At 39.4% G+C, this 72,089-nt stretch overlaps 1 protein-coding gene and 2 long non-coding RNA genes across 6 annotated transcripts; 2 read left to right on the forward strand and 1 right to left on the reverse strand.

The window, feature by feature from the left end:
• Positions 1-19,645: 19,645 nt before the first annotated feature.
• LOC148018387 (protein NRT1/ PTR FAMILY 7.3-like) lies at positions 19,646-25,115 on the reverse strand. 3 transcript variants are annotated; one of them, XM_087661409.1, is made up of 4 exons: positions 24,513-25,115; positions 21,939-22,156; positions 21,309-21,811; positions 19,646-20,970 (listed from the first exon to the last, which is right to left on the reverse strand). In XM_087661409.1, exons 1-4 carry the CDS (start codon positions 24,715-24,717, stop codon positions 20,067-20,069), a joined length of 1,830 nt encoding a protein of 609 aa, XP_087517535.1. In that variant the 5' UTR covers positions 24,718-25,115; the 3' UTR covers positions 19,646-20,066. The 3 variants fall into 3 exon arrangements, with proteins under 3 accessions (XP_087517535.1, XP_087517537.1, XP_087517536.1); XM_087661411.1 differs by lacking the exon at positions 24,513-25,115 and adding an exon at positions 22,893-23,154; XM_087661410.1 differs by lacking the exon at positions 24,513-25,115 and adding an exon at positions 22,579-22,827.
• A 3,468-nt stretch (positions 25,116-28,583) lies between these two features.
• LOC148018388 (uncharacterized) lies at positions 28,584-30,092 on the forward strand. 2 transcript variants are annotated; one of them, XR_015687790.1, is made up of 5 exons: positions 28,584-28,670; positions 28,763-28,855; positions 29,000-29,403; positions 29,529-29,696; positions 29,940-30,092. It is a non-coding gene; the product is annotated as an uncharacterized LOC148018388 (long non-coding RNA). The 2 variants fall into 2 exon arrangements; XR_015687789.1 differs by lacking the exons at positions 29,529-29,696; positions 29,940-30,092 and having other exon boundaries at positions 28,590-28,670; positions 28,936-29,056.
• Positions 30,093-30,725: 633 nt separating this feature from the next.
• On the forward strand, positions 30,726-31,194 carry LOC148018389 (uncharacterized). The gene is made up of 3 exons (XR_015687644.1): positions 30,726-30,859; positions 30,943-31,033; positions 31,124-31,194. It is a non-coding gene; the product is annotated as an uncharacterized LOC148018389 (long non-coding RNA).
• Positions 31,195-72,089: the final 40,895 nt, after the last annotated feature.

Genomic DNA, 72,089 nt, shown 5'->3' on the forward strand with positions numbered 1-72,089 from the left:
AATCTGGAGCTGCATTGAGAAGAAAATGCCTAAGCAGAATGCTCAAAATTCTAATTACTCTTAGCAGGGAGCCTCAATGGAGATGAAAATCCAAAAGGCCCACATCTTAAACTATATTATTTTTAAGGGCCCATTTGTGAGTTCATTTTTTTCCTAATGGATAAAAATCTCAGTGCTTTCACACCCTCAATGGAGAGTTTCTTTGGCATGTCTCGACCATCCTTTGACATTTTCTCGTCCCTTTCAATCTTCACATTTCCACCATGCAAACCAATGTCTGATAATGCCTTCTCAAGTTCTCAGACTCATCCCAATTGTATTGTAATCCCATAAAGGCTACCTTCATCTATACTTGAGTTTGATGAGTTGATATCCTTGCATTTTCCTTATCTAGCTAAACCATAAGACCTATGATCTTGGCATGGTTAATTTTGTTCCTTTTTCTCACAACCTCAAATTCTTGCAACTTATGTGGTGATGTGATATTGTGGGTGGCAATACTTGGTGATCTCCAAACTTTTATAAATGTCAATGTTGATTATCATATTGTAATATGCACTACAAGAACTATTAGATATAGCACAAGATAATCAGAGAACCAAAAGCCTCATTCTCCATGTAGGCACTAGATTGTATGATTACGTTATGATTATGTGGTCCCTCGATGTTGTGGATGGTGATAAGTGGTGATGTTTAGGATTTTAAAAATGTCAATGTTGACTATAGTATCTTAGGGAGTTATGTTGAGGAGGTCACCATTGTGGTGAATCTCCCATGGATCACCACCAAGTGAGAGAGCTCCATCACAATAGTGGAGTTCCCTCCTATCGCTTGGTGGTGACCCTCAAAGGAATACAAGCTCAAATTAGCTCAATTGAAAAAAGAAGTAGCAATTGAAGAATGAAGTAAAGACTTGGAATGACATTGTTAGTGATAGCCTATGAAAAGACACTACAATGGCTCTGGTGACTCTTAAGATTATTCATACCCTTTGGAAGGCATCTTCATGACCAAGAGAGATTCTTAGACATTTATTCTAGTGTATTATCATATATTAGTGATTGAGAGTGCATATAAGAGAGAAAGGTTTCCATTTTGGAGGTTGAAATAATGTATTTATGAGTGAGATTACGACATATTGAGTGAAGATGACTATGTATTCAATTGCTAAAGAGATAAGTTAAGACTATGTGATTATTTACACTCCATCTTGAATTTTTTTGTCATGTTTATTTTATTTTTAGCTCATTTTGATATGAAGAATAAGTTGTGTTGAAGTGAAGATACATCCATGGAAGAACATGTCTACGATATTATGTGAAGACATTCTTGTTATTCCTATTGTTTCTTTTGTTTAGTTCTATGAAGAGATGAATATGCTTGTTAATGCTTTAAAATAGATTTTATTGTAGTTATTTTCCCATCTTCTAGGTGTTCTCTAGAAAACTCCATGTTTTGGTGCACAACTAGGGAAATTGCTATCGATAAGCACCCATAAGAGGTTGAAAATGGAACAACCAACACTATTGAAGAGAAAGAGAAGCGAGAAAGCTTGTAAAATTCAAATAGCTCCAAATGAATTGAAAGAATTCATAGGCAAAGCCACTTTCTCCAAAACATTCATTCCTTAATGGATAAAGCACAATGCTATCTTGATGCAAGTGTTGTATGAAAAATTGTTCCCTCTATCTACAGAAGCAATAGAGACTTGCATCTTAGTGTCAAATTGCTTGGGAGGAAACTAAGTCCACCACAACAAGGAGAAAAGCTGGAATCTGTTTGTAGTGCATATCAACATGATATGTGGGATGCTTGATGCATTGATAATCTTTTGTATATTTAGCTAGCAACCCATTGGAAGTTGGTGGATCGTGTCTTCTTTACCACATACACTATAGAAAGCCTCCAAATTTGGTATTATTAGAATGATGGCACCATGGCTATCCCTAGACAGATGAATTTTGACACCTTCAAAATCGAAGTCCTTTCCCTCTATAGTGGCATGAAAGTAGATTTCAAAGACTGTGAGAAACAAGTGAAAGAAATGCTAGCTAGAGAGTCTTCCAAAGACTAGAGCAAACAGAAGAACCTCTCTTCCCCTTTGTGAAGCACGAGAAGCATCTTCAAAGGTACATGCAAAAGAAGAAAGCCAAGGCTAGAGTAGAGAATGACAAAGCAAGAGAAGAATGTTTTGATGCCCTTGCATCACTCTTTACAAAAGTCCCAATGGCACAACTGAATCAAGGTCCCTTCCTAATTAGATATGGCTTGGAATACAATGAAGACCCCAATCTTCATATAGCAATGTATATGGTAGCATGTGTGACCAACAATGCCAAGACCCTAGAGCATTTGCTAGCAATATTCCCCACCACTTTGAAGGTCATGGCATTTCAAGAGATAAAAGGCAAGTAGCAAGAACTTTTGGTACATTGTATGAACTAAAGCTAACTTTTCTCACTAAATTCAAACATGAAGGCTTTGAAGAGCAAATGTGAGAGAAGTTTATGAATCTGAGTCAGTACCCTAGAGAATGAGTTGAAGCATATGTCTCAAGAATGAAATCCATATTGAAAAGATGAACTATCCATAATCTAGATGAAGGAATTTAGAAAGGAGTCTTTCTCAAAGGGTGCAACTAGAAGTTTGTAAATTTGTAGAACTAAGAAGACATACATTTAGCCATCATTTGCTTCTAGATGTTAGAAACACTAAGCAGTATTAACTTTTAAGGTCCACAATTGTTCTATTATCACATCCATTAGCTTCTTTTTTATATTGGCAATCAAGTTTGACAAATAATCATTCCAATTTTCTCCTTTTAATGTAGTTGTGGTGGGATTTTTGGGTGTCTCTATGATCACCGCATATAGAGATTGGATTTATGCAGAAAGCACTCTATTTTGAGTCTGATTCAAGGCTCCTATTGGATTGGTTGTTGATGACTCAAGTTGATAGGATTCTAATACTTATGTTATTAGACTGTCAGGGACCATTGTTGTTGTGATTGAGCCATCATTGGAAACATTATTTACAACCATTGTTGAATTGAAGCACCACACTATGGTATGATGAGCACCTATGGAAAGGGGTAGCATACAATCCCTAGAACTAGATTAGGCTGATACACTACTCCTGGCACTAAGGAAGGTAGAGCTTCTCTTACTTGTTTCATGGCTAATCTAGCCTCTACTTCATCATAAAGTCTAGCTCCTTCCACTGAGCTTGCAAATATGCTAATCTTCTCAACTCCATAAACTTTCCAATCTCCGATTGCAATCCCCATAGGAACACACTCTCCTGAATTCCCTCATAGAAGTTATGGTTGGACCATGTCATTAATATTGACTCCATTTTAGAAATGTAGAATTTGACCCACTCTCTAGCCAATTGACTTAGGCTCTTGAATTCTTCTCTTATTCACTCTTAAAATCCTTCACGCATAAATGAATAAAGCTCGTGTTAGTCCAACCCATGTGTTGAAAGTCCAATTGCATATCTTCTATACCACTAGAATACCACATCTTTGAAAGTGGTGGGGAATATGACCCTAGCCAATGCTCTGGGATCTTGGCATTGTTAGCCACACACGTTACCATGAATTCTACTACATGAAAATCAGGGTCTTCATTGTACTCTCCCTTGAAAATCAGCAATGGGACTATGTTGGTAGGATGATCATCAACATTTAGAGGGTGTATCTAGCTAGCAAGGGGCCTTGGTTTGGCTAAGCCATTGGGGCTTTTGTAAAGAGTTTTGTGAGGGCATCAAAGGACTCTTACTAGGTCGTTTTTGGCTCTAGCCTTAGCTTTCTATCTTCTCATGTATCTTTGGAGATGCTCTAATGCTCATCTCTTTTTTAACTCATTCATTAGAGAATTGGTGCCACCTATCTTGTCATCGATCACAACAGAAGGGAACAAAGGTCTTTTTGCCTTCCTTAATCTCTAGAGAATTATCTAGTCAACATTTTCTCAACTTTTTCTTTTTGACAATCGCTAAACTTAGCATTCATGTCACTACAAAGGGGGAGGAAATTCATTCTAAAGTTCATGAAGTTTATCTACCTTGGGATAGCCATTGTAACATCATTGTGGTAATACCAACTTCTAAGGGTCTTAATATTGTAGGTTGTGAAAAAAATGTGATCCACCAACTTCCAATGTGTTGAATATTTTTAGTGCACCACACATCCCATGCATCATGCTATTGGGCATCCACCAAGAGACTTCAATTCTTCTCTTGCTTGTTTTTGTGAACTTCCATGACCACAACTCCTAAAGCTTCTTCACAATCTCCCACTTGATGTTGTCTGACATATCCTATATGAAAGTCAAATGTCATTGCCAACCATTATCCTTACTTTTATTTCTTCGATATAGTTGGCTATAAAGGTGCAAGTTTCTTCAATTTCTATTGACATTGGGAATGGTCTATCATACAAGGCTTGCATCAAGATGGGAATAGTTGGCTATAAAGGTGTAAGTTTCTTTAGCTTCTATTGACATTTGGAATAGTCTATCATATAAAGCTTGCATCATGATTATGTTTCCTTTATTGGGGAATGAATCTCTTATAAAAATTTGTATTTGCTATGAATCTCATTTATTCATTCTAATGTTTTCCATTGCTCCATTTCCATCTAAATAGGACCATTTCCTTCATTTTCACCCTGTAAGAGTACTTGTTGATGGATGTCCTGAGAGAACATCAAGAAAACAAAGAAAAAACTACAATAAAATCTATCTTGTGACACCCATGAGTGTTTTCTTAATCTTCTAATAGCATTAGACTAGAAAAACACGAACAAAGGAAATAACTTCATGAAGCACAATAGTATATTTCTCTTGCAATAACATTTTCAAAAAAGTACAAAATCTCTTTCATATTTCAGAGAAAAATTTAAACACCCAAGAAGTTCTGAAAAGGAATGGAATGCAACATATTTTACGCAGGAATTCAAAGCCAATGAAAGCAAAAGGCATGGATTCAACAATTTTAAGAGACCATGGATGACGGGAATGTAAATTTTGACCTTTGCACTGGTTGCAATTTTTTCCATAATTTTTTTGATTTGCCAAATTGAAGCAAGATGACTACTCGATCATTTGAGATGTTAAGGTGAAAAGCGTAGCATTTTTCAAATTCTCAATCGGTCGTTGAATAGAGGAACTACGGGAGGTCGGATATCTCAAAGATAAAAATTGACCAATATTTTAAGGGTTATGGGCATGGGCCTTTGGGGGGCCCAAAGACCCCAAATTTTTGACTTAGCGAGGAAGGGGGGGCCATTTCAAATGGCATGAAAAAAAACACCACCCCCCTCTGGCAACGATTTGGTGGGAGGAGGCATAGAGGGCCTAAGAGGAAGGCATCAATCTAATCACATCAATGGAATCCTCAATTTTTTCACCTCCAATCTCCTGTTCAACCTCACAAAATGGATGCCTTATCAGAAATTTGAATTTCTAATCTTTCTCTCTCCTCTCTCCTATTGATATGTGTTCTCATGCTTAATCTATGAGAGAAAGGGGTGGATTGAGATGCAAGATATGGATCATGAGTTGATGTTGGAGCATGAAGGAGTGTAGATCGAGGTTTGAAGGAGTGTCAGTGACTGTTGGAAAGCACTAGCAGGCCTCCAATCTCGAGATACATATGATATAAAACGCAGTTCTATCAGTAAGTCGTAAGTTTAATCGTTTTATGATAAAATCCGATTGTAAATGTTGAAGATGGTTGTATTTTCTTGTCAATACTGTGATCCATAAAAATCAATCATCTAATAATTTCTTTATAAACAAGCAAAACCCGCAACATTACGATTTTAAGGAAAATCATGGGTTTTTGGAGTTTTGTTGTATATATGGTGTTCTTATAAAATGGAATGTGATATAAAAATAATTCTCAGCAAGCTTAATCAGTCCAAATTAATCAATCAAAGAATATTGATATTTATCAATAAATAAAGAGAAAAAATTTAAAAAAAATTAAGTCTAAAACATAGGAAAATTTTACATTTGTGTTTGTGAATGTATGATAAGGCTAAGGCATGAGGGTGAGCCTTATTCCATCCCTATATTTATGTTACAGTAGGTATTTACTACTTTTATAAATTAAAAAATCATTAAAAAATGCTCTCTAAACCTACCACTGAATGCACAACTGTAAGCGGTAGGGAGAAGGGGGTATTAAGGGCTGATAATATGTTGAATTCTATTATTTTTCTTATACATGGCATATAGGACACGTGGTTTTTTTAAAATTAAGAAGGTCTAGTAGCATGAGCATGCTACTCGGTGTTGGCCCTATGCAATGCAGCAATTGCATCTAGAGTAAAGGCATGAAAAGAAATGTTTTTTTACACCTTCACAATGTTGGTTGTTAATGAAAAAAAATGTCTAAGAACTAGAAACCATACACAATTGCATTGCATGCAACACATGGTATCATCGTGGATGCACATCAATTGCCTTCGTGAACATTGACCTACATTAAGGAGGTGAGGTACCCTAAGGTGTAGGGCTAGTGATCAATCTCCTTGGGAGTGTGCAGTGAGGAATATATTACATCTCATGGAAGGATTGATTAAAAGAGAGGAGCATGTATTGTATGTGTTCTATGTATGACCGGTGTATCTTGGGGCCAATCCCTGAGGTGTAAGAGAGCCATAGTGGGCCACAGCAATCAATCAAGAGACACTCCCTTTGTATGTGCTTACGTGGTGTATTACACCGATGTGTGTAGGGACCCTCTCTGAGGAGTGTGGGAAGGGTTATCCATTGGATTACAATCTATACAAACATGAAGTTCTACATTAGAGATTAGGGTAGTATACCCCTTAGAGGCTCCTAACCGCGAGGCTATGTTGGCTGGTTTGGATGTGTAGTAGAGGCTCGACTAGTGCCATAGAGCCAGTGTGTCGAGCCTATTAGAAGACTCCTTAAAAAACTTTATATAGGTTTGATTTTTGTTAGCTTAGATGTTTACGTAATTATTTGCTTTGTCATTTTGAAGTTGGATTTTCTGTGATTATTTAATCTAGGATTTGTTTTGTCATTTTGTTTGAATCTTTGAGTGTGGAAACTTGATAGCATTGGTTGAGATTTGGTATTTTTGGACTAGTCAGAGCTAGAATTTGCTAGTAGCTACCGAATATTGTGGAACAAGTATGTTTGCTTGCCAGAGGCTCTTATACATAATGGGGATTCTGGGCTCACGAGCACTTCATGTTGCACTCGTTGATACACTGTACTCCAGGGTCATCTTTTGAGTTTTTCAAATACTTTTATGCCATGGATTGGGTTTATGCACGTTCTGCACCATCGTTGAGCACTCACACGGGATGAGGCTTATTGTAGCTATATATAATAAATCTTAGTTGCATGTACACCTGAGAGAGCACGTTCAATGGAGGTTCAATGAGCACGTACTATTTATTGCACGCATGATATTTGGGATATTCATCACTAAGTTAAGACCCTATCTTTGAGTGGATAAGGTGGTTGGGTGAGTTTGAGGGTCTTGAAGGTCTTCACCAATAGTGAGATGGATTGTTTTCCTGGTCAACATCTTGAGGACCATGATTTTTGAGTGAGAGAAAGATTTTGGGTGGGTGGAGTGGAGTACAATATTTCTTCTTGATGAGCGTTGAGAGAGGCGAGGATAAGGATCTTAAAAAATCAAGGAACTGTGTTTGCATTTTCATGATGCACAAGCACATGTAGATAGGCTAGGCACAATTTCTCCATTGCATTCATAATTTCGTGGGGAAGCATCGATTGATTGGTTGCATAGCATGGATCCGACATTGCATATTTTTTCAAAACATGAATGATTAAGCACATTGTACTTCAACAGCATATTTCTACCAGGTCACATTGCATAGCAAGAGAATAAATGGAAATTATTATCAAAAGAGCATTGGCAGGTGCTATGAAGAAGGGAAGTTGAAGTATCAATGACAAGATAATGGAGCTGATCCTAGTACGGACATTGCTATTCTCATGTCAAGAGGAGCAAATGATGTGCCCATATCACAGAATGCACTTATTGGAGTTAGTAGTCAAGAATAAAGACAAGAAGTTATGTATTCAAAGCCTTTTTTTTTTATAGAAAACTCCTATTAATGCATCGATAATGAAATTGCTAGTGAAGATTGGACTGTAACTTGAATGGGAGGGGATCGTGTATTGGAAGGGTGGTGAGGCGTGAATGCCCCATCGTGTTTGGTGATCTTGTGTTTTATGGGGGTGCAGCTATTATTGATATGAAGAAGAAACTGAGGCAACCTGAAAGACATGTTTGTGTGTCAACTCTGAACGTAATCAAGTAGTAGCATGATTTCTATTGCCATGGAAATTTATGGACTGTAACATGATGATATGGAAAACCTTCTAGAACCATCTGTAGATCCGAAGAGTTTGATCATGGAGTTATTGCTAGATTTGATATTGTTGTCAGATTATTGGAAGCTCAACTATTAGTGTCATTGATGAAGATTCACCATCTATTCCTTGACCACATGCAAGGATACCTCTAGCGGGCGTGTCTGTGAATGTCTTGTTGTTCAAGGCGTTCAGCCGGGGTAACGGGTACACATGTTGTGAAGCAGTAGGCCCTAGGAGATGCAAAGTGAACAATGGAGACTGTTGGGCAGAGTCTAGAAATGGGCAGCCTTCCTCAGCTTCCCATTTAAAAGGCTACGATTGTCCAGCTGGATTTCGTGGAGATGGTAAAAACTATTGCGGAGATGTTGATGAACGCAAAATTATAGAAGACTGCTTGTCAATGTCCAGATTTCAGCCACAAAAATAAGTGGGGTGGTTACGATTGCACGTGGAAATCTGGCCCCCTTCATATCAAAGAGCAAGATACATGCTTTGGCAAAGGTACAACAAAGGTCAACTGGGTGGCGGCATATTCTGTTAACGAGAGGCAGTGACGGTGGTATTCTTGACGCAGGATGACGGCATCGGATCAATGGAAGATAGAAAATCTTAGTGGAAAAGAAAAGCTTCATAGCATCGGACGAAATGAAGAGATGGCGGCATTCTTGGCGGCAAGTTGGCGACATTTTGAAGGCAGCAATAAGAATTTTGGCGGCATATTCTGATGATGACGGCCAGGGCAGGTGGCGGCATACTCTGAATTTTGAAACAGGATGGCGACATTCTTAAAAAGCGGGCAGAAGGAAGCGTGCAGTGACGACTGCTGACATTGATCGCAGGCAGGGTGGCATAATTCACGTAACGCTAACAACAAAAGCCTTTAAGGTTATAATGCTTTTAAAGCTTTTGTTTTTCCAAAACATTTAAGTGTTATAAGGCTATAAGGTTTTCAAATTGCCTTAAAGCTTTAAAAACATGGAAAGTTCTTTTCTAAAAGGCCTAAACACGAGGCGAAACGTAACGCGATGAGGGACGAAGACGGTCCGCCGATCTCACAAAGCCAGCTCTCTCCTCCTTCCTCGGCGAGGGTTTCCCTTCTCTTTACTTGGAACTTGCTGCAGAGTCTGAGATGACAGAAACTCTGTTCATCGATCTCACAGAGCCAATTCTCTTTGTATTCCATTCTATCTGTCAAGCACAGAAAGAACTGTCTCTCTGCGGCCTCTGGCCTTCAATCAAACAACTGCTCTCTCTTTGTGCCGTGTAGATCTCACGCTGGAAGCCTGCACCCCTTTCCCCCCTAGGGGGAACCCGGTACCACAGGCCTCTCACATGGAGGCACCTCTAGGTATGCTGGCAGTCTCCTCAGCATTTGGAGCATCTACAGTGAATCTGCATACCACTATGCCGCAGGTTGGATCAGACGCATCACCCTTCATCCACCAAACTCATCCGACTGCCTTCCTACACGAGACAGGGATGGCTGGCTCCCTATAATGAATGGCGTTTCATTGGCAGATATAGGTTAGTATCACCCTTTCACAACTTCCTTGATTTGCTTCTAGGTATGAGAAGCTTTAGTTATCCCATTACCTTGGTACTATTGTTTCCACTATAGCTTAGTCTCATTGATGAGACAAAGGCACCCTTTCACGAATTAATTTGTAGAAGAGTGGTTTTTTGGTACCCTCAAAGTAATCATCCATGGCCTTGATCCAAGTTTTCACATCATGTTCCACCTCAAATCCTTCTCTCTTAAAATTCAATGGTGGGATGTTTATCAAGAGAGATTTCTTTTCTTGAATCTCCTTATAAGCGCTATCCATTCTCAAGCATGGATTAACACACAAGTTAAAATTATCCATTCTCAAGCATTGACTTATCTAGAAACTATTTTGTCATCATCATAATCTTTTCTTGCTCCTTGGTAGTTAGTGTTACACCTAAACCAATGAGTAGATTTGTTCCTATAGATACACTCATTTGTGCACTTGTGAAGCTATCTAAACGGAGCTAACCTAAGCAAAAGATCTTGCAAGGTGTTCTGGAGAGTTGTTGGAACTCCTAACTCAATTATCTTTCCTACTTGGTTCAATTATATATCCCCTCTAAGAGATTCTGAGCAACCTTAACAATAACTGTTAATTTGGTTTATGAATTTGGTACTAACCTTATGTACTAGCCTTTCTCCTAGGCTCTCTCGAAATCATTGTAGCAAGCTTACAAGGCTTCAAGAGAATGGTTGATCCTTTTCTTCTCCATTTTAATATGCTCTTGTTTAACTTCAATTAGATTGCAAATGAGAAGGATGGAAGATTGGTGTAAGGATATACCTTTGAGTGAAAACACTTTCTAGCTCCTTATATGTCTTACCTACATAGATGTCTAGTATAAGATTGTGCCTATCATCCTTGCATGGCTTAAATGGTCATTTATGTTTTGACTTTGCATGGTCTAGGTTTGTAAGGCTCAAATTATGTTTATCTAAGTTCCCTTCCAAAAGTTCTTAGCTCTTTTGATAGTAGAGGTAGATCTCCAATCTTTTGTCTCTCTTGTTATCTCTCCATTTATTGATTTGTTCTTCTTTCTTTTTCCACTTTTTGGCCTTGTTTAATGGTTTCTTCTCTTAAGTTTTTTTCCCACTCTAGTTCAAAGATTTCCTAATCTTTTATTGGTGCTTGCTAATGTGACTTCCTCTTAGCTTAATGTTTTAGTAATGATCCTAGGTCATTATTTGTTCTCTTAGGTCCATGGAGTGTAGATGCTAGCACTTTTCATCTAATTCAAATTCTTTATAGGGCTTGGTAAGTACTCAAGATGACTGACTTTGATCTTGCTAAGGTCTCCTTGGTTGAAGCCCTCTTTCTAGGATAAGGTCAAAATGCAAGTTCCACCGAGTAGTGAATGTTAGCCAAGATCATGGGGCTCAGTCCCTTAAAGACACAATTTTCTAGCATTTTTTATGGTTTTATTGAAGCAATCAAGGTCTTACATCATGCAATCACACACTATGGAACCTAATTAGGTGTCAATGGTCATCATAAATTAGTGGGGATGGTCTATGAGTTAATTTAGGTGGAATAGATCATCTGTTGGGTAAATGATGGTGGTGTGAACCATCTTCTAAAATAGCCACGATGGTGCAGATTGACGATCAGCAGTGCTTCTAATGATTGACTAAAGTTTGTGATATATATAGCTAGAGTAAGCCCTCTAGATGTCAAAATGAGGCTAGTATGCAATGTGGATGTTGTTTTCATAGGGTAGGCAAGCTCTAAAAAATCAATTGTGGTGATGGGATGTTTCCAACAGTTAGTCATATTGGTCTATCAAGTGTAAGTACAAGTGTGCAAGGTGTTCCACATGGGGTGAATGCTTAAGACAAGTAACCTGTAGAAGCATTCTTAAGCAATGGATATGAATTTAGGGTCTCCAGAATGCATATATCCTACAAGTTCATCAATCATGGTGATGATCTTACAATGTCATGATGGTTACGGTTATAGTTATGGCTATGGTTATGGTTGTGGTGGTTGTGGCAAATTGTCATGGTGGTTGTGTTTGTGGTGATTGTGCAAGTTTTGAAAACTAGATGTGACAAAGATATCATAGAACCACACTAGATAGTCACTCTTAGGTCAAAAACATATAGTTGTGATATAAGGAGTCATGGTGGTGTCTAATTCCATCATCCCGATGACAATTTCACTCAAGATGTATCCTACTCTAAGTAATGGTTAGCCCCCTATCCTCTAGAAGATGTAAAATAGATTTCATGCTCATGTGCATTCAAAAGTTACTTCTTTTCTCTATCTACCAAAGAAATCATAGAAGTCATAACCAATTGCCATAGTGATGGGGAACTCACTCATGGGGGACTCATAGATGATAATATTCTCAACAACAAATTTGAGTTTTTCCTTCTACTAATAGATCATGGTGATCATGACCTGCATTTATAGTGATGCAAAAATCACTCACACATGATGTTTATCTTACTCTTAATGATCTCGATTTCAAGCTATGATTAGCTTATGTGCATAGACCTTCTTCCTTTGATGATTTCTATGTGTTTCAATCTAAAATATATGAAATGTTGAGTTTAATCACCTCAAAACTAGGATTGTTGGTGGTCATATGTAGCAACCCTGGTGATCAATATAAGCCTTCCTTTGTAGGTCAAAATAAGATGTAATTCTTTCTATTGATATTCATTGTACATAGGCCTTGTTCCCTAGATGCTTCCACTATAATCCCAAATCCAAAAGCATGGAACAATAAGATTTATGGCCTCAAAACTAGCAATCACGATGGCCTTTAGCAACAATCGTAGTGGTTAAGAAAACTCTCCTACTTGCAAGCAATGAGAAGCATAGTGCATTCAAACAATCGGTAAGCAAGAGAACCATACTTCAACTATATGTAACAATGGAAAGATGACATTTTATATCACTTATGAAGTCACAAGAAGCACAAACATGAGTATGCAATGAAGTCCACTCTTATGCTCTACAAGAAAAATATACCATGAAGTAACAACAATCAGTATAAACAAGACAATGAAGGTATTCCTCACACTTAGCTTAACATAAGATTGTAAATGAGACTTAGAATGATGTTTTAAGTCTTTCAGTAGAATACTAAGATCAATATAATAATTCTAATTTAGCATATTCTTTGCTCATGCAACAACATCCCGATTTGGTCTTCCTAAGCTAAGTATTATGTGCTACAAAGTAGACATGCATTCTCTAATCAAAGAGAAAAGGTTCAATCTTTTCAAGCTAATCCAAACTCCTATTTTACCACCACAGTAGGTAATCCTAAGATATTTCAAAGTAGCCATGCATTATTATTGTTGGAGAGAAAAGGCTCAATTCTTTCAAGTACACATGGCCTCCTATTCCTAAACACTGTGAGAACTACAAAGAGTGTGAATTCCCTCAAAAATGTGAATTCCTAGACACAATGAGAACTACAAAGAGTGTCAATTCCTAGGCATTGTTAGAACTACAAAGAGTATGAATTTCCTTGCACAGTTGTAATAGCTTCAAACTGACCATAATTTTTACTCAATCCCATGAATGCAAGAAGGCAAAGAAGGATCAAACTTTGGTGATAGACTCCTCAAACTTACCATTCTTGTTATAGTCTATCTAGAAGCGAAAGAAGCTTGATGGTCTCATAATATAAGGTAGTCGTCCCCAAGCTCTCAAGCCACTAATCTTATCCAACTTAAATATGTTCTCATCTCCAAATTACCAAGAAGAGTAGGGGATAAAAAGAAGATAGGAAGATTCTTCCTCCTAGTCCCTCACACGCTCTATCACAAGCTCACTCTCTCTCAATGTATGCAATGGCTTCCTCAATCTTCACTTAGGTATGGTAGAAAAGAAGAATACAAAGAACAAAAAGAGTTAGGAATGAGAAGATCTCTCAACATTCACTTAGGTATGGTAGAAAAGAAGAATACAAAGAATAGAAGAGTAAGCAGGGAGCTCTCTCTCTCTCTCTCTCTCTCTCTCTCTCTCTCTCTCTCTCTCTCTCTCTCTCTCTCTCTCTCTCTCTCTCTCTCTCTCTCTCTCTCTCTCTCTCTCTCTCTCTCTCTCTCTCTCTCTCTCTCTCTCTCTCTCTCTCTCTCTAGCTCATCTCTACTAAGCATCAAAGCTTGGTACACAACAACTCATTACTTGGAACCCTTGCTCTATCATCTACATAAGTGTCTTTGGAGAGTCTTTTCAATATTTTCATTACCTCTCCCTACAATGCAAGGACAGCACCTAGGGAGAGGGTTAGAATTCAATCCTTGCCCTAACATCAAAATGCACCTAACAACTTTTCTGGTGGCACCACCCAAGCCAAGCCTGTTGGAGGCATACCTACATATGAAAGTAGACAATATGGCCTTGAAGGAACCACTTTTCAGGGTGCACATGCTCAATTAGAGAAGAAGCTAGCTATAGAGCTGACTACAAGCTATAAGAAGATTGAAGATGAAATCAAGGACATGACAACAAGAGTGCAAGAGAAGGATAAAATCAAATTAAAACAAAGAAGAAAGAAAATACATAAAGTATATCACACTATTTTTCTATAGTTAACAAAGATACATTGCAAAAGAAGAGTGAATTCCATGCACAATTAAGACGACTTCCTAAAATGGTGGGTGGCATGAAGAAACATAAGAGATACTAGAGGATGAAGACTGCAAGAATGTTTTGAGTCATATAGATTAGGAATCAAAATAAGGCCAATATTAGGAAATTAAGGGTTCAATTTGGTGACACCATGGTGCATCACCGCATACGGGAATAACCAAGAAACTTTGGAGTTAATATGCATAGAAGATATGCTGAAGCACTAAAGAAAATCAAACCATTTCAAGAGAACCAAAATGTGGATCACTAATGAGCTCAGAATAGCACAACCTCGTGAGACTACCAAGATGAAGGCAACTAAAAAAGAGGGCAAATGGGAAATTTGTTGAGGTGGCAAAGCTATTATAGAAGAGTTCAAAAAAGCCTAAGCATTGGACTACTTTAGAGTCATAAGTTCTTGTAACCTTAGTGGTTCATTTTCATTTGTTTCCCTAATGTTCTTGCAACCTTAGTGGTTCACTTTCATTAGTGCCAACAGCACCCCTAAAGTGGATTGTATGTGAAATATGGAGCTATGTTGTTTTGTCTTATGCACTTTTGAGGCATCATAGAGGTCATTTCTATGACTTTCTTCTTTCTTTATTTCTTTCTTTCTCATGGTGAAGGCAAGACCGGAGAAAAAGGAAGAGAGAGCTCAAAAGTTGCATGAACAAAAATAAGAGCTGCTAATCATTTTGAAGATTATGTACGCGGTTTTTAAGGCAAGTGTCCTTGACCCTTGCCCTCTCTCAAGTCTAATTATCATTTCTTTTACATGCACTTGCTCTCTCTCTCTCTCTCTCTCTCTCTCTCTCTCTCTCTCTCTCTCTCTCTCTCTCTCTCTCTCTCTCTCTCTCTCTCTCTCTCTCTCTCTCTCTCTCTCTCTCTCTCTCTCTCTCTCTCTCTCTCTCTCTCTCTCTCTCTCTCTCTCTCTCTCTCTATGGTGAAAGCAAGAAGGCAAAAGGATGAAAACACTCAAAGATTGCACACACAAGAATCAAAACTTCTATTTTACAAAGCATATACATTGTGTTTCCACAATCATTAGCTTCAACTCTCAAATCCAATCATCCTCTCTTTACATGCTGGCAATCTTTAAATTTTTGGCAAGGACGTTTACTTGATAGAAGGACTAAATCACCAATTTACATTATGGTGAAAGCAAGAAGGCAAAAGGATGAAAACACTCAAAGATTGCACACACAAGAATCAAAACTTCTATTTTACAAAGCATATACATTGTGTTTCCACAATCATTAGCTTCAACTCTCAAATCCAATCATCCTCTCTTTACATGCTGGCAATCTTTAAATTTTTGGCAAGGACGTTTACTTGATAGAAGGACTAAATCACCAATTTACATTACTTGCAAATATTATACACATATGAATAGATTTTAAAAGTATACATATATGACTCTTAAGAGATCTTACAATTATGATGGAGGTAACCAAACTCGATCTTTTACAAACATAATTATTCTAGCAAAATATGATAAAATTTAACTGAGGTATCGCACTTGCGAATTCTTCACACCCAACATTACCTTTAGAAGTTTCAAGGATTCACAATAATGGTTTCTGCCATCTTCTTGAACTTCTAACTAGCTTCCATTTGCTTCATATCTACTTCTTTTTACTCGCTAGTCAATGTTGGCTCCTTTAACCTTGGCTTCAACTACCTTTGACCACTCTCACTTTGATTTTTGCAATCTTCTCTATTTGGGGTGCATAGTCTCATTATTACTTTTTTCTTCTTTGTATCCTTTCAATGGAGCACTAATTTATCTTCCCTTTGATTAGATACTTCTCCTTGTTTCTCCTTTTAGCTCACTCACTTATTATGTAGAAAAAGATCTCTTGAGCTATTGAGTGAGAAGGAAAGTAGAGCATATGTGATTTTGGGTGGAAGTGTATAACCAGAAGAAACAAAGGCTTGCATGTCTATATGAGCTATTAGCTATGTCAAATAATATTGTAACAAAAGAAAGTAGGATAGAACCATTACACATGATTGGGCACACCAAGACGGAGTTAAATCAAGCTACCTCTTGGATTCTCAAGGATCCTTGAAATAAGAGGAAGATATGGCTTAGGATGTGATCCCTATAGGAAAGAAGTAAAATATTGATTGGAGAGAGATGTAAGGTTTAGTGGGGAAGTTGTGCTTAAATAACACAAAGAAATGTTTTCATTGAACCATCTTAGGGGGCAAGAATGAAATTAGAGATATTTTAGCCAAGGAATTGCATCATATGCTGCCAAGATTGTTGTTTCTTCCTTTCTAAGCTTGATTGGACTTTGATATTTCTTTTCCTTATTTAAGATTGTTGTTTCTTCCTTTCTAAACTTGATTGGACTTTGATATTTCTTTTCCTTATTTACTCCCACATATCATTCATATTGTATCAATCATATGTGGCATATGATTGTGGCAAAAGCAGCTTTTATAATAATTAGAAATGTTATTACTAGGAGGGTATTCATCTCTTGCTTACACATGATTTTAAATGACAACATATACTCATGGTTGTAAAGAATGTTGTAAAGAATGGCATCTTGGGATTTGATTCTTCACTTGGTAGTGAAGTCACTTGCAAGCTAATTTTCAAATATACTATGAGCACCACGAGTTTCAAAGGAAGGTTTCATACTAGTAACAATGCCATTTGTACATTCCACATTCTTCATATATACCACAAGTGATGAGGTTTCCATTAGGGTATAAATTGTAGGAGAATGCAAAACCAATAGCTATTTTTGGAATGTAAAGTTGAGGATAAAGCCACATGGTGCAACCACCAACACACTAATGGTAATGTTTTTCGCCAATAATAATATCGAATCAACACTAACAAGAAAGTTGACACGAATTGGATGCTTTTTTTTCTATCACTACCTAGGATGCTTTTGCTTTTCCATGTCAAAACATCTTTATCTTATGTTTTTCCGAGTTACAATTTAATATTTCTTCTTTTGTACATTAATGAACGAAAAAATTCAAAAACATTGCCCAAGTCCATCCCCTTCACCTTTATCTACATAGATGTTCCCACATTGGAGATCATGATGCCCGTAAAAGACTATAACTACCAATGACTTACACACTTACTCCTTACTTTGCAAGCTTGGAGGATAAGTAGCAACAAAAGCATTGACTTTAGCCTTAAATCAAGCATCAAGGGATGGACTTGTGTACTTATGAGGTTGAAGTGTAACTCAATGAAGGCTACCAAGCCACATCTAGTAACAATGGGCATGATGGAGAGTTAGAGGGCATGATTAAGAGGTAGAGGAAGGATGAGATGTACTAGCACAAAAGTAAACAAGAGATGATGGCACATTGAAAGCTAGCTTAGAGCTCTTGATGATGTAGTTCATGGTAACCACATGGCCAATAGTCATGGGCACAATGACATAAGAAATGCATGGCTAATTCATGACAATAATATCACAATGGGCTGCATCAAGCCCCTTACTCCTAGCTAAGACGAGACAACTTCACTATCGTTTCATGAGCCATCACCACCATATATGGAGCTATGATTGACTATTGGTTGCTAAATAGTCAATCTACCTTTACCACTATCCTTTGTGATGATGTATTAAGAGGCAAAATTGTATTGAAAGGATGTTGGGACAAATTTATCTATACAAATTTATTGCAAGACCAGTCTTATGTTCTAGATTACATTTTTTATTCCCTCTAGCATTAAGCTAACTCTTCCAAGGCCTACAAGAGTATGGCCCAAGCTATACAAATTGACTTTGCACATGAAGGGGTTAGATCCTCCACAAGCATTATCCTTCTCGTTAGTTGAAGACCATATCACGCTAATCAAGAGGTGATCAAGAGCATACTAGAAACATGACATTGTTGAAACACAATCAAAAGCATCTAAGTCCATGTAATGAGAAGGTTCCTACTTATATCTACCATTGATTTGTCCATTGTCTAACCATTCATGTCTTTTGGTTAAGAGCAAGACCGTCCACAACAATTTTAGGCAAAAGCATTGGCATCACAAGTATTCATTTGTTCAAAGCAAGAAGAGGGGAGGTTGCTAGAGCTAAGCACAACCCCATAAGCAAGCGTCAAAACAAAATTGGGTTCGTGAACTAGTACTTGCACATGATGCACATATATTAGGACCACGTACACTTTGGTGAGTGTGGGATGGCATCACCCTTTTCTTTATAAATCTTGGAGAGACCTCTTCCGACTGTCCACCATACTCTTGCATGGCATTGATGTAGTTTTGTGCACTATGCATCACAGAAAGATACTATAGTTTTCCGTTTGTTTTCCAGAGTGATTAAACCATTCATGTTATTTTGGTTCGTCGTTGCGTCAACAGTTTTAACAACATCTAGCAAGCAAGGTTGGTGTCAAAAAGTACCTTTTCATGCTAATACCAACGACACCGGGCAGGCAAGGTTGGTATTAAAAGTACTTGCTCATTCAAGTAAAACGCCAAGTAACCTCTGCCCATGTTGCCAGCTGGTAAAGGTATAAGGAAATCATAACTTGCATAAGCTAGCAAATTCCCTAATCTCTCTTCTACCCAAACAATGTTTCTTATACGTTTGAGTGCCCCTTCCATATTGTGTAGCGTATCACTACTGGTCAGAAACCAAATGGAAACCCTTAAAGGACCTTGTAATCCTGTTGATCCTGATCATTATTCCTTTGACAAGGTGTGGACTTAAGTACAAGGCAATCAGGATTTGCGTAGATTGCAATTTCATTCATCTATCTTCTGACCAAATTATTATTCTACAGATATTCAGTGCCCTTTTTCTATGATTTTCAATTAGATTGCAATTTTCCTTAATCTCCCTTCCATTGCAATTTCCTTAAATCTCTCTTCTAACCAAATTACTATTTATACAAACTAAATGAACTGTTCTATGTAGCATGTTACTGTACTACTCGCGGTCAAATGGGGGACCTTAAGCATCTTATAACCCCGTTCCTTATCTTTATTCCTTAAGACTATATTTTAGGCCATGCTCTGATTGCATGACACAAGCTTTGACTATATTCCCAAATAGGCATGCTGAACAAAAAAAGTACAACTGCTATGCAATATCAATAGGGACAGACAACTGAGACTGGTTCAGGTTGAAAATCCAAGTGAATTCCATCCAGTAACGGCTCTGATTGTATTTCTGCTCTTTAAGAGCTATCATAATTGTTCCAGGTCACAACTGCAATACTTTCATCTCCTTTTGGTCTACTATGTGTAATTGGGTGTGTTTATTCCAGGTAGAACATCCCGTTCAACCTCCCCAATTAATCAGTGTAAAATCTGCTATCATGCAACACTAGCTTAGAAAAATACACACATTGACCAGGTACATGACATATGACGTATGCAATCAGCTGTTCGCTCCTCGTAAAACATGCCATTCTCTGTCCCCAATTAGTTTTCTGAGAGTAAGGGTGTTTGTTCAAAGAAATGTGAGGTTTGCTATAATGTAAGGTTGCTCTGGGAAAATGTATAGGTCTACACATTGGCATAGAACCCCTCACATCATCATGCCTCGTGTATGACATCACTGTTCTCACAGAGCAGTGTCAGAGCTTTTTCCGTATCCTCCCCGTCCCGGCCTTCCTTTACCTGCACCCCTTTCCTGCGCATCTCCTCACTATGCCATCGAGTGAACACAAGAAGCAACACTAATGTGAACAAAAGCATTGCATCCAGCAACCAGTAGACACGGTCCACGTGGCCTTCATTCAGGTCTTTGGGGATCCAGTTTGTGGTGGAGGTGATGATGTGAACAATGAAGGAGCTGAGGTAGTTACCCATGGCAAGTCCAGAGAGCGATATAGCAGTCGCCAAGCTCCTCATCTCATTCGGTGAGTAAGTGTAGTTCAACTCCAAATGCCCACCGCCAAAGAAGACACTGGTCAGGCCTTCAAGCACATACTGAGGAACCAGCCAGAAGATGCTCATGGGAAGCTGCTCTACTGTAGAAACCCCATCCCCATCCCCGTCTCTAGCATGCCGGCTCGCAATCCGCAGTCGCTGAGACTCCAGAACCGCAGCCACGAATAAGCAGCCTATAGCAATTACAAGGCCAACAGCCATGCGATCAAAGGGTGTAAACTCCTTGCTCTTCTTCATGCGTACCAGGCAGGGGGCAAGCATCCACGAGTAGATGGGTGCACCCACCACCACCGTCAGCAGACTGAACAGCCCCATGGATGATGGAGGGAACTCCAAGCTGCCCATGTGGTTGTCTAGTGTCGTGCCTTGCAACATAAACAAGGTCCCTTTTTGTGTGAGAACGCAAGCCACCAAGATCCCACAGATCCAGAACGGCATGAGCCGGCACACACTCTTCACTTCCTCCACATGATCTAGAGTGCAAACCTTCCATGAACTCACCTCGTCATTCTTGCCTGCTGTCATGGCAGCAGCTTTGTCCAACCATCTGCAGAAATGTGAATTAACAAGCCATCATGTCACATGGACCTGCCATTCGTTAAGTCGGACTCTTTGCTTAACTTCATCCGTCCTTTGCTGGTTGTTTTCAGAGGTGAGCTTGGCTAACTTATAAATGAGGCATACAAGACATCCCGTCTCACTTCAATGTTGCAGTTGGAAGACTAACCAGAAATTTGCAAAATAGTTGTTTTCATTCCAGATTGAATCACATCTTTGAATGTAGCAGTTGGAAGACTAACTCAACATACTAGTTTGCAAAATACTTGTTTTCATTCCAGATTTAATCACATTTTTAGAACAATCAAAGAAAATGCTATGGCTTACCTGAAACTTCCAATGCATTGTAGTTTGGGAGCTGAAGGGACTTGTGCTTTATGGTTGCATACAGCTGCTACAAACACACGGGCGACCTGCAAGAGGGGGTTTTCGCCAGGATAAAACTGCCTCGCACAAGGCATTCCGGAAAGGAAGAGGATGAACCCAAGCACCCCAGCTCCTGCAGAAAGCCAAAATCCGAGTGCCCATTGGCCTTCATTCTGCAAATAAGAGATCACAGTAGTGGAAAAAAGCATCCCTGTGTTGATGGCTGCTATGTGCAAATTAATAAAGGTTGATTTATCCTCCGGGGAATCAAACTGATCTGCCCCTAATGACATGGCATTGGGCGCTAGTGAAGCTGTTCCAATACCCATCACATAGAGTGATGTGTAGAAGAAGATGATCTGATAAGAGGGTGGGAAAGAGTCTACACACTCAACTGATTCAATACACGGCTGAGAAGGGTAGGATGAAATCAAACTCCCAGAAAGGCAAAATATTAGCAAGCCCTGCAAGTAAACAAGACAATCCAAAAGGAGGAATGTACAATTAACGACGTAGAAGGTCAAACCCCATGCCATAGCTGCAAACACAATGTTTGTTACAGTCATTCAAATAAGTTGAGTGAGAGCAAACCATGACAAAGAGGACTTGGCAGATGATGGATGTCCAGAGGCGGCCTATGTATGAATCACCGACGGAAGCCCCAACCAAAGAGGTAATCAATGTCGTGCCCACCCAATTTGTCACAGTATTGGCAGCCATTGCATTGTCCTGATGCAGGATCCTCACCATGAATAATACTAGGTTCACTGTGCATCCAGACATGCCCAGGCATTGAAGAATATTGGCCCCTGCATAATAACAACAAAAAAAGAAAAGAATATTAGAAATAATTAAAGGAACAAAGCCTCAGCCATGTAAGGCAAGACCCCACTAAGCTGTTCAATAAAAGAAGTTCAAGGCCCAAGCAAAGGAGAGAGCCCAGATTATTTGAACCAATAATTGCAACTACTGATGCAAGTGTTGAGTTCTCCGTCTTCCCAAGGACATACAAGAAAGCTCATATCTAAAGAGAATGCATTTCAGTACCATCATATTCAGCTAGTGTTATTACTACCAGGCTTGAAGAACACACAAGTGCACTTCAATAATAGACCTACAGCCTGTGTTCAACTAGCTCGGCATGTAGAGGTTAGAGCCTGCAAGATGTCGTTGTCCACACATTTCTTACAACTCTTTGTCAGATGAAAAAGAGTGAACTGAAAAGACTAACCGGTGTTGCTCTGTACTTATATAGCTTGTGACCTGTTTAAAAGTGCAGATCTTCAGTGTATTTATTTGGAGCCAAGATAGAAACCTTCAAGTTCTCTCAGATGATTGGCAAGCTTTCCCTACATTTTGGAGCCACTCAGGACCAATTTCATAGAATTTAAAGAACCTTTTCCTCCACAATCTTCAGTACTCTCTTCTTTCTTTCAATTTAAGCATTTGTTTACACTAAACCTCAAGTGCTGATGAGCACTTGATCATACGGGGAAACTGAGAGCCTCTTTCTAAAGGCTTGGGTGAAAGAGTGGATCACTTTACCCTAGTCTCTGTCCGTTTCCTCTGCTTCCTGAAGATCAGATATGTAAACCTACTCTTTTCATTATCTATACTCAAATTCTTAAGGAAAGGAAGAGAGCCACCGTGACACCTTAATTCATGAATTAACTAAAATTATGGCCTTGGCATTTCAAATCAGTATAAGCTTTTGTTCAAAAACACTGCAGGAAGAACTGAGATATCTACATCTACAATTGTTCAATTGAATTAGACTCTGAAAAACGTTCGACTGAATAGAGGTGTATATGGTTTTTCAAAGCTTTTAAACCCATCTATTTAATACAGCGACCAAAGGTGCTGACACATTTCCCAAATAAAATTAACGCACGATTCATGATTAGGTCTTTTGTGTAAGAGCCTCTTTATCTTCAAAGGTTTAACTGTAGATTAAGTGATTGGGTTGTAGCCCAATTAAACAATTTCTTTTCATACTTTTGGGTGGGAGACTAAGGGTGGGTTCAGACCCGGCAGACAAACAGGCATCCCAAATACAGATGGCCAATCAAATTTCAGCATGGAAAACTGTATGTTCACACACATGGTGGAAGGCCAAAAAAATTAGGGGCCTTTTTTGACACGTCATGGCCAAGTTTTTGCTCCTCTCTTCCGGCCTGCCCAACAGGGATACTTCTCCTTCATGCCATGTCTTCTCTTTGGCTCCTTTCCTTGTCCACCACTAATGTGAATGAGATGGCGGACAACTCTTGGGAAATACTTGTAGATGGGTGGAAAAGGGGATTTTTCACCCTTTTGTCCACCGGGCAAGTATGAACCCACCCTAATTAAACATTTTCTTTTTCATTGTGAGGGTGTTGCAGCCTTGCAGGTTTGTCTTTCCTGGCACGGGTATATTCCTTTGGAAAAGAGAGATGAGTGCATAAGAAGTCGGTGCTTGGCATTGCTTGTCTCAGACTCATGACTCATAAAAAAGAGCTCTTTGCCAAGTTGCTTCACACTTTCTGGAAAAATAATCAGTCATTGCTTTGTCCAGACTCATGACCAGAAGGAGCTCTTTGAAATTTGCCTGACAAACTCAGGAAAAAGGTCACAGCCATCAATTGCTAGGAAAGACTGAACGGAGTCCCAAGGAAAAAGCCGCACTACATCACTTATTTCAACTTCTGATTCATTTCTCCAGCCAATTGCTTGCTTACAACAAGTAATAAGTCAGCTGAATCAATCTACCTCACGCCAATTAAGATTGTTGAATCTAGAATAGAATTAGCCACATAAGAAATTGACGGCACATCGTAGAAGCTCGCTGAAAGAATATTAAGAATCAAGATTAATCCCAATGTTTTGCTTGCGAAAGTGCTCCTCAGAAGATTCGGTTAGAGCAGAACATGACAGAAGATAGCAAACTCATAGCACTGGGAACTAAATCTTAGCAGTTGAGGGGAAAGAAAGGCAAAGAATTAATGGAACAAATAGCGAATAACATCTCCATCAGAGCAGAGCTTGCAGGAGATGGCTAACTCTAAGCGGGGGAGGCGAAAGAATGGATTGAACAAATGATGCGGATGCTTAAACAAATGGGGATAAGATCACAGAGAAAGGGAGAAAGAATAACAGAATTTCGATTGAAATTGAGTCATGAATTACCGAGCAAGAAATTGGCAGCCTTCCAGCCTCCCAGAGGGCGGGTGGAGGGGCGGCCCCAGCAGTCGAAGGCCTGCAATGGCGGCAAGGGAGGGGGCCGGGTTTCGCTGCGGGCGTCGTCGTCGTCGTCGTTGTTGTCGTGAGGTGCAGGCGGATGGTGGTGGACAGGAGGAAGAAGTGGGGAGCGGAGGGAGGGATCGTCCGCCATGGACGAAGAAGCAGAGGGCTGGTCGAGAACGCCAGCACTGGAAGGAGCTCGTCGTTCTGTCTCAGGTCAAATAGAGAGACACAGTGAGAGAGACAAAGAGCAATGCTGGACTGATGTACTCACAATGGTGTTGACGGTGGTGATAGAACGATGATGAAATAATGGCTAGCTATGGTAATGATGGAGCAACAAGAAGAGCCAAGAGGGAAGGTGAGGGGGAAGGGGAAGTGGGCGTGGTGGCTCTCTTTCTGGGATGAAATGATGGCTGGCTACGGTAATGATGAAGCAGAAAGAAGAGCCAAGAGGGAAGGGGAAGTGGGGGTGCTGGCTCTTCTTTCTGGGATGGGAGTGGCACACGTGTGGCCAAGAAAATCCAACCCAGGAAAGGAGGCGAGACGAGAGTCGAGAGAGTGTTGTAACTTGTAGGGTAGTGAGTGCTTCGCGTGTGCGAGCGACTCAGGGACAAGTCTTTTTTTAAAATTAATTGATTGCCCGTTTTTTGAGAGCGTAAATCAGAACACGCGCGGCATGTGTAGGACCTGGGTAGTTGCAAGTCAGTCAGAGGCGGCCCCTTCGAAGGTCTCTCTCTCTTGTCGTGAATCGTGATTTTTAACGAACCTTTTCAGCGTCCCATCTTCCTCGCTTTCTATAGCGCCCATCCTCAGCACTATCTCCCACGGGGTTTTTATGACCTCGGGGAGTTAGGATCAACGGCTCTCGTTGATCTCCCTCCTCACGACCACGGCGCAGACGTCAATCTCACAGGGTAGTAAACCCATCCTTGTTTGGTGAGCCCGCCCACAATCTTAAACTCGTCCAGCCGGAAAAGTGCCCATCGATGGTACTTCTGATACATGTCTGCGCTTGCGAAACTAGAGACGCCTTAACTCCTTATAATTGGGAGGGGCCCAGAGAATGTGCCACCGCCAACGAACAGGGTGACGTCTAATCCTCGGAGCATGAGAAGACCCAGATGCCCCGGCGTTCATCGTTCCTTCCGTTCTCGTTCTCTCTCTCTCTCTCTCTCATACCCATAGTAGCTGCAGCCTGCGCATCCCTCAACTCGGCGTCTTCATCCCTCCCACAATTCGGCGTGAATACCCTCCCACAGTAGCGTGCACATCCCAACTCCCCCAACTCGTGAAGACCCGAGCACAGTAGCGTGCGCATCTACACTCCCCCAGCTCGCACAATAGCATGTGCATCTCCCAATTCGGCGTCTGAGACTCCCTCCCACAGTTCGGCGTCTTTATCCCTCGACCCATAGTAGCGTGCCCATTCGGCGTCTTCATCCCTCACACAGTGGTCTTCATCCCTCCCACTGTCGGCATGGCCATTCGGCTCAAACCTCCGTCTTCATACCTCCCATAGTCGGCTGGCCATTTGGCGTCTTCATCGGCACTATCTCTGGTCTCAGGCTACAACGTCTGTGCCTCAGCACATTAGGTCTCAGGCCCAACCTCAGCACTATCTCCCATATCATGTCTTCATCGGCACATTAGGTCTCAGGCTGCAACATTGATCCCAACTCCATCTTCATCAATTGTCTTCATCCCTCCCACAGGAGTGTGCCCAGTCCGTGACACAGGAGGCTGCAGCGTGACCGTGACTCAGGAGGCTGCAGCGTGACGCCTGTGTGGGAGGCTGCAACGTCTCAGGAGGCCCAAGCATCTTCATCAGCGTGACGCCTGTGTGGGAGGCTGCAACGTCTTCATGTGCGTCTCAGGAGGCTGCAACTTCTAAGGAGGCTGCCGTTACAGGAGGTTGCCCAATCACAGGAGGCACCGTGGGAGAAGGACGCTGCTGCGTCTTCATCTGCGTGACGTCAAGGCTCCTCCTCTATCAAGTTTGTTCTTTTTATTTTTAAATGTAATTACTACTTCACATTATAAAGATCAAAGTTATATTATTTGTGGGAGAGCACGTCAAGGCCTACGACTTGCCGCTAGTCGCTGTTCGAGTGTGCTTTGCTGGGCTTGGGGCAGCCTCTGTTTATTGCTTTTGTGCTAGGACAGAAGGTAATGATCCTCATCATGTTGTCTTCTTTGTAGATGTCTTACGCTTCACTGTCTATGTCTCAATACGCAATAGATGAGGATCCTAAATTCTGTGTGTGTTGAAGCCATATTATGTATTCTTGGTGCCTTTGAAGGATTCAAGGTAGTACGATGGATTAGAATGTTGTAACCTTTTCATGTCAGCAAGTAATGATTTTTTATCTATTCATAAATTGCCACACTTTGTCTCATTTTGTATTGATCTCTCGCTCTTGGTTGATTGCCTCGATCAATAAAATGGATTAGACTAGCATCAATGTGATTGAATATGGATTAGACTAACATTTGGGGCTCACAATATTTGGAAAACCTTGCATCTTTCAATCCTTTTGTATAATTTCACAATAATCTCATAACAATGCTCTCTTTGGATGCAAACATATTGATGTTGGAAGAGTTACTTATGTTGGAAGTGCCAATGCTTGGAGTTAGTAGTACCATATTGCATACATGCTAAGCATAGTCCAAGTGCCATCACTTGGCATTTTCAAGGTTTGTTGATTAGGTCTCTATGTTGCTAACGTCACTATCATTTTGCAATTAAAAAATGTGCTAACGTCACTATCACTTGGCGAGTGTTGGAAACTGTATGAATGTGTTGAGTCTCAATCTTTCTCAAAATTCATTAATTGGAATCATACAAGAATCCCAACAACCATAGCATAGCCCAAGTGCCATCACTTGGCATATTCAAGGTTTGTTGATTAGGTCTCTATGTGCCTAACGTCACTATCATTTTGGAATATGATCACAATGAAAAACCTCAATCTTGGTTACAATCGTAGTAATGGGACTACCCCTAATGTAGTCACAAGTCTAATGTCATTTTCAAATATGATTACAATGTAGAACCTCGATCTTCGTTCCAGCCACATTAATGAGACTATCCTTGATGTAGTTGCAAGCCCACCAATCATCACTTTTAGCTTTTTCCATGCCCCAAAATCTACTTAATGGCTACATACCATTAGGGATATGGCAATTAATACATGTGCAAAGCATAGATCTACCTATAGATCATCTATATAGGTCAATTTTGGCGAGTTTTGGGAATTGTATGAATGTGTTGAGTCTCAATCCTTCTCAAAATTCATTAATTGGAATCATATAAGAAGCCCAACAACCATGTCACAATGTCAGAATATATATTATTGCACTAGGAACAATAAGGCAAGGCACTAGTACTTGGAAGTGGTTGTAGTGAGGTGATAGCTTGGTGAAGAATTGTAACATTAGAGGTTTCTGACCTACTATTGATAACCTACCAATTTTTTGAATAGGATACATCAATTATTTGATGGATGGACTTTTTTATTGTTACTAAATTGAACACATCTAGTCATTAGATTGGATGTGGCATCCACCATTGGTCACAAATCATGACATATTCAATATTTGATCTTTCATCAAGCATGTCCACAAAAGTAAGCCATGCTACTCATTTTTTGAAGAGCATGTTGATTATTTTGCTAATCTAGGATGGGGCTCACAATATTTGGGAAGCATTATGGATTACTCATTTCTTGTTGTCATGTACTTGTCATGATGGATTACTTTATGAATTCTGTTATGTTACATGGTTTATGTCATGGTTATGAGTAGTTATGGACTACTCACTTTTTGTTGTAACGTACTTGTCATGGATTAGGTGACATGGATTTTTTAACGGATTATGAGTAATTATGTCATGGATTATATCATGGAGTACTCACTTCCTTTGCACTTAGTTGACATGTACTTGGTTATGAGTAGTTATAAACTTCTCACTTTTTGTTGTTTTGTGACATGGATTATCCAATGGTTATGAGTAGGCACGCACGCTTTTACCTCCGGCAAATGACTCCACGCACTCGCAGCCATCCTTCGTCGAATGTCCATTCGCGAAAAAATACCAGAGTAAGATGCCCTATTTAATATTTGTTTAGGGTTTTCTTGACGTTCATTATTGATTTCTCACATATTGTGTAGTTCCGTTTCTTTTTTTTTAGGTTGCATCATCTCCTCAACGTACTCGTAGAGGGGTTCGGGTGGCAGGTGCATCTCAGACATCCATCGAAAGAGATGTGCCGAGCTACACTCAAGTAAGTGTTTTCCTACTTTCGGTTTTGTTAGTAAGCATACTCCTAAGATGTGATACTTAATAGAATATCACTTTACATAGGAAAACCCACCATACATGGAGATCACACTGCCTGATGGGTCTCTTACCCGTTAGTGCCGTGTAGGTATTCTTTGTCCGAAGAGGCATGTCAACATAAAGAGACGGGCAAGGATGATACAGCATTTGAAGGATGAGCATGGTATCCATTATGATATTCCATGTCAAAAGACCGGCCGTCCCATAGGCACACAGCATACTCGCCATACTGTTGGTGCTTGGCACCGCCAGGCAAAGGCTTGGTTCTCTAACCTTGAAAGAAAGTTGAGTTTGGCCCAGAGTAAGTACGAGAAGGCTCGGTATGTGAGAGCGAGCTCATTATGGGACTTACTCGAAGATGCTGAGTGTACCGTGGAGAGGCAGGAGTATGTGGAGGCATTTGTGAGTAGACAGATGGGCAAATATGATTCCAAAAGAGATGAGCATGTGCGGAGAACTCAAAGTCGAATAGCGGATGGCTACCAAAAACATGTAAGTCTCTTACCTGATATTGTTTTTTCTTCTATAGTATCATATGCGAATGCAATTTTATTACCTTGGCCTTGAGTTTATCATTTTTTATATATGTATATTCACTCATAAGTTGCCTTCCTTAGAAATGACCTCGCACACAAGAGTCTGAGGATGTGCCTCATATTGATGATGAGGGTCAAGTCCTAGACCACCATCCTGAGTTGCAAACAGTGGAGCGAAACTTTCAGATGGAGATGGATAGCTTGTTGCGGACTGGTCCTCCATCCACTAGCGATGTTATGGATTTTCAGGTTAGTTTATGGGCAAGTTTGTGGCTTATGGTTATGGACATGGATTATGTTATGGTTATGCTAGGATTACGATGGTTATGTTAAGGTTATGGTTATAGTTGTGGTTATGGTTATGTCATATCATGGTTGTACTATGGTTATGTTAGGTTATGGTTATAGTTATGGTTATGCTTATGTTATGTCATGTTAGGTTAACGCTTTAGGATTATAGTTATGGTTATGTTTATGGTTATGGCATTGTAGGGCGAGGGGAGTAAGCGCTTCACGTCGCTCCTCCTATCACCTCGACCCACCCCAATCACCATCTCCTCCCCTCTTGAGTATCCAAGCGACGCTCCCCATTGCATATTTACAATTGGATGTAGTTCGGTTGACATCTTTAAGAATGGCTCTCCTATCAAGACGAAGGGGCAAAAAAGTGCCACCTCAAGGTGCGTTCTTATTAATTGTAATGCTTTCATTGTGTTGTATTTCTTGTACTTGTGCTTGGTTGCATTGTGTGTGGTTGCTTTCTGGTATTATTTTAGGTTAGAGAGTTCCGTACATATTGAGTTCGTGGCTCTATGTTCAAAACTCCGTGTGGATGTCGACCATGCCTTGTTGGATGTATTGCGGTGCGTAGAGGAAGCATCCACCCGTACTATGAATTTGTTCGCCATGTAAGTTTACTAAACTAGTTATAGCTTTCTTGGTGGTTGCCTGATGATTAGGGCTAGGGGTTTTGTTATTTTACTAAACTAATTTTGGCTTTCATTCATAGTTGGATGGAGTATATGATTCCAAGAGAGCATGTGCATGATGTATGTTTTGTGGATAGTCTGTAGTTTCCATACATCAATATGGTTGAGCCACAAGACGATAGTGTTTCGTTGAGAAATTACTTTGATAGCTGCGATCCCACGAGGGCCACATTTATATTTCTTCCAGTGCTTGTGAGGTTTGTAGTCCCTTTATGCATACTTAATGGAAATGACAAATCATAGCCCTTTGATGCACTAGTTTTAATAGCATTCTTTGATGTACAGGTCACATTGGTGCCTTTTTGTGGTCTTCAATCCTATGCTAAAAAGGGTTGAAAAATTACCTGGTGATCAGGGAGCCATCCTATGCCTTGACTCGTTGGAATGCACTGATTTCACGGCATGTCTACCCTATGTACACAGGTATCTTAACAATCTATATGCATCCATGTAATATGGTGTGTCACATATGTATTATGTTCATCTCTTTTGTGTCTATGTTTCAGGGCCGTGTTTGCATTATCGAGGCTTTGTACTGACCTAGCGTGCGCCAAGTTTCTATCGGACGTGGATAAAATGAACCTCATCCACATTAAGGTGTGTCATTATAGTGTTAAAGTAATGCTGTCACTTAGAAATGTAACATAGGGAAGTTCACATAAAGATGACTAGAATCCCTTTTCACAGGCCCCTCAACAAACAAATGCAGTAGACTGTGGATTCTATGTGATGGCTTTCATAAGACTACTCATCGAGGGTGGCGTGGTTGGGAAACCAACCAAAAATTGGGTAAGCCTATACTGGTATAATTGCTTTTGCTATGCGACTTTGAATGGTCTAGTGTGCAGCATACATCAATCCATAATCAACTTATCGTATTGCAATTAACAAGAAAATGGTTCAATGCCACCTACATTACAACTTTGAAGGAGGACCTTTACCAGTGGACACTTGGAGTGTTGGAGAGGTGATCTTGTGTGGATTTACTTGGTTTGTGGCAGTCATGGACTTATGGTCTCACTTATGGTCATGTACTTGGTTTGCGGCAGACATGTACTCACTTGTCAAGGTCTTATGGTCTCTTATGTAATGATACATATGCAAGGTTTCAATTGTGTTGTTTTTTTATGTAAAGGTTTCTTTTATGTCAAGTTTTTTTATGCCAAGGTAATGCTTTCATGCTATGGTTTGGGGTTTATTACATCATGGTTTCACATGGGCAAGTTTGGGATTTATGCTATGGTTTAGGGTTTATAACGTCATGGTTTCATTTTTTAAGTTTTTTAATGCAAGGTTTCGTTTGTTAGGTTTTTTTATGTCAAGGTAATGCTTTTATTACGTCATGGTTTATGCAAGGTTTCATTTGTTAAGCTTTTTTATGTCAAGGTAGTGCTTTTATGCTATGTTTTGGGTTTTATTACGTCATGGTTTATTATGTCGTGGAGCTATTCTCCTCCATCTACTTGCTTTTATTTTGAGAGAGTTGAGTGAATTGAATCCGACCATGAAACATGTAATAAAGTAAACTAAAAAGAGCTATGAACCAAAATATTCAAATGCAAAATGAAAGATGATGCGACTCCAAGGTTTAACGAAGAGTTGCATGAGAAAGAAGGAGGTTAGGTTGACATGGACACAAATAAGGTGTGGAAGTTAAACTCAAAGTAAACTCAGGATTAAGAAGAAATCTTAAATCTCTTTTAGCTCAAATGTCATACATTATGCAATCATATGCAAATTTTCTACCATCAAAGTTTGTGTGAACACATTGATAGGGACGAATGCAAAGTTTGCCATACACATTGTTAGAGACGAATGCAAAGTTTATTGCGTCAAGGTTTATTATGTCTTTGTTTATTATGTCAATGAATAGAACGAATGCAACGAAAGCAACGAGCACATGCTTGCATCCTCGCGCAACGAGCACATGGTTAATGCTTTAGGATCTTATGATATGGTTTAGGGTACTTGGTTTAGGGTAATGGTTCAGGCTTTAGTGTTTGGACAATGAATAGAACAGATGCAAGAATGAGACACCAAAATCAACAATGAGATGCCAATGGGATTTCACTTAAATGGACAATCATGTGTACAATACAAACATTCTGAACCTAGATGCCAAGACTTCTGTGATCATGGACCCATCAGGGAACGAGAGAGAAAATTGTCGCTCCTCATTCTTACTGTTGTAGGTGCAATACAAAATACGACAAGTGCCAATGTAAGACTCACCATACAATCGCACCGCCCTGCCGATCAAGATAGAATCCGTTGGATGAGGAGCATACCGCAAGGATAGAGGGAGCAGTGCATGGCAAGTATGGCATGAATACACTACGAGAGGGTCCACCAAAAATGTTTTGGTGCAGCAATGAGGACAATATATCCGCGGTTTTGGGCTAAACCTTACACGACCCCTCCCTCGTTGATGCTTGCGCCTTAACACGCCTGTGATAGATGGACGCTTGGGTTGTGATGAAGACTCCCCCCTCTCATTTGGACGATGACGATGATCCTTGCCATGCCCTAGGCGTGTCTGTGTGACATTTTCCTGGATCTGATAGATCCCACCCTTTTTAGGCATGTCAATCTCCTGTGGTGTGAACATGTGAACAAGAGACTCTTTAGCACTTTCCAATTGGCGCATACAAGCATCCATCTGTGCCGCTGTGTAGGATGGAATCCCATCCTCAATCCTTTGAAGGAGCCCTCTAAAGTCTGTGATGGAGGACATGAGATCCCCTTCCTGCACACCACCATCGGAACCTGGTGAAGTAATTACATTCAAAACTTGATAGAGCAAGATCCCTTCACCAGGTTCCGATGGTGGTGTGCAGGAAGGGGATCTCATGTCCTCCATCACAGACTTTAGAGGGCTCCTTCAAAGGATTGAGGATGGGATTCCATCCTACACAGCGGCACAGATGGATGCTTGTATGCGCCAATTGGAAAGTGCTAAAGAGTCTCTTGTTCACATGTTCACACCACAGGAGATTGACATGCCTAAAAAGGGTGGGATCTATCAAATCCAGGAAAATGTCACACAGACACGCCTAGGGCATGGCAAGGATCATCGTCATCGTCCAAATGAGAGGGGGGAGTCTTCATCACAACCCAAGCGTCCATCTATCACAGGCGTGTTAAGGCGCAAGCATCAACGAGGGAGGGGTCGTGTAAGGTTTAGCCCAAAACCGCGGATATATTGTCCTCATTGCTGCACCAAAACATTTTTGGTGGACCCTCTCGTAGTGTATTCATGCCATACTTGCCATGCACTGCTCCCTCTATCCTTGCAGTATGCTCCTCATCCAACGGATTCTATCTTGATCGGCAGGGCGGTGCGATTGTATGGTGAGTCTTACATTGGCACTTGTCGTATTTTGTATTGCACCTACAACAGTAAGAATGAGGAGCGACAATTTTCTCTCTCGTTCCCTGATGGGTCCATGATCACAGAAGTCTTGGCATCTAGGTTCAGAATGTTTGTATTGTACACATGATTGTCCATTTAAGTGAAATCCCATTGGCATCTCATTGTTGATTTTGGTGTCTCATTCTTGCATCTGTTCTATTCATTGTCCAAACACTAAAGCCTGAACCATTACCCTAAACCATATCATAAGATCCTAAAGCATTAACCATGTGCTCGTTGCGCGAGGATGCAAGCATGTGCTCGTTGCTTTCGTTGCATTCGTTCTATTCATTGACATAATAAACAAAGACATAATAAACCTTGACGCAATAAACTTTGCATTCGTCTCTAACAATGTGTATGGCAAACTTTGCATTCGTCCCTATCAATGTGTTCACACAAACTTTGATGGTAGAAAATTTGCATATGATTGCATAATGTATGGCAAATGACAACAATACATCATGAGCACATAGATGCATACAAGGAAACTTTACATATTCACCTCCAAGGATAGGTCATAATTTCAATATAAGCCTAGTACTTAGATAGCTCTAGAACTTTAAGACTTGTATGTAGCTTTCAAGTTCTCATTTGAGCTAAAAGAGGATTTAAGATTTCTTCTTAATCCTGAGTTTACTTTGAGTTTAACTTCCACACCTTATTTGTGTCCATGTCAACCGAACCTCCTTCTTTCTCATGCAACTCTTCGTTAAACCTTGGAGTCGCATCATCTTTCATTTTGCATTTGAGTATTTTGGTTCATAGCTCGTTTTAGTTTACTTTATTACATGTTTCATGGTCGGATTCAACTCACTCAACTCTCTCAAAATAAAAGCAAGTAGATGGAGGAGAATAGCTCCACGACATAATAAACCATGACGTAATAAACCCCAAAACATAGCATAAAAGCACTACCTTGACATAAAAAAGCTTAACAAATGAAACCTTGCATAAACCATGACGTAATAAACCATGACGTAATAAAAGCATTACCTTGACATAAAAAAACCTAACAAATGAAACCTTGCATTAAAAAACTAAGTGTTGCATGAAAATAAAAGCAAGTAGATGGAGGAGAATAGCTCCACGACATAATAAACCATGACCTAATAAACCCCAAAACATAGCATAAAAGCATTACCTTGACATAAAAAAGCTTAACAAATGAACCATAAACCATGACGTAATAAAAGCATTACCTTGACATAAAAAAACCTAACAAACGAAACCTTGCATTAAAAAACTTAACAAATGAAACCATGACGTTATAAATCCTAAACCATAGCATAAACCCCAAACTTGCCCATGTAAAACCGTGATGTAATAAACCCCAAACCATAGCATGAAAGCATTACCTTGGCATAAAAAAACTTGACATAAAAGAAACCTTTACATAAGAAAACAACACAATTGAAACCTTGCATATGTATCATTACATAAGAGACCATAAGACCTTGACAAGTGAGTACATGTCTGCTACAAACCAAGTACATGACCATAAGTCCATGACTGCCACAAACCAAGTAAATGTCACAAACCAAGTAAATCCACACAAGATCACCTCTCCAACACTCCAAGTACCCACTGGTAAAGGTCGTCCTTCAAAGTTGTAACGTAGGTGGCATTGAACCATTTTCTTGTTAATCGCAATACGATAAGTTGATTATGGATTGACGTATGCACACTAGACCATTCAAAGTCGCATAGCAAAAGCAATTATACCAGTATAGGCTTACCCAGTTTTTGGTTGGTTTTCCAACCACGCCACCCTCGATGAGTAGTCTTATGAAAGCCATCACATAGAATCCACAGTCTACTGCATTTGTTTGTTGAGGGGCCTGTGAAAAGGGATTCTAGTCATCTTTATGTGAACTTCCCTATGTTACATTTCTAAGTGACAGCATTACTTTAACACTATAGTGACACACCTTAATGTGGATGAGCTTCATTTTATCCACGTCCGATAGAAACTTGGCACACGCTGGGTCAGTACAAAGCCTCGATAATGCAAACACGGCCCTGAAACATAGATACAAAAGAGATGAACATAATACATATGTGACACAACATATTACATGGATGCATATAGATTGTTAAGATACATGTGTACATAGGGTAGACATGCCGTGAAATCAGTGCATTCCAACGAGTCAAGGCATAGGATGGCTCCCTGATCACCAGGTAATTTTTCAACCCTTTTTAGCATAGGGTTGAAGACCACAAAAGGACACCAATGTGACATGTACATCAAATAATGCTATTAAAACTAGTGCATCAAAGGGCTATGATTTGTCATTTCCATTAAGTATGCATAAAGGGACTACAAACCTCACAAGCACTGGAAGAAATATAAATGTGGCCCTCGTGGGATCGCAGCTATCAAAGTAATTTCTCAATGAAACACTATCGTCTTGTGGCTCAACCATATTGATGTATGGAAACCACAGACTATCCACAAAACATACATCATGCACGTGCTCTCTTGGAATCACATACTCCATCCAACTATGAATGAAAGCCAAAATTAGTTTAGTAAAATAACAAAACCCCTAGCCCTAATCATCAGGCAACCACCAAGAAAGCTATAACTAGTTTAGTAAACTTACATGGCGAACAAATTCATAGTACGGGTGGATGCTTCCTCTATGCACCGCAATGCATCCAACAAAGCATGCTCGACATCCACACGGAGTTTTGAACATAGAGCCATGAACTCGATATGTACGGAACTCTCTAACCTAAAATAATACCAAAAAGCAACCACATACAATGCAACCAAGCACAAGTACAAGAAATACAACACAATGAAAGCATTACAATTAATAAGAACGCACCTTGAGGTGGTAATTTTTTGCGCCTTCGTCTTGACAGGAGAGCCATTCTTAAATATGTCAACCGAACTACAACCAATTGTGAATATGCAATGGGGAGCGTCGCTTGGATACTCAAGAGGGGAGGAGATGGTGATTGGGGTGGGTCGAGGTGATAGGAGGAGCGACGTGAAGCGCTTACTCCCCTCGCCCTACAATGCCATAACCATAAACATAACCATAACCATAATCCTAAAGCATTAACCTAACATGACATAATATAACCATAACCATAACCTAACATAACCATAGCACAATCATGACATGACATAACCATAACCACAACTATAACCATAACCTTAACATAACCATCGTAATCCTAGCATAACCATAACATAATCCATAACCATAACCATAAGCCACAAACTTGCCCATAAACTAACCTGAAAATCCATAACATCGCCAGTGGATGGAGGACCAGTCCGCAACAAGCTATCCATCTCCATATGAAAGTTTCGCTCCACTGTTTGCAACTCAGGATGGTGGTCTAGGACTTGACCCTCATCATCAATATGAGGCACATCCTCAGACTCTCGTGTGTGAGGTCGTTTCTAAGGAAGGCAACTTGTGAGTGAATATACATATATAAAAAATGATAAACTCAAGGCCAAGGTAATAAAATTGCATTCGCATATGATACTATAGAAGAAAAAACAATATCAGGTAAGAGACTTACATGTTTTTGGTAGCCATCCGCTATTCGACTTTGAGTTCTCCGCACATGCTCATCTCTTTTGGAATCATATTTGCCCATCTGTCTACTCACAAATGCCTCCACATACTTCTGCCTCTCCATGGTACGCTCAGCATCTTCGAGTAAGTCCCATAATGATCTCGCTCTCACATACTGAGCCTTCTCGTACTTACTCTGGGCCAAACTCAACTTTCTTTCAAGGTTAGAGAACCGAGCCTCTGCCTGGCGGTGCCAAGCACCAACAGTATGGCGAGTATGCTGTGTGCCTATGGGACGACCGGTCTTTCGACATGGAATATCATAATGGATACCATGCTCATCCTTCAAATGCTGTATCATCCTTGCCCGTCTCTTTATGTTGACATGCCTCTTCGGACAAACAATATCCACACGGCACTGACGGGTAAGAGACCCATCAGGCAGTGTGATCTCCATGTATGGTGGGTTTTCCTATGTAAAGTGACATTCTATTAAGTATCACATCTTAGAAGTATGCTTACTAACAAAACCGAAAGTAGGATAAACACTTACTTGAGTGTAGCTCGGCACATCTATTTCGATGGATGTCTGAGATGCACCTGCCGCCCGAACCCCTCTACGAGTATGTCGAGGAGATGATGCAACCTAAAAAAAAAGAAACGGAACTACACAATATGTGAGAAATCAATAATGAACGTCAAGAAAACCCTAAACAAATATTAAATAGGGTATCTTACTCTGGTATTTTTTTGCAAATGGACATCCGACGAAGGATGGCTGCGAGTGCGTGGAGTCATTTGCCGGAGGTAAAAGCGTGCGTACCTACTCATAACCATTGGATAATCCATGTCACAAAACAACAAAAAGTGAGAAGTTTATAACTACTCATAACCAAGTACATGTCAACTAAGTGCAAAGGAAGTGAGAACTCTATGACATAATTACTTATAATCCATAAAAAAATCCATGTCACCTAATCCATGACAAGTACGTTACAACAAAAAGTGAGTAGTCCATAACTACTCATAACCATGACATAAACCATGTAACATAACAGAATTCATAAAGTAATCCATCATGACAAGTACATGACAACAAGAAATGAGTAATCCATAATGCTTCCCAAATATTGTTAGCCCCATCCTAGATTAGCAAAATAATCAACATGCTCTTCAAAAAATGAGTAGCATGGCTTACTTTTGTGGGCATGCTTGATGAAAGACCAAATATTGAATATGTCATGATTTGTGACCAATGGTGGATGCCACATCCAATCTAATGACTAGATGTGTTCAATTTAGTAACAATAAAAAAGTCCATCCATCAAATAATTGATGTATCCTATTCAAAAATATGGTAGGCTATCAATAGTAGGTCAGAAACCTCTAATAATACAATTCTTCACCAAGCTATCACCTCACTACAACCACTTCCAAGTACTAGTGCCTTGCCTTATTGTTCCTAGTGCAATAATATATATTTTGACTTTGTAACATGGTTGTTGGGCTTCTTATATGATTCCAATTGATGAATTTTGAGAAGGATTGAGACTCAACACATTCATACAATTCCCAAAACTCGCCAAAATTGACCTATATAGATGATCTATAGGTAGATCTATGCTTTGCACATGTATTAATTGCCATATCCCTAATGGTATGCGGCCATTAAGTAGATTTTGGGGCATGGAAAAAGCTAAAAGTGATGATTGGTGGGCTTGCAACTACATCAAGGATAGTCTCATTAATGTGGCTGGAACCAAGATCGAGGTTCTACATTGTAATAATATTTGAAAATGACATTAGACTTGTGACTACATTAGGGGTAGTCCCATTACTACGATTGTAACCAAGCTTGAGGTTTTTCATTGTGATCATATTCCAAAATGATAGTGACGTTAGGCACATAGAGACCTAATCAACAAACCTTGAATATGCCAAGTGATGGCACTTGGACTATGCTATGGTTGTTGGAATTCTTGTATGATTCCAATTAATGAATTTTGAGAAGGATTGAGACTCAACACATTCATACAGTTTCCAACACTTGCCAAGTGATAGTGACGTTAGCACATTTTTTAATTGCAAAATGATAGTGACGTTAGCAACATAGAGACCTAATCAACAAACCTTGAAAATGCCAAGTGATGGCACTTGGACTATGCTTATCATGTATACAATATGGTACTACTAACTCCAAGCATTGGCACTTCCAACATAAGTAACTCTTCCAACATCAATATGTTTGCATCCAAAGAGAGCATTGTTATGAGATTACTGTGAAATTATACAAAAGGATTGAAAGATGCAAGGTTTTCCAAATATTGTGAGCCCCAAATGTTAGTCTAATCCATATTCAATCACATTGATGCTAGTCTAATCCATTTTATTGATCAAGGCAATCAACCAAGAGCGAGAGACCAAGACAAAATGAGACAAGGTGTGGCAATTTATGAATAGATAAAAAATCATTACTTGCTGACATGAAAAGGTTACAACATTCTAATCCATCGTACTACCTTGAATCCTTCAAAGGCACCAAGAATACATAATATGGCTTCAACACACACAGAATTTAGGATCCTCATCTATTGTGTATTGAGACATAGACAGTGAAGCGTAAGACATCTACAAAGAAGACAACATGATGAGGATCATTACCTTCTGTCCTAGCACGAAAGCAATAAACAGAGGCTGCCCCAAGCCCAGCAAAGCACACTCGAACAGCGACTAGCCGCAAGTCGTAGGCCTCGACGTGCTCTCCCACAAATAATATAACTTTGATCTTTATAATGTGAAGTAGTAATTACATTCAAAAATAAAAAGAACAAACTTGATAGAGGAGGAGCCTTGACGTCACGCAGATGAAGACGCAGCAGCGTCCTTCTCCCACGGTGCCTCCTGTGACTGGGCAACCTCCTGTAACGGCAGCCTCCTTAGAAGTTGCAGCCTCCTGAGACGCACATGAAGACGTTGCAGCCTCCCACACAGGCGTCACACTGATGAAGATGCTTGCGCCTCCTGAGACGTTGCAGTCTCCCATACAGGCGTCACGCTGCAGCCTCCTGAGTCACGGTCACGCTGCAGCCTCCTGTGTCACGGACTGGGCACGCTCCTGTGGAGGGATGAAGACAATGGATGAAGACAGAGTTGGGATCAATGTTGCAGCCTGAGACCTAATGTGCCGATGAAGACCTGATGTGGGAGATAGTGCTGAGGTTGGGCCTGAGACCTAATGTGCTAAGGCGCAGACGTTGCAACCTGAGACCGGAGATAGTGCCGATGAAGACGCCGAATGGCCACACCGACTGTGGGAGGGATGAAGACGGAGGTTTGAGCCGAATGGCCACGCCGACTGTGGGAGGGATAAAGACCACTGTGTGAGGGATGAAGACGCCGAATGGGCACGCTACTGTGGGTCGAGGGATGAAGACGCTGAACTGTGGGAGGGAGTCTCAGACGCCGAATTAGGAGATGTGCACGCTACTGTGCGAGCTGGGGAGTGTAGATGCGCACGCTACTGTGCTCGGGTCTTCACGAGCTGGGGGAGTTGGGATGTGCATGCTACTGTGGGAGGGTATTCATGCCAAACTGTGGGAGGGATGAAGACGCCGAGCTGAGGGATGCGCAGGCTACAGCTACTGTGGGTATGAGAGAGAGAGAGAACGAGAACGGAAGGAACGATGAACGCCGGGGCATCTGGGACTTCGCATGCTCCCAAGATTAGACGTCACCCTGTTTGTTGGCGGTGGCACATTCTCTGGGCCCCTCCCAATTATAAGGAGTTAAGGCGTCTCCAGTTTCACATGCGCATACACGTATCAGAAGTACCATCGATGGGCACTTTTCCAGCTGGACGAGTTTAAGATTGTGGGCGGGCTCACCAAACAAGGATGGGTTTACTACCCCGTGGGATCGACGTCTGCGCCATGGTCGTGAGGAGGGGGATCAACGAGAGCCGTTGATCCCAACTCCCCGAGGTCATATAGACCCCGTGGGAGATAGTGCTGAGCCCCCCCCCCCCCCCCCCTCTCATTATGTGGAGGGCCCTCAATTAAATACAACTCCTCTTTCTTCATATATTCATTTTTGTCGAACACAAACAAAATAATCTGTTGAACTAGGTTGACAGATGCAGATTAATGAAGGAGTACGAATGTTTCATATGCAATTCATGCATGTTTTAGTGTTGTTTAAATACATGGAGAATCTCCAAAGGAGAATATGTATACTTATATGGCTAGGGTCAATGATTGTAAGTTTGTACATTCACTTTTTTCTTGCTATGTTAAATGAGGTTTTTTCTCATTAAAAAATAATTCTTTTTAGATCTTGTTGGGTGTCCGTATAGATTGTTTTATCCTAATCACGATTGCATTTTTCTTACAAATAGTGGCTTGCTCAAAATTCCTAGCATTGTCTATGCTATCGACTATTGCTTCTATGTTAACCTTGAAGTTATCCTCAGACGGTTGAAATGTTTCTATATCTTCATTTTCTTGACAGGATTTCTTCGGTGTTGTTGGATTTTTTTCTCGATGTTTTTCGTCTGGCCTACATACTCATTGTCGTTTTTCTTACATCTTATGCTGTAGATGAAGCACTTGCTTTTGTGTCTCTACGTTGACATTTTTGGACTGGCTCGTGGGTCTTGGTTGCGTATAGTGCCGAATGATATGGAAGTACTTGAGTTGGTGGTAGGACTTGCAAGTGTTGAGGCTGGAAGCTTGGTGTTGGCAGAAGTTTGGTTTCTTCTTGGTTTGCTTATGTCTGCATTTCTGGGAGAAAAGTTGTTATAGTTTTTTTTTTTTTTAAATGTTTGAGAAGGAGTCGTATTTGAGAACTTGCATGTTACATAGATTATGTTGTTGAATGGATCGTAGTTGGAACTGTGTTTTTAGGTGTAGACCTCTGTGCTGAGTAGGAATGTGACCTTCTCGATCGTTATTGCAAGATTGTCACAACCGTAATTGTAATGATTATTTTTCATGTAATCTTCTAGTGTGTCCTTGCCTTCTTTTTTCATGATTTCTACCAATTGGTTGAGCGAGATGTTAAATCCATAGTATAGCAGCTCAATTGGGTATGTTTCGATGCCTTTTGTTCTTATGGTCAATAGCATTTGGGTCGTGGTTATTCGTAGTCGATTGTCAGTTGTATCTTTGTACTCAAGTTCAAGTCTATCGAGTATATCTTTGAGGGATCCTACATGTTAAGTGCAAATGAGTTAACATTGTTGTTTCAAGTAAAAATGAAAGTTGCGAAGTTTGTAGGAGATTGTGCACCAGTTGTGAGCTTGTCATATGGTGCAATGTGACATTCATTATCGAGAATTTGAGTGCATGTGGCCATCAGTTTTTAGAGGTCGTTGTATGTTGCGAAGCTGTTGACATATGTTGATGGCTTTTGCCTAGCGACATTTGTCATTCTCATCTGGTTTGTCATTACATACCTGCGATTCTATGTATTTGCAAGACGGCTATCGATCTAGTGTTGGGTGTTCCTGTAGTTTTGAATGTATAGCTGGAACATCTGCATGCACAGGCCATTGCGGTTAGGTAAAGTAATATATTTGTATTTTTATACATAGTAGGTATCATATGGATTGTGTGTACCTCGTCTAGAGTTATCTTTGCCTTGACGGGTGTTATGTATCTATACATGAGAAAATAAGGAAAGCACATTAGTATGTTAATAAATCTATTCGTAGGAGAAGAAAATTGGAAAAACGCATTATTTTTTTAGCAAACAACGTTTGAAAGAAGGTTTAGAAGATTGTTTTATTACTTGCTACAAGAAGCGTATGAGTTTGTTGTGTAATAGAATGCATTGTGTTTAATCTTTGTTTGTTTTTTGTTGAGCAGTGTTGTTTCTCTACTTGAGTCATGGCGTCAAGAAAGGTGTCGGAGTGAAGGCAAATGGATTTGGAAGGCCAACGATATGCAAATTTCTTTTTTCGGTTATGGGAGAGAGCATTACATAGACTAGACCAGCACAAACATGCTTTTTATGTATAGTAGTGTTTTTTGGTTGACTATTGCTCCTTGCGATTTATGATCGAGGATCACGTATATGAGTGTCAAAAGAGAACATGGATTTATGGTACCACTTGTTATTCGGTGCCTTGCGTTGGTGCTTGCTACACCACACGATGAGCTATTGGTTCGTTGATTGGATCATGACATGGATTCTTGACATCATTTTGTCGTTTGATGTGTCGATATGGTTAATCTTATATAGTGCACCATTTTTTGCACCTATAGTGAGGTCAAGGTTCTCAGTTATCATTGCAATTACACTAATTGCAATCTCATGAAAGTTATTGTCATGTAGCCAAGTCTGCCATGTTAGCTCGTTGTTTGCATTTGTTTGGACTTTAATGGTGTGGATCTGTTCGATTGTGTAGTATTTTCTTGTTGTAGCACAAACATCTTCATTTTGTGTGCATATGATTGTTGTTTTTTGATCGACAAAATCTAGGACGTCATTCTTATCGATCATGCACTAATATAAGCATTCATGTGTCTCTTGCTTTATTGGGCAATGATGCCTGATCACTTGTAGAAATTGTAGGAATGGCATGTGTGTGCATGGCAAACTAAGGTTTGGAGAGTGTGGTGCTTTCCATGTGCCCAGTTTGATGAGGAGGTGATGTCACATTATTCGTAGAACTTGGTTTGATGGTTGGAGATAAGCAATAAGTGTGCAAGATCGCCAAATAATATTAGAGCTTCTTATTGAATGGACTGAGTAGCAAGCCTTGGTAGACACTCACTATCTAGTGCACTATTATATCGAACGTTATCCTTGTTAACATGGACATCTCATCAATGATGGCTGCATCACCTTCTCTTATTGCAATATAACATTCGTCCATCTTTGCAACTATACTGGATATTGCTGTGCACGTACTAGTATCTTGAACTAGTAGTGAACTGTGGTGGATTTGGCTACATAGTCTAGTTGCATCTACTCTTGTGCTTGCTGTCAACAGTATGGTCTTATTCTTGGCAATGACGTTGTAACTGTAGTAACATATGAGGAAGCTCTTTCCACTACTTGGTGTACCATTGACAATGTGTAGGCTATCTCTCGCATCGATGAGGTGGTTGTAGATAGCTCATTGTTTTGTTGTTAGAGTACTGTCAGGAATTTTTCGAAACTCTTTCATGAGATGTAACATCTTCATCCTTATTGATGTAACGCTACTTTCTCAATCAAAAGCTTGTGGAGGTACATAGAATGTAGCTAGGTTGTCTTTTATGAAAGGGATCTTTTGAATGATCATGTTTGTCAATTGATGTGTAGACATCCGAGATGAGCAAGTTTCTTTGCATGTAGTTCGTAATGAACATTTCAAGGTCTTCCTAATTGGCCACAATTCCACGAAGTTGGTACTCAATGTAGTATGATTATGCTGAGTTATTGATGCTTATTAGTTCAGTTCTCTGACTTGTATTGCAGTAATGTGTTAAAGAAGAAACCTTCAGTTTGGTGTCCTAGGTAAAAATCAGTGAATCGTACCAGTCTTGTATGCTATTCCACGATATTGCTATAAGTGTCGTAGAGAGGGGGTTCGTGAATAGATGTATTGGTGGTTTTGGTAATGCTATAGTTTTTGTGGTAGTGGTAGAATGTTTCATGCTCTTAGCTCGATGGCAAGGCATAGTAAAGGTCTATAGGATGCATAATGATATTCCATGTCCTTGTGAGCTTCCGTTGTCGTATTTGTGTAGGGAAGTTGTTGATGTACTCGACGAACTTACTTCATGTGATTATTGGGATTTGCATGCAATTTAACACGACTTTAGTGGGTGACATTGGCTTGCACAATATTGTGGCGGAGATTATTTTTTGTTTGTTTGAGTCCAATTCTTACAACCCCAATCTTTTCACATCTTATGTCTAGATGTTTAACTTTTCGATTGGCTCTGGCTTCATTGCGTACTTGAGCAGGTAATAAGAAATTGAAGATTTTGTTACTCGTCGAATATTTATGTGAGCTCTCCAAAGGAGCAATAGCGTATGGTGATATGGCACAACATTTCGGTGCTTATCTCCAGGACGTTAATAGATGTATTGTTGAGTTTTAGGGTCCATTCTTGGTTTCATATCGTCATGTGAGGCTTATGGAAATCCGTACTTGCATTTACCGTGTCTATTACTTTTGGTTATATAGCAGGCACGATGGCACCTATGAATTTGCTTTGTTATGACGATGGCTCTTAGTTTTCTTATCGAATTGCATCGATCATCGTTGGACAGAATGTACACACACATCTCGTTTCTTGTATTTGCAACGTTTGCCTTATGTAGCCATAGGATAGCATATGCATGTAAGGAGCCCCTATGTTCAATCTCGTGTCTAATGACATGGTGCAGGATGTGCCCAACATAAGTAGCTCTGCCAAGGATGTACTAGCTGAAGAAAATATAAAACTTGGTGTGGAAGAGGATGGCACACTCAATAGGATAGTCTTTCTATGAAAATTCAGGATTGAACTCCTTTGGAATGCATTCCAACTTGTTGATCTCGGCCCACCTTGTACTAGTGACCTCATCTGCAACAATAGTAAGAACCTAAGGAAGAAATGAGGCATGCCCCATATATTGACCATTGTGATAAGGTTCTTCAAGTTAGCCAATGCCAGGATGGGGATCCTGATATTGAAGCAAGAACACTGTAGCACAAGATGTGCATGATGACCTCCTCATTGGAACTATGCTTGTTTGTGTACTTGTAGTTATCAATGTCCCTTTGTAGCCAAGTCATGCTCGTATTGTTTACGATCAAAACAACTTGTTTTAGCTGATATAAAATCAAGATGTAAGGCTTGTGTACCTGTGGTTGAAGAACTCCACAGGGAGGCCATTCAAAACCGAGGACTTTCCCCTTTTCATCTTTTTCACCACGAACTCCATCCATGTTCTTCTTCTTCTTTAACAACAACTAGATAGGCCTTTTGGGACCTCTTTCTAGCGTGGCGACAGAACTTCTCGGTGTGTCCAATCCTTTTGCATAAGTCACAAAAAAGTTGATCCTTCTTGCCTTTGTACCTATTGCCAACATATAATGCTTATTAATCTCTAGAGGTTCTTGGTTCTTCCTTCGTTTTTAGCTTATTTTCTTCCTCTAACAATGATGCCTGGATATCAACAAGCTTAGGGTTTGGCATGTTGATTAGAGTTGTTGATACATTATTATATTCAAGAGGTAAACTTTTGAGCAAAACACCAATGCAAACATCTTTTTCCATTTTAATGTCGATTCCTGCAAGCTGGGTTAGAAGTCCTTCCATGTAATTTAGATGTGTGGCAAGTGATGTGCTGGACTTCATTTCAAGCTTGAAAATTTCAATAAAGAGACCATACTTTGATGACTTAGACTATGTACTAAACAAAGTGTCAAGTCTCTTCCATGTAACTTGTGAAGTATTACAGTTATCCACATGGTGGATATAGATGTCGTTTAGCTCTAGTTTGATAATGGCTCGAGACTTATCATCATTCTTTTGCCAAGTGACTACAAGGTCTGCATCACGAGGCTTCTTTTCTTTTCCAGTGGTAATGGCCCAGAGGCCCTTCTTCATCAGGATGAGTTTGATGTGGGTTTCCCAGGTGTGAAACCCGACTCCTTTTGAAGGAGTTGTTAGAGAGTCTTTTCCCATGTTGGATTTGTAGGACAGCAGCAAATCAACTCCAGAATTCTCAGATTTTATCAGTGGAAGAGCAGATTACAATGTGTCAAGAGACACAAGTAATGACAGTGTGAAAGCACACTATGTAAAGACTATGTCTGAGTTGATGTCGAACTTGAATAATCTTTGTTCGGGGTCGTCGATCCTTCTTCAATCTTTCCAGGTCCTTTCCCTCCTTGATTTGATGTTGAGATAGTATATCAGAGTGGCAATGGGTTGCGGTGAAAATGTCTATGGAGTCACAATTAGGGTTTATGGGGACATCCTAGTTTTTCTGACATTGCAGGAGCTATACTTGATCATTTTTAAAACTTTTTATATGGAAATGAAGCTAACTTGATAGGCTATCAATGTCCTATGATGGCTACTGAAATTGTGCGCTACGCAGAGAGATATCAGGGCGTTCGATCAGCACGGGTGCAATTCTGGACAATGATATGCAAAAACGATAATGCTAGGCTCAACAACGAATAATGTCGAGGTTTGATGGGCCAAGAAGGAGCGCCTTGAGTTGAGGAATGATCCTCTAGAAAAAAGTAAGAGGAGATATGCTTTGTATTGAGAGATCCAGGGACTCCAAGCAGGGTATGTCCTACAGGCCACAGTTGCAAGCTATGGTAGTGACTAAGAATTTTGACAATGCTAAGCTCTTATGGTTGCTTGATGTCAGTGATTGAGGTGACAAAAAGAAGCTCTAGAAGCAGGGAATATTTTTCTAGAAGGAAGCTCCAGGAGATTTGATCTGTGGAGTGAGATATAAGAGCTTCAAGCTGACATGGTGCAGCTGGCTATGGCTGCCATGGAAGCTCAAGTGAAGGTAGAGTTGAGAGATGAAGTCATGGGCTGGAACTAAGTTGACCAAAGTTGAAAAGGGACTGAGAGAGAGAGTAGAGAAGAGCTAAGTCGAGCTGAGCCATGCCCGACTAGGCTCTAACACCGTGTAAAAACATGGATCTAGGACATGGCAATGCGGAAGCTATGGAGGTTGGAAGACGAAGACCAAACTCATGAAGATATGGACACAAACAAGACTAACTGTCACACAAGTGAATTAGGTTCCAAGATTGAGAATTGGACTCATAAACACAATCTTGTGTGTAGATTATGATATAGACACTTTACTGAAAAGAAAAGAGTACTTTCATATCATTAACGGAAAAGAAGCAAGTACAATGCTTTATAGGAAAGTTTAGGCAGTACATCCTCCTACTATGCTTATGGGATTCTTGTCTTGAGTCCTCACTGCTCATTCCAAAGAGATTGAAGTAGGTATGATTGCAAACATCTCAACAAAATATCAATTGAAATACAGAGTTTTAAGAATCAAGATGTATCCTATGACATGCTCAGTTGCTACAGAAAATTCTGTGCTCTGAATCTTGACGTTTTGACATCACTATCGTGTTCGGAGCGTGCCAAACCCCCCCAAAACGACTCTTGAAGCTTTGAATTCCGATTCCGAATGAGGGACAAATGAAAATACTCAGTTTTCACCCTGTTCTCTTGTTTTGTGCGTGATCCTATTACTTTTATAAAGAAAGCTAGGAAAGCCTTCTACAACTTAACCACATTAAGAAAATAGCAAGGTATTCCATAAAGAAAGCTTATTTCAAAAAAAGCATATCTTAAATCTCATATTCTAAAATATTCTATATTAAAAACAAATAAATTAATAGTACTAAGGACAATGATCTAATTATTATTAAGAAGTTTAAACTTATAACTTACAAATAGAGTAATAATTTTAATAATACAATATCATATAAATACATAATGTTATATATTATACTTAAGATAACTAATCATAATTATAAAATTTACGCTTGGACTTACGCTAATGCCCAGTGCTACCCAAAGCCATTGCAACCTGCTCTACACATTAACTGAAGCATTCACAATTGTTTATAAATAAAATAAACAAACAATAGTGAATACCTAGCAGTTTTCAGCTACAAATGATTAAAATAGGTTGGAACATTGTCCTAACCTTAATTTAATTTGAGTGCTCACTCTAAACTCGTTAAAGCTTAATTAATTAATATGAATTTTGCAAAATCACCCACTGTGAAATCACCCACATACACATTAATTAATAAAACTCTCGAGAAGGATAGGCATCCTCGTCAACTTCTCGCACAAGGAATCCACCTTATGTACAAGTCCCGGTCAACAAATAAATTTTACAAAATCCATCGTAATATCTCACGGAATCCTCCGTGACTATGCCTCCTGGCATCAGATTCGCACATTATTAGTCTTCCATCGATGCTTTTACATTCTATTGCCCAAGATGATTCGAATTTGTATATGTTATACCAAGTTGCAGTAAAGGGTTTAAATGATGTTTTTCTACAAGTCATAGTTTTCCTTCTTCTACAAGTCTTAAAGAATGCTCTGTGACTTTGTTTATGTGTAGCATCCGTTGATGCTAATGACAACAATATATTTTTATCATTCAACTACACTACACTTATTCATGAAAATAAAATGCTATGTTTCATAATTATCTATTTTACATACGAGAATGATGATTTTCAAATTTTTTACTTAATAGTAATTCTAATAAATTAAAAAATCAATAAATATTAAAGTGAATAAACATTAACAATACTTCAAGAACTAAATGGAATGAAAAAACATACTATGTAGCATGCCAAAGAGTTGGCATTGATCTCTTCATACTTGAATAATTATGAGAGAATGTGCCATTCCCTCATCCATTCAAAATATCCCATTATTGAAGATATACGGTTTCGTACTTTCAGTACGTTTGAAAGATTGTTATGTTTTTTTTTTCCTATACGTTCAAAAGATCATTTTCTTTCCCTTTCGTTTCACTACTAATTAACTATTAACTAGTACAAATACTTTTGATAGTACATAAGTCTAACTAATTAACTAATAATACTACAAGTACTAATGCTACTAATAAGTCTAACTAACATAAGTCTATCTACTAATACTACAACTAATAATTAAGAATTAACCATTACAAATACTAATGATATTATATAAGTTTAACTAATTAACTAATAACACTATATCTACTAATGCTGCTAAATAATACTACAATTACTAATACTAATAATAAGTCTAACTAATTAAGTATTACTAATATTAATAATAAGTCTAATTAATATAAGTTTGACTACTAATACTACAACTATTAATTATCGATTAATTATAACAAATACTACTAATATTACATAAGTCTAACTAATTAACTGCTACTAATACTACATGAGTTTAACTAATTAACTAATAATAGAGAACAAATGACAAAGATTTGAATCTAACCTTTTGACTTGCTTCATAATCAAGGGAATGGCCCATATTACTTAATTGTCCTCACTTTATATAGCCTTAAGGCTTCCCAATGTTATAAGCTTTCCATTAAGCTTTTTAAGGCTTTTATCTTTTAAAAACTTGAAAAGCATAAAGGCTTTTAAACTTTCAAGGTTTTTAAAAAAAGCTCTTCTTCACATTGGCAAAGAGGGATGGAGATGTCAAAGTTTCAAATTGATTTATTATTATTATGCTTTCAATTTAAAAACGAGGATTCTAACAAATTACAAGAGGGAGCTTTGTTTGGGGGATATGTGGGGGTTGAGTAGCTTCTTGAGGTGATCCACCGATCAGATCAAGCTGCAAATTTACACTGAGTTTTTATTCGGATGGAAAAAGGGTTCATGTATGAAGTAATATTATACCCAAACTCCTCTAATTGCGAGATGAGATAGAGGCAAAATTGGGCACTGCTTTCATGCAATTAAAGCACAAGCTTGTTTGGAAATACTACGTGTAGAAATCACTTTATAGTTGCATTGTAGCAAATGCTTATGTAGTTGTACAAGTATGTTTCATCCTTCAACCTAAATGGTTCCTAGTCTCTTCTAAGGTGAAGGTAGTGGAGTGGAGCTTCTCTAGCTATTATTAAGTTCACCTAGTTTTGTATCTTAGGATGCAAGGATAAGACAGCTAACCCTTCCTCTTGAGAAGTTTAAGTAATATAACTTAGGGTCATCTATGGAATAGTGATGGATTCTCAAGCCAATTTTGTGCAAGTCTTAAGCAATACTATCTAAGCCTTATGCATGCCTCCCCTTAGAAGTTCAGAACTATCCCGATGATCTTTCATTACCTTGCTCTTTGTCTTTGTGTTATAATAGCCTTTAGACATCTATATTTCATTAAGATGCAAGGAATCACAAATCTTACCCTTGTGACCTCTACGATTGAGCTATTCCCTTTGAAAGCATTCCTTGTCTATCTTGGTTCAAATAGATTAGGATAACAATCTATTGAGCTTGTGTCTAGGTGTAACCATTTCATCTCTTAGTCATACTCACCTCTTCTAGCGGTCCTCACTCCCTAGAGTTCTCACATTGTTAGTGTCTTCTCTTAGAGGATTTTGGCTTTATGCACACCAGTTTTACAAAATCCTCACTCCCTAGAGCTCTTCACGCATTCTCAATGTCTTCCCTTAGAGGCTTTTGCCTTCAAGCACACCAATTTTACCAACTCATGTCTATGTCATGGGGGTGCTTGCTAGTGAGACTTGTGTCCCTAGAGTTCTTCTCCCATTCTCAGTGTCTTCTCTCAGGAGATTTTGGCTTCAAGCACACTAGTTTTACCAACTCATGTCTATGTCATGACCTTGTTAGAGAGTCTTGTGTTTCAAGTTCTATTCTTTACTCATGCCTTGGATGGCACAACAATTTGGATGCCCTGTCAAACAACTTAGATGGCACAAAGGCTTAGCACCAATTCAAAGGCTTAGATGCCCCAAACCTCAAATGGACCAACATGCCATGACGATTGGATGAAAAGCATAATGCCTATAGGTTAATCAGATGCTTAAAAGGCATAAGGCTTAAAACACCATGCTAATTTCGATGCTTTAAAAGCATAAAACTTCAATAGCCATGGCAATCAAACAGATTAATCTAGCATTCTAATCATTGAGCAATCAGATGAAGGCAACTGGATGAAAGGATCAAGCGTGAATAATTGATTATGAGGTCTCAACGTCTCCAAACTATGCTGATTCTTAGGAAGAATCCATTTGTTAGCATTGTTTGGACAAAGACTAATGCAATCGGATACTGATTGGTTGAAAAGCATAATGCCTGTAGGTCAACCGGATGCTTAAAAGGCATAAGGCTTCAACATCATGCTAATTTCGATGCTTCAAAAGCACAAAACTTTAATAGCCATGGCAAGTTCACATGATGAGAGAGAGAGAAGCCAACCCAAAAGGATATGTCGATTTACTGGTAGATCTTCGTTGCCATTGTCGTTTGCCTTACCATGTCTGTTTGTGTGGTCCTCTTCTCCAACAGCTTCACTCTTCAATATTTATTTTGATCTGGCCGGCTTTGTCTTACTACTATATTATTTTAGCTATAGGTTCCGAAAGCCCCGAACCACCAGAGGGCTTCCTGAACCTAGCCCTTTTTCCAAACCTCCCTTTTTCAATCAAAATCCCCTCCCCTCTCTTTTTCACATGCAATATCTCATTTTCTCTTCCCCTTCCCTTTTTTTATTAAATCCTTCCCCCCCCCCCCCCCCTCAGCTCCCTTTTCTAAATTAAAACCCATTCCCCTCTCTCTCACTTATAATCTCTCTCTTTATTTTTCCCATCCCCTTTTTAATTAAATTCTTTCCCCCTCCCCCTTCTCTCTCTCATGTGTAGGGCCTAGGTTCTCTCTCTCTCTCTCTCTCTCTCTCTCTCTCTCTCTCTCTCTCTCTCTCTCTCTCTCTCTCTCTCTCTCTCTCTCTCAGAGTTAGATTAAGATTTTTAATTTAAACTTTTCTTTAACTAAACATTTTAAAAGCTTTTTGTAATTTAAAGTTTTTCGAACATAGTTTTTCACACACTTTGAGAAGGAGATAGAATGAGAGAGAGAGAGAGAGAGAGAGAGAGAGAGAGAGAGAGAGAGAGAGAAGAGAAGAAGAAGAAGAAGAAGAAGAAGAAGAAGACAGAGAGAGAAGGGGGAGAAAGAGGAAAGAGAATAGTCTTTTTTTAATCAAGCATTTTTCTTCTCCCCCTCCCCCTCTCTCTCATGCACAGGGCCTAGGTTCTCTCTCTCTCTCTCTCTCTCTCTCTCTCTCTCTCTCTCTCTCTCTCTCTGATTAAACTTTTTAATGTAAACGTTTTGTTTAATTAAAATAAGGAGAGAGAAAGAGAGAGAAAGAGAGAGAAAGAGCAATAAAAAAGAAGAGAAGAGGGAGGGAGGGAGGGAGAGAGAGGGGGAACAGAGAGAAAGAGAATTATAGAGAGAGGAAATATAAAATTTAAGAGAGAGAGAGAGAGAGAGGAAAAGAAAAAAGGAAAAGAGAGGAGAGAGGGGGAGAGAGACAGAGAGAAGAAAATGAGAGAGAGAAAATTAGAAGAAGAGAAAGAATTTGAACACAGTGAGAGAATTGTAGAAAGAGGAAAGATAAAACTTAAAAGAAAGAAAGAGAATTATATAGAGAGAAAATATAAAATTTAAGAGAGAGAGAGAGAGAGAAGAAAAGAAAAAAGGAAAAGAGAGGAGAGAGGGGGGAGAGAGACAGAGAGAAGAAAATGAGAGAGAGAAAATAAGAAGAATTATAGAGAGAGAATTATAGAGAAAGGAAAGATAAAATTTGAAAGAAAGAGAAAAGAAAAAGAAAAGAAAAAAAGAAACTTTTTTTAATTAAAATAAGGAGAGAGAGAGAAATATACAAAGAGTAAAAAAGAAAGAAGAGGAGAGAGAGGGAGAGAGAGGGGGAACAGAGAGAAAGAGAATTATAGAGAGTGGAAATATAACATTTAAGAGAGAGTGAGAGAGAGAAAAAAAGGAAAAGAGAGGAGAGAGGGGGACAGAGACAAAGAGAAGAAAATGAAAGAGAGAAAATAAGAAGAAGAGAGAGAATTTGAACACAGAGAGAATTATAGAGAGAAAAGATTTTAAAAATTAAAAAAAGAGAAAAGAAAAATATTTAAAGAGAGAAGAAAAAAAGGAAAAAAGAGGAGAGAAGAAAAGGAGAGGAAAGGGGAGAGAGAGAGAAGAAGACTAAGAAGAAAAAAGAGGAAAAGAGGAAGAGAGATGGGAAAAAAGATAAAAGAAAAAATTCTTTTAAAAATTTAAATATTTTTTTAGAGAGAGAGGAAGGGAGAGAGAAGGAGAGAGGGGAAAGAGAGAGAGAGAGAGAGAGAGAGAGAGAGAGAAGATAAAACTTAAAAGAGAGAAGGAGAGAAGAAAAATATAAAATTTAAAAGGGAGAGAGGGAGAGAAGAAAAAAAAAGAAAATTAGGAGAAAGGGGAGAAGAAAAAAAGGGGGTGGAGAGAGAGAGAGAAAAGAAGAGAGAATGTAAACATAAAGAGAGAATTATATATAAGAAAAATATAAAATTTACATACTTTAAGAGAGATTGAGGGAGGGGGGGAAAGAAAGTGAAAGAAGAAGAAGAAGAAGAGAGAGAGAACATGTAGAGAGAATTATAGAGAGAGAAAAGATAAAATGTAAAGAGAGAGAGAATAAAAAATAAAGGAGAAAGAGAGAAGGAAAAGAGAGGAGAGAGAGAGAGAGAGAGAAGAAAAGCATAAAGAGAAGAAAAGGAGAGAGAGAGAGAGAAAAGAAAAGATTTAAAAAGAGAATGAAGAGAGAGAGAGAAGAAGAAAAAAAAAGGAAAAAAGAGGAGAGGGAGAGAGCAGGAAAAGAGAGGAGAGAGGGGGGAGAATAAAAGGAAAGAGAGAGAGAGAGAGAGAAAAAAAACGGGGAAAGAAAAGAGAAAGAGAGAGAGAGAGAGAAAGAACCAAGAGAAAAGAAAAAATAAACTAAAATAGAAGGAAAAGAAAAAGAGAGAGAGAGAAAAAAAGTTAGACATAGGGAATTTAGGGGAGAGAGAGGGAGAGAGGAAAAAGAGGAGAGAGAAATATGAGAAATGGATTGTTGAGCGAAGTTATCGCATAGCAATTTCTCTTGCCGCTTCAAGCATTCTGTGCACGGGAAGCACACGTGGAACGCTAGTAATTATTATTAAAGCTTTTCATTAATTTTGGAGAGGTGGATCTCGATGTCACATATAATTTTCATCATAACGGGTGTACTTATTTCTCCAAAATGTGAAAACTTCGTACCTCGGAAAAAAGACTAATGCAAAAGCGTAACGAATGCCTTAATGCGACTTAATGCAAATGCCTACGCAAAAAAAAGACTCTTCGTTCTTTGTAACGTGAAACGCATAGCGAATGCAAAAAAAAGAAACGCGAAAAAAGGACTCTTCATTATTCGGAACATGGCGAACGATAACATGAAAAAAAGAAACACAACTCTTTGTTCTTCGTAATGCGAAAAGATGTAATGGTGAACAACAATTTGTGAAACAATGCGATTTATGAAAAAAATGTGCGAACCATAATGCAAACGAGAAAAAAAAACACGAATGATTTACAAGTTTTATGAAAATGATAAATAAATAGGAACTATTTATGCACTTTATGAAAAATGTGACTTACAAAAAAGCATGCAAACCATAATGCAAATGAGGAAAAACTATGAACGATTTATGTGATTTACAAAACAAGAAAAAAATGTGAACAATTTACAAAAAAAACACACAAACCATATTGCAAACAAGAAAAACACATGAATGCAAATGATTTACTTTTCAATTAACAAGAAAAAAGATAATTTAAAAACGTTAACCAGTTGCATATGTAACAAGTATCTCTACCTTGCAAGTCATTGACAATCCAATCATAAGCCTAAACAACTATGGTAGCCCTTGTCATCACTAGTCTCGAAGATTTTTGCTCATGGGAAGCTACTCTTAACATCCCTACACACACAAGTCAGTTGTACCAACTTCAATTGTTTACCATGCTTAGGGTGATATCACACACATTACGTGCTACATGTTTTAGATGTGCACCAAGTGAGTTGCATGTGGCACCTTGTTTAAGACTCATACTTTCTATAAAAAGGGGCTAGCTTTCCTTCTTAAACATTGAAAAAGTCTAGGAATCATATGTGTATGGCATGACCCTTATGTTATACCTCTACACATGCAAAACCTCTCATGGACTTGGTGTTCTAAAAAGGGAAGTTCATTTCATCCTAGAATTAGCTAGAGTTTCAACAAAACCTTCTCAAACTTGTGTGAGAATGGAAAATGCTATCTTCAAAATACACAGTTTTAGTTACAATGCATGAAAAATGTGGTAAGAAAACATATTCAAATTTCCAAATTCCTAATGAGAATGATCTATGTATGATTCAACAAAAAGTGTTCCATGATTGCTACATGGACTTGCCTATATAGAGCCTTGCCAATATGTGAGAAAAAAGAGAGAAACAAAGAGACAAAGACAAAAATAGACAAATGGACAACAGAGCAATCAAGTGCCACATGTAACTTTACCTAGGGTCTCTTGCTCTATTAGGGGACTTTCCCATGGTCCCTCTTGGAAACACACCAAAAGCAATGATGGTCATTGTTGTGCATTTTCTAACTTTTGCTATATTAGATATAGCAAAAGTTTCCCAACTATTCTTGCTTGTTGCAAATTCGGCATTGTTTGTGGGGTGGGAATATGGAGATAGGGTGTGTCATGCTGTTTGGGCTATTCAAAAAAGGGGCTTTGGGAAGGTGCTCTTAAACTTCTTCAAGCGAAATTACACATAGAGATGAGATGCTCCTTGTTGCTCCTTCCTAGCATCAACCCACTAAACTTATCTAGGTAAAACCACACTAGCTCTCTTCCAATAGCACTTCCCATTACAACATATTTTACAATGGTACAATGGCATAGAGAATCATCGTTCAAACATTACTTCGAATTTTAATGAGTTTAAAGTTGATTTTGTTCAAATTTAAGATCAACTTTTCATAGACTTTGTCCTTCTTTTTAAAAGCAAGAGCTTGAGAGAGAGAAGACCTTGCTTTTGGAGATTAAAGTAGTGTTGGAAGCTCTTATTGGAAAAAAATACCAATGCTCTAACATACATCATTGTGCACCCTTTTTTCTATTTCATGTTACATTAATGGTAAGCAATTGAGTTATCGACCCACAAACCTTGGTTCAATATTATTTTCTTTGTGCGTAACTTGGTAACCATAAGTGATTGTTGCCATAGGTATAGGTTGACTCTATGGACTACTATATCATGTAGTGATGTTGATAAACATATGGACAACCTATTATACAATGGGGGCTCCTCACCCCAAAGCCGTGTAAAACTAGGACAAGGTTAATATTCATTAAGCCATATTAGATAACTGAAAATATGAGAGTGCTACAAAGGATATATTTTTCTCAAAGTTCAATTTTTGTAAACAAAATGGTAAAATGTAAAAATTTTCAAGTCCTTAACAAGAATAAAGATATCGGTAATTCCCAAAGTACACATACTTTTGATATAGTTGCATGAGATGCCTTTTCTATTGAATCTAAAGAACATATTGTATTGTCAAGATTTGTCATTAGAGGGGGGTTTTGGAGAAAGAGAAAAGTGTACCTTTGCATGAAATGCCTTTTCTATCTAATCTACAAGACCATGTACCTAACATTGTCTCTCATGCACTAGTAAGTAACATATGCAAGGTCTCTGAGTGTCGGGCAAACATCATACGTCTAGCTCTAAACCATGCCTCATTTTCTCTTCTTTGAAGAGCTAATATGTAACATTGGAGCGATGTGATTGGACACACACACAAGCCTCTTTCATTGAAATCTTTGCCTCTAGAGTTAGTACATTCTGATGTCTGTCAGATGATGCTAGGGTTATCTCTAAGGGAAAGAAATACTTTGTCACATTTGTCATGATGATGCTGCTCGAAAGATATGGATTTACCCTATTTGTAGCAAGGAGAAAGTGCTTGACAAGTTTTAGAAATTCCCGGCATTGGTTGAGAACCAGAGTGATAAGACACTTTAGTGTCTTCGCTTTGACAACGGTGGGGAATATGTGTCCAAAGCCTTTCAGGCATTTTGTGATAGTAAGGGAATAAAGAGGGGCTCACTGCCCCTCATAATCCACCCCAAAATAGAGTTGCATAGCGCATGAATCGAACCATCCAGTGCTGCATTACCCCATGGCTTTTGGGCAGAGGCTATTATGACAGTCGTTCATTAGATCAATAGGACACCAAACAGGTCTTCGGGGGGGAGAGTCCCTCAGGAAGAGTGGTCGGGCAAGCCAACTTCTTATGCTCATTTGCAAGTGTTTGGCTATGAGGTTTTTGTGCATATACAGAAAGAAGAACGCATCAAATTGGAATCAAAGCCCTGTAAATGCATATTCCTAGGATACGGTGACAAGGGTGAGATGGGGTATAGACTTTGGAATCCCAAGAAAAGAAAGATAATATGCAGCAATGACATCATCTTCTGTGAAGATCGCATGCATAAGCAGCCCGAGAAGAATGAGGAAGTCAGGAGGGTTGTTTTTAGGGAGGATGTACCTTTTAGACAGTCATTTGTGCCCAATGGACAACAACGTATACCTGTTATAAATGACCTTAAAAATGCAGGGAATGGTGCTGAAAATGACCAAAAAGTTACTACCCATGATGATCCATAGTTGTAGCAAGAAAATATGCAGTTTGGACAACCAGCAGGGACTAACAACATGCAATTAGGACAGCCAGTAAGGGCTTTTGGGCAGAGGCTATTATGACAACCGTTCTGGGGGATAAAGGCGCCTCTGCCTAGCCGCCCATGTATTACTACACTGACAATACTCGCCACTACACAGTGCAAGTGGCAGGCGCTTGTCACCATCACTTTATTCTTTATTCTTTATTCTTTTAGTAACAGTTTGAATAAAGGAAGGCCTGATCACACATTGTGACTGTTGGAGTTTCCATTTGTGTCTCTTTCTCTTCTTGCGCTTGCTCTCTGCCATAGCTCACTTCCAAGCAAGCTTCAATCCTTCTCACCTTTCAATTGGTATCAAAGCTTTGGATCAAAGTTTGATCATGGAGCTTGGCTAGCCCGGATTGAAGACCTAGAGCTTGGAGCTTCAATGCTAGCCATGGCTTCTTCCCCCCGAGGTCTTGAAGCCTATGGAATCATGCTGAAGTAGAGCTCTTATGTTGATGAAGAATCAAGAAGTTGATGAAGAAATGACCATGTAAATGGAACACACTGCTGTAAGCTGTCCAAAATAGGCTGTATACAAAATTGGCCATATCTTGAGCTAGATGTGTCCGATTTCCACATGCTATATATAGAAATGTAGAAGACAACGTGTAGTCCTTCAAGATCAAATTTTGATGAAGATAAGGCAATTAACTTTTCGACAAGAAATTATTATAGCAAGCAGTTTACTATTCTGTTCATGAACTGTCCTCTTGTAAAAGCCATGGGAATTGCTCCAAGTATGATGCTTGTTGCCAAGAAGATTCTTCGATAGGCAAACCTTTCCATTTGATAAGGTATTCCACAAGAATTCGGTTCCTTAAAACCTTCTCCCTCTTACCAATAATCTTTTCAGGCTCATAAATAATCAAACCATCATCATCCAAGTGAGGGAGTTCTTCAAGAACTTGGATTTGAGGACCAACATACTTTTAAAGCTGAGACACGTGAAAAAAATTATGAATTCTTGTGCTTGAAGGTAAATCAAGTTGATAAACAAGATCCCAAACTTGTTTGACAATGCGGTAAGGACCATAAAATCTATGGGAGCAAGTTTATTGTGCTCTCCTTTGAGAGAATCATATCGTGACTTGGGAACCTTCAAGAATACCAAATCATCTTCCTCAAACTCCAACATGTCTTCTTTTCTCATCCGCATAGGCTTTCATGATCTCTTGAGCTTTCCGAATGTTGTCCTTGCATTACTTCATAAGAGCCTCCATCTTTTCTAACTCCTCACGAGCTTATGGATTCACATCTTCATGGAATAAGGCAGAGGGTACTTGCACTTTGTAACCATATAGAGCTTCAAAAGGAGACATTCCAATACTCATATGATAAGTATTGTTATAGCAAAACTCCACAAGGTGAAGCCAATGATCCCAAGCATTTTGTGTGTCATGGCAAAAGTGCCGCAAGTATACCTCTAGCCATTTTTTAACTATTTCTGTTTGCCCATCGGTTTGTGGATGGTATGATGAATTAGGACCCAATAGAGTCCCCATTGAAGAGAATAAACTCATCCAAAAGCTACCCATAAACTTAGTGTTTTGATTGGACACAATCTTCATTGGCATTCCATGAAGCTTGAAGATAGATTCCATAAATTGTTCAGCCACTTGCTTTGCTATAAATTGACCTTTGGTAGGGATGAAATGGGCTAATTTAGTCAATCGATCTACCACAACATAAATGCTATTCCATCCATGCTTTGTTGTAGGTAATCCCACAATAAAATCCATGGTAATATCAGTCCACTTACCATGAGGAATAGGAAGTGGCTGAAGTAAGCTGTTGGGTAGAAGAGAAGAGTCCTTGTTTTGTTGGCATGGAAGACATTGCATAACAAAATCCTTAACATCCCTCCAAATACCCTTCCAATAGAAGCTCTTATGGATATTATCAAAGGTTTTGAATAGCCCATGGTGTCCTGCTAAAGGCGAAGAGTGCTCTTTGAAAGAAGATTGTGGTGTCAAGTAGACTCTATCATGATACTGTAGAAGACTGTTATGCCATTTGAAATTGGAATACTATTCTCCTATGCCTTACTGAAATTCCTTTATCATTTTTTATGCTTGCTCATCAAGCATATACTCTTCTTGGATATCATTGATCCAATCCTTATGCACAATTAAAATTGTAGAGATGGAGCATGCCCACATTCTTGATAAAGCATCTGCTACAATGTTGTCTTTTCTAGCCATATAGGATATTTCAAAATCATAGATTTGAAGAGTAGCTAGCCAGCTCCCTTATTTAGGAGACAAATTTTGTTGAGAAAGGAAATATTTTAGCACACGGTGGTCGCTTTTAACCTTGAAGTGGTTGCCATATATATAATGATGCCACTTTTTAATAGCATGCAAAATTGCCAAAATCTCTTGTTCATAGACATATAGTTGATGCTCCTTATCATCAAGCTTGAAACTCTCATATGCTATAACTTCATGGTCTTGATGGAGAAGATCCCCAACTCCTCTTCCACTAGCATCCGCGCATATAATGAATTCCATAGAGAAATCTGGGCAAACAAGAATAGGTGTTGAAATTAAGAGAGATTTCAACTCGTTGAAACTCTTGTCAACTATAGAGTCCCAAAAGAAAGACTCTTTCTTCAGCCTATCGGCTAAAGGAGCCACCACATGAGCATAATTTTTTATGAATATTCTATTAAATGATGAAAATCCAAGGAATCCCCAAAAAGATGTAGAAGAAGTTGGTGTAGGCCATTCTTTGACACACTTCACTTTGTTAGGATCAACTCTTATCCCTTTTTCTCCCTTAAGATGACCTAGATATTCCACTTCTTCTTCCATGAAAGAACACTTTGATATTTTGGCAAAGAGTGTGTGACTTCTTAATATGTCAAAGACCTCTTGTACATGCATCTAATGCTCCTCCTTGGACTTTCTATAAATGGGAATGTTATCCAAAAATTCTAAGACTGTTTTGTATAAGAGAGGTTGCAATATTTTGTTCATGAGAGCTTGAAAAGTGGCAAGGGCATTTGGGAGCCCAAATGGCATGACTAAGAAGTGGTGTAACCCTCTTTTGGTCCTAAAGCCTGTTTTATACTCATCTCCTTTCTTCATTTGAATTTGGTGATAGCCCGAATGAAGATCAATCTTGGTGAAGACTTTTGCATCCTTAAGTTCATCCAAGAGATCGTCAATACGTGGAATCGGGTATCTATTCTTCACCGTGGACTTGTTTAAATCTCTATAATCAATGCACATGTGGAAAGATCCATCCTTGTTCTTTACCAAGAGCATAGGAGAAGCAAACAGAGATTGACTTGGCTGAATTAGACCCATTTGCAGCAACTCTTTGACTTGTCGCTCCACCTCTTCTCTTTCAAACTTTGACAAGCAATAGGGAGGTTTGTTGATGGGATTGGTATTAGGCACCAAGTCGATAGGATGTTCAATATCTCGCCTTGCCCTTCAATTCTATATGATGTTCATTCCATTTGAACTCCATTTGCATGTTCTCCAAGTCCAATGAAAATTTTCCAATGGAACCAATGACAATATCAATAGGTCCCATTTCCAAAGTAATCAAGTCCACTTGTATGGTACATGAAGGAGATAGAGTAATAGGAGTTTGTAGGCATACTTCATTGCTTGACTCATAAGCTCCATTTGCAACTTGAATCTTCAATGGCACTTGCATTTATTGGGGTAACAATTTCAGCCCATGTAAAGATTTGGTATTTATGAAGCTATGAGTGCTACCCGTGTCTATCAAGAGATGAACCACTTTTCCATTGATCAGCCCTTCAAGTCGAATGATATTTTCTCCCTTGCAACCAGTCCATGCATCATGAAAAATGGCACATAAAGAACCACCTGGATCAAAAGGAAAGTTATACACAATGTCATAAAACTCATAATTGGTTCCATCATCCTCATCATGCATGTCTTCGACCATAGGGTTTGCATCCACTTGAAACACATTTGCCTCTTGATTCTCTTGTTCTTCATCTTCATTCGGTTCATGAATGATGACAAAATTGAGCTTGCTATTTTTAGATTTACATTTTAGCATATGGTCTTGTGTCCACTTCTCTCCACACTTAAAGCATAAACCTTTGGCCCGTATGTCCCGAATTTTATCATTAGAAAGAACCTTGCTGTAAGTATTGTTTTGAGTTCCCTTTTGTGTATTTTTAGCCCTTGTAAAATTTTGTTGTGCTTCAGCCATATTTGTGAATTTTTTCCCTTGTTTTTTTGCATAATTTCCACCCTATTTTGAGGTATAAACAGTAGGAAAGATTGGTACTTTGTTGTTATAACTGTTGGGATTGTTATATCCCCTGTTTTCTTGCCTAAAAGTGTCCTTTCGTTGTGGCTGAAATAAGCTCCAAACTAAGAGGACCGATTTGATGAAGAATACCCTGCACCTTTAGGCTGAAAACCCATTGAATCTTTCCTATATTTCTGTCCATATCTTTCAGCATATTGAATAGCATCATGAATGCTCTTGGGCTGCATTGCCTACTTCCAAAGAAAGGGCTGGATCTAAACCAAAGATATATTTGTTTAATTTTGTCATATCATCAATTCCATCAATGTACATAGAGAGGTTGAGGAACATATTAGAGTAGACATGCACAGACATGCCTCTTTGTTGAAGATCATACCATCTTCGTTGCAACTTTTGCTTTTCCATTGGAGAAACAAATACCTCAAACATTGCCTTTTTAAAATCTTCCCATGAAGCAAAAGTATGACCAACTCTTTGCATGTATCTTCACCATTCTGAGCATACCCTTCAAGATGGAGCGCTACAAAGTAGATCTTAGCTTCATCATATGAGGAAAAAGAGTGAAGTACATCTCTAGTTTGTTTACCCATTCTTCTAACTCCATTGGAGATGCATTATTCCCCTTGAAGTTGGAAATTGTGATTTTCTCTTTGTATTCCCTCTCATTATATGTGGGTTGAGAATTGTTAGAATGCTATCCAGAAGATGGTTGTCTCCAAGATTCCCTATGCATTGAATCCCTTCCAAAAGAATTTAGCCTAGAAGCATTACTGCCTTGATTTTGTTGATTAGATCCAAATGAATGATGATGTCCCACTAGTGGGCTTACCATAGATTGTGTTCTCTGTGTTAGTGATGTCTTGAAATGACTTTCTTTCTTCAAATCTTCCATGGAACTCTTCATTCTCGATTTCTCTTAATTATTCATCCCCTACATGAGTTGTCTCATGTCTTGGATTAAAATGTGGACGGCCATAATACTTTGATGGCTAACCATAGGTATTCTTCAATGTAGAAGGTTCTTCTCTCTCAAAAGTGGACATGATTGGTTGATCAATCCCTTTCCCTTTCACATTAGATGGCTGGGCTGAAGCATTTTTACCAAGAGTAGTGGGTCTATTTGGAGAAGAGGTTGTATTTTGAACCTTGATGGCTAATAATACCTCATCAAACCCATTTTTCATAGTCTTTGCTACTATATTTTCAAACCCATATTGCATGAACTTGACCAATTGTTGAATACTCTCATTCATTGCATTGGTTGTCTTTTCCATATTCCCCATTGACTTAGAAATTTGTTCAAATCCGTCATGCATTCCAATGCTCATCATATGTAACTCATTTGAAAGTGTAGGATCACCAAAAGGTTCATGGAATGCTTGGTTCTCATCATTTCCAAGCTGTACATTATGGGCATTACCAACACTTACACCATCATCATGTTGGCCTTGATTTTGGACTTCATTAGTATTATTTTGTTCATTGGCATACTCTCTAATGTCTTGTTGATTTGTCTCCATCACTTGGTCTTTCCTTTTGTCTTTGGCCATTGGAAATGGTTGCAGTACTAATGGACTGTGAATCACAAAATCCCTTATATCTCCCAAAGTATTGCTTCAATCCCGATGCTTAATAGCTCCAAAGGAAGCTTATGATATAAGGGTATACTAGATTTGAAGAGATTTCAACTTGGGACGAAGGTCTTAGGTGAAATACTGACAAACAGTGAGTCCTTGTTATCCTGTCCAGGTGTTATCTAATTGTACCTGCTGTCACTAAAACTAAAATATCTTGAGCTACAAATGTTAGATCGCTTAACTTCCTGATTAAATCGAAGCTTATTATGCCCTCTATCCAACAAGCTATCAAGCTCTAATTATGGATCTATAGAGAATTTCATGTAATAAGATCTTTACTGCTGTCCTGGAGTTTCCTACAACCTGTCAACAACATGTAAATGCCCTGTTTGGACCAGTAGGAGTTCCATGTGTAAGAATAGACCCTGCAAACCCCTATAGGTACTTGGAGGGGTATTGGGGCACTTGTAGGGCTCAAGAATGACCTGTAAATAGTGGGTACCTACTGTATAAACCTGTGGAAAACTGTGACCCTGTAGGTATCAAAAGAGTATGAAATGTCCTGTTCTTGTTTGTGCCAATAGAACTTCTAACACCTGTAATTCCTTGATGTAACTGAATTTTCTCTACCAATCACTGTCAAATGGATGTACCTACACCTACACCTAAACTTGAAAAGTATGTGGGCTCCGAGACTACGGGAGGTGTGCAAAGTTCCTCCCGTGCCGGGTTGTGCACCCCATCAGGGTCATAATCGCAAAGGGAGGGTCACCTCTCTTTTGTCTTCCCAACTCGCCTGGCATCCGCTTTTCCTCATGGGTATCAACATGGCAAGTACATTCTAGGCTAAGAAAATAGTGATGCTATGCATAGACGGAAAAATCCTTTGATTCTTTGATGAAATGCAAGTGGGAAATTGGAAAATTTGCTAAAATTGGAAGAGCTAAGGATAGGGAAATACCCTTTGCAGTGACTCACTGCTTTTACAATATCCCACTTACCATTTTCATTGGCATTTTTCAGTCCTAAGCATCAATGTTAGCTCAACCAAGTCAAGTACAAGTTAGGCACAAAATATGAGTAATGGATCACTCTATGCAATCATTTGGGCATCAATTTATGAATGGACAAAACTGGAAATTAGTAAACTACATCAATCAGCCCTAGGTAAGGTACTATATGATCATGATATCAATGATTTACTCTTAATTTCTTCCCTTTCAGCAATTGGAAGGCTTGAACAAGTGGATTAATAGAAAAATTAAGAGTAGAGAACAAGAATTACCTCTTGATTGTTGTTGAAGAATGGTAGATGAACCTCAATCGGTCAATACCCCATAAAATCCAACATTAAATTGGTTCAAATTGAAAGGTATAAGCCCAGCTTAAAGCAAAATTTTGTCCTATAATGGTTACTTTCATGTAACATAGGCATTACTTCCAATAGAGAGCTCCAATGATTCAAGAGAATCCAATGCTTGAAGAAATATCCATAATGCTTGTAGGAGAAGATGCTTTGAGCCTTGAAGAATCCAAATTCTTGATAGAATCAAGAATTGATGAAAATACCATACACTCAAGCATTCAAGAGAGTGAAAATGCTCTCAATCTTAATGAAATGCTCCAATGTAGACCGATTCTTGATGGAGTGGCTTCAATCAAACCTCCTTGGAGTTGTAGAGCACAAAAGCCCCATGAAATTGAAGAAGATAATCCAAGAATTGGATTCTTGAAGCTTGCTGGCCTATTTTTGGCTCCATAGCCACCATATTTTGAAGCTTCACGTCCAAAAGGGCTTCAATGTCAGTCTCTTGAGTGTTAAGGAAGCTCCCAAATACTTGTTAGAGTAAAAGCCCTTTGGTTCCTTGAAAAAATTTCAAGAAATTCACTGCTGTCCTAAAATCTGCCATTGCTAGGGTTTGGGAGCTCAAGAATGCTCAAGAGGATGGCTTTAGTCGAGTATACCAGATTGAAGGCTCAGAGATTGATGATTATAGATTGTGCAAACCATAGTTGATGCCATTTACTGATGGAATCGTGGAGGAAGGGAGCAAGAAATTCAGTGCAAATTGTGCTAATTTAGCTTGATGTCCCTCTTGGATGACTGTGTTGATCAGAAGGCATATAGCCACTCTATGAAGAGCTTACAGTATGTAGATTACAACCTTGTATGTTACTTGCACTCTTGAAGGGCCTGAGAGAAGATCAAAGCCAAGATCCACCATGAAAGCTTGAAGAAAGCTTGAGGGAAGGAAGAGACAGAAGTTGGGCCCAAAAAGTAATCTCAGTTTAACCACTGTAACTCCACTTAGACTTCAATTAGGGTCAAAAGCCTTCAAAATGGACACGTCCTATTATTTCGGCCAAGAACCTCCATCCTATCAAGATTGTGGGAGAGAAGGAAGGAGTCTCACTTGTAGCTTTCTTCCTGGCACAATGGGGGAATACACACAGAGGTGGAGGCTGAAAACAGTTTTCCTCTTCTGAGTTGTGTAAGCCAAAAAGAACTCGCATACAAAGAAATAGAAGAACCCTATATATGGGTCTCAAACCAAAGACAACTAACTAAGGTGGCATACTAACTGAGCCACGAACTAGAGTAGATAAGGATAGCTGTCATCTAGCTGTTATTCATGGGCGGTGTACCAACCGCATCTACAACTGACAAGTCGGTGACATAAATGCACAACGGTCACCCTGGCATATCACGAGTGGAGCTCGATATCTCAACACTCCCCCTCGAGCTCAATCCCAATTCCTGCACACCAAGCAGGTCTCTGAACTTGCGCAGCTTCTCTACGCCCAATGCCTTCGTAAATATGTCAGCTACATGATCCTCTGTGCTGACATAAACTAGATCAATAAGACCTAGTAAAACCCTCTCCCGCACATAGTGATAATGCACCTCAATGTGCTTTGTTCTAACATGATAGACTGGGTTATTTGCCAAGTGTATACTACTCATGTTGTCACAATAAATGACAACTGGCCCATCTGTAGGCTGATGCATATCATAAAGTAGCTTATGCAACCAAGCTACCTCACATGCAGCCATTGCTGCGCCCCTGTACTCAGCCTCTGTGCTGGATAAGGCAACTGTAGGCTGTTTCTTGCTGCTCCAAGTGACTGCAGCACTCCCAAAAGAGAACACATATCCACTGGTAGATCGTCTATCAGAAATGCTACCAGCCCAATCAGCATCAGTGTATCCATGCAACTGTATCTGAACCCCAGTCTCATAAAATAGTCCATACTGCAATGTGGACTTCACATACCTGAGTATGCGTCTAGCCGCATCCAAATGCGGTCTCCTTGGAGCCTGCATAAACTGACTTACCAATCCAACAACATAGCTCAAATCTGGCCTGGTAATAGTCATATAAATCAAGCTTCCTACTATGCGTCTATACATAGTAGGGTCTTTCAGAAGCTCACCTGCATCTGTGCTCAGCTTCATATTCTGCTCCAAAGGAACTGAAATAGGCTTACAGCCTGTCATCCCATATTTGGACAGCATGTCCAATCCATACTGCCTCTGCAAGAGCTGTATCCCACTTGGTGATCTAATCACCTCAATGCCCAAGAAATAACGCAGCTCTCCCAAATCCTTCATCTCAAACTTCTGCTTCAATAGCATTTTCACATGAAGGATATCTTCATCACTGTCACCTGTCATAATCAAATCATCAACATAAATGACAAGCAGCATAATATCTTTCTCTGTTTTTCTCACATAAAGTGAGAAATCTGCCTTGGAAATCTGAAAGCCAATAGTGACAAGATACTGTCCTATCTTGTCAAACCATGCTCTAGGTGCTTGCTTCAAGCCATACAAGGCTTTCTTCAACCTGCAAACAAACTCAGGATGAACAGCATGCACATAACCTGGTGGCTGCTCCATATAGACCTCTTCTTGCAAATCACCATGCAAGAAGGCATTCTTTACATCCATCTGATGTAAAGACCATCCCTTTGATACAGCCATAGCAATGACTGCTCTTACGGTTGCCATCCTTGCAATCGGACTGAATGTTTCTTCATAATCAATGCCATATATTTGTGCATACCCCTTGACTACTAATCTTGCCTTGTATCTGTTCACAGAACCATCTGCATTGTGCTTCACCTTATAAACCCACTTACAGCCAATTGCATTCTTACCTTTAGGCAAAGGTACCAACTCCCATGTAGCATTTGCTTCCAAGGCATCCATTTCTTCATCAATGGCTTTCTCCCATTTTTCTTTTCCCATGGCTTGCTCAAAAGAAGTGGGTTCTGGTTCCTGTATCACTTTGACCATATATGCATAGTGAATGGCTGTAAATCTATCATATTTCAGCCTATCCACAGGATACCTAACTCTGGTAGACCTGCGCAAAGTGGGTTCACTCCCAGGTGCTCTCAAAACATCCTTGGTCTTCCTTACTCCAGGTGTAACAATAGAAGGAATACCCAACTCATCATCAATGCTCTGTTCTGAGCCACTGGATTCAGCATCCACATAAGAGTGACCTGCATTCACATCAAACATGGGCTGATCTACCTTCTCTTTTCCTTTTCGTGATACCTGCATACCACTATTTGCATTGCTTTGAGAAGATTCTCCTGATCTCAATCTGCCTGTCCATGGCGAAGAATATGAACCACTGCTAGAGGACGCTCCAGGTCCACTAATATCTTGTGACTGCTGCTGTGAATTCTGTGCAACATTACCATTTTGTGCATCTACATTATCAATCACATTTACTGGTTTATACCAGCTACTCATCTCATCAAAAACAACATCTCTGTTCACTGTAAACTTACGAGTAGAAGGGTTATAGCATCTATACCCTTTCTGCTGCTGCAAAGAGTAACCAATAAAGATGCACTTCTCAGCTTTTGGATCCAACTTGGATCTCAACTCATCTGGCACATGTACATAGGCAATGCAACCAAAAATTTTCAAATGAGAAATATCTGGTTTCCTACCAGTATACCTCTCCTCTGGAGTCATTCCATGTATTGCTGCAGTGGGAGTCATGTTCATTATATAGACTGCTGTAGCAACTGCTTCAGCCCAATAAAAATTTGGCAAGTCTTTTTCGTTGAGCATGGCACGAGATACCTCTCCAATATGCCTGTTTTTTCTTTCTGCAATTCCATTTTGTTGTGGGATATGACTGCATGAATATTGCTGCTTTATGCCATGCTCCTGCAAGAACCTTGCAAACTCATTTGAGAGGTACTCTCCCCCTCCATCTGACCTTAGGCATTTTATTTGCAGATCTGTTTCTTTTTCAACCATAGCTTTAAGAGTTTTGAAATGCCCAAACACTTCACTTTTCTTTTTCATAAAATACACCCAAATTTTTCTGCTATAGTCATCAATAAAGGTGATAAAATAATGACAGCCTCCAAGAGATGCAGCTTTAGTAGTCCACACATCAGAGTGGATTAATTCCAATGGTTTTTTTACTCTCTTGAACATGTCTAGGAAATGGTTTCCTTGCATGTTTTCCAAACTGACAGGCTTCACATACCTTATGCATTTCTGCAACCTTGAATCTAGGCAATCCTGCAACAATATTTTGGGCCTGCATTGATTTAAGTCGCTGTACATTAACATGACCAATGCGTTTATGCCAGATATCAATATCTGCAACTACACCGGTCCCATGTGCAAACATTGCTGCACTCAATTCAGACATGTCTACATCCAACGTAAACATTCTGCCCTTCTTCTTTCCTTTTGCTATCAAGCGACCTTTATTTTTCATATCCTCAACAAAGCATCCATGAGGATTAAATCTGACCTGCAAGCCCTGCTCAACCATTTGACCAACAGAAACCAGATTCTTGGTGATATTCGGGACATGGAATACATCGGATAGGTATTTCTTTTTCCCATCCTGCATAGACAAAGGAATTTTTCCAATCTGCATAATAGGATGTGCAGTATCATCACCAGTCTCCACAAATCCTGGTTTTTCCATTTTCCTTGCATCCTCCATCCATTCTGCATGACCTGTCATGTGGTTTGATGCACCTGAGTCAACATACCATACATCATTGCTTTCTTCTGCACTTGTCACAGAATTGTTCAAGTGCTGCACCATAAATAAATGCTCATTTCTGTCATCACCCTGTCTACTAGAAGATGCATAATTCCCTTGTTGCAATTTTCCATTCATGATGTCATTCTGCTTTTTATAGCAGTCTTTAGCCATATGACCCATTTTACCACAGTAGTAGCATTCAACATTGCTGTTTGCATTTTGGCCTCTTTGCCATCCACCACGACCTCTTTGGCTCCCCCTGCCTCTAGAGTTACCACGTCCTCCTCCATAGGACTGGTTTTCTTGAGTTTGTTGCATATTCTGATTTCTACCACGGCCTCCAAATCGGCCTCCTCTACCTCTGCCTCTACCTCTTCCAGCATTTGAGTAGAAGACAGTTTCTTTTGAAGTTCCTCCTGAAGAAGATGCACCACCATTTCTCTGCTCCTCAGAAATTAGAAGAGCAATCAACTCCTCAAAATCAGGAAATCTTTCACGGACGGAAATGGATGTTCGAAACTGTGCATAATCCTTTCCTAGACCATTCAAGGTCACAGAAACTAAATCATCATCTTCCACTGGCGACCCAATGGAAGCAAGTGCATCTGCAATCTTCTTCACCTTCATGTGGTAGTCATTGATGCTCATATTTTCTCTTTGCACATTATGCAACTCTTGCTTGAGCTGCATTTTCCTGGCTTGAGTATTTGTGCTATACATTTTTGGCAAAGTATCCCATGCCTCCTTTGGCGTACTTGCATCCTGAATATGCACAATCATAGAGTCTGAAATACTGATAGACAGCCAGTACATAACTTTCCTGGCTCTCTCATGCCATGCTTTAAATGCTTGCATTTGCTGTTGACTGGGAATATCAGGAAGAACTGGTTCTTCTTCATTTCCTGCAACAAATTCCCAATATCCTTTTCCCATAAGGAAATTCGTCATTCTAAACTTCCATGCTTAGAAGTTGTTCTTGTCAAGCTTTTCAGTGACAATCTGTGAGAGAGAATCAGATGCCATTACAGAATACTGCAAAAAATTCTGTCACTGCAAAAAACACAGCTTCACCCTCACAAGGGCAAATCTGCAAAACTGGCGAAAGTGATATTTGACCCCACAGTCACTTCCTAGTGACGATTTTGCATCAACAGGCAATAGGGATGATTCTGTAACTCCCAATGTCTCTGCACACAAGCAAACGATGCAATCTCTGTGGTAACTTTTCACTGACCTGTAGAACAGTGGTCGCACAGCATAAAACAGGGCCTTTTCCTAAGTGCGTGCAGAAAACTTCCGCCTTCAAAACAGGCCCTGAAATGGCCTCAAATCAAAAAAACAGGGTCGCAAAGGGCTAAAGCCCTTTTCGTAGCATATACTGCCCTCTTGCTTCACCGCGAAGGGCGTCTCAACCTGAGACAATGCACTCTTGCAATTTCTGGCTGTGCTACCTGCAAAGATCTGCTCCTAAAACAGAAAATGAAAGCAACACTGCTCCTCTT

Source organism: Lygodium microphyllum, chromosome 21 (assembly GCF_053477565.2).
Source record: "Lygodium microphyllum isolate KBCC chromosome 21, Lygodium_microphyllum_v1.1.10, whole genome shotgun sequence".
Taxonomy (NCBI): Eukaryota; Viridiplantae; Streptophyta; class Polypodiopsida; order Schizaeales; family Lygodiaceae; genus Lygodium; species Lygodium microphyllum.

Coding starts and splice junctions, on each gene's coding strand:
- LOC148018387 (XM_087661409.1), bottom strand. CDS start 24,717: ATGGCGGACGATCCCTCCCTCCGCTCCCCACTTCTTCCTCCTGTCCAC. Junction 22,157..24,512: donor GGCTGCCAATTTCTTGCTCG/GTAATTCATGAC, acceptor GTTATTATGCAG/GGGCCAATATTCTTCAATGC. Junction 20,971..21,308: donor CAATGCATTGGAAGTTTCAG/GTAAGCCATAGC, acceptor ACATTTCTGCAG/ATGGTTGGACAAAGCTGCTG.